At 47.2% G+C, this 65,670-nt stretch overlaps 1 protein-coding gene and 1 pseudogene across 1 annotated transcript; both read right to left on the bottom strand.

Annotated features, from left to right (window-relative positions):
- The window catches only part of LOC105744550 (cell division control protein 42 homolog), a 7,772-nt pseudogene extending 5,455 nt beyond the window's left edge, over positions 1-2,317 (bottom strand).
- A 25,100-nt stretch (positions 2,318-27,417) lies between these two features.
- YWHAH (tyrosine 3-monooxygenase/tryptophan 5-monooxygenase activation protein eta) lies at positions 27,418-38,961 on the bottom strand. Its single transcript, XM_058281719.2, has 2 exons — positions 38,592-38,961; positions 27,418-28,883 (listed from the first exon to the last, which is right to left on the bottom strand). Exons 1-2 carry the CDS (start codon positions 38,676-38,678, stop codon positions 28,230-28,232), a joined length of 741 nt encoding a protein of 246 aa, XP_058137702.1. The 5' UTR covers positions 38,679-38,961; the 3' UTR covers positions 27,418-28,229.
- Positions 38,962-65,670: the final 26,709 nt, after the last annotated feature.

Raw genomic sequence — 65,670 nt, 5'->3', positions numbered from 1 at the left:
GCAAGGGAACAGGTTATGCTGAACCCTACCTGCTCTGGTATGCTCCCCTCAACCTCTTCCCTCCTCCTCTGAGCACCAACTTGCTTAGCAGGGAGAAAAGGATGAAAGCTTTAGAGTATGTGCAAGCATCTCAGCATGCAACTGAGAGTTGGGCTTCCCAGCCAAAATATCATTTTTTCCCCATCCAGCCTCTGTGGAACCCTGGTGTCATCCTTACAACCACTTTTGTCATTCAGCAGAGTCATTCAGGAATCTATAAATGCATGCTGTACACACTTATTCAAATGCATTTGATTATATGTATGAGTAGAAAGTATTTATGTTATTGTGTTTGGTTTGAGTGTATGTGCATGTGGTGTAGGTATGTGTACATGCATGTATGTCAGCAGGTACCCTCCTGTACACGTGTGGATGAGCATGTGCATGGACATAAATACTTGTTCACTCATCATTCACCTATTAGTTCAACGAAGATGTACAAATGTGTCAGACACCATGGAAGATTTGGGGGTTGAATATTTGCATAGGTATATACCAGGGCACATGGTACATCTCAGTTCTATGTAGGTGTCTATGAAATCTCCTGTATATATGCATGTATATTTATCAGGGTCCAAAAGCAGGAAAATTCCTAATTGCTTAAGTGAGGACCCATCTTCTATTGATGCTGAAAGATGCTGCTGTGGTCTCTCCCCAAACCTCAGGGGTCAGATTCTAAACAGCCCTGACCTGAGTCTCAGGAAATAGAGGCAGCCCCCCACTCACAATTCTACCAGGGGGTGGGTCCTGGTGGCCCCCCCACCCTGCCATCATCCCAGCCACCCCACCCTCTTGACCCATAGGGAGGTGAGGTGGCATTTCCCGATAACAGGGCACCAAGAGTCCAAGCCACTGGAAGCCACCTGAGTTTCACATGATTTTATGATTTCACAGTTAATGTTTGGCCCTGGGTTATTTCTGCTCTAAGAGGCAAGCCGGAAAAGGCAGGAGAGAAATGGGGGTGGGGGAGATAAGATACCAGGTCACCTGCAGGAGGCACCTGCCCTGGCAGCCACTTCTAGCACTGCAATATCTGTAGGCTTCCAGGTCCCACCTAGGAAGGAGCCACCCAGACATGCAGAGGGCCAGAGCTTCTGGGAATGTGGGAAGAAAAGAGATCCCTTTGCAAAGTGCCCCTCAGGAATTCAGCATCCCCTCTACAACTTCCTAAGGGACCCAGAAAGCCCCTCTACAACATCCCCACAAATAGGTCAGCAAGCCTCTGTGTGGTCACCTTCCAGGACACAAGATGCTCACTATCTCCAAAATGCTCTTACATATTTCTCTTTCATTCTAGGACAAAAATCTACCTCCTAACAATTCCCATCCATTGGTCCTCCTTTCCCTCTCAAAGAAAAGAACCTTTCTGTGAACAACTGTTCTTTGATTAAGACCTGTGTCTCCAGGATGTCTCTGTTTCAAATGTTAACACATAACCTGGGAAAAAATTAATTATTACATTAGAGTTTGTTTGAGAACTTTTCTTTCCCATTGGAAATCTTTTGTATTCCTTAGGAGTAGGAAATATATTAGGTAGGTGCAAAAGTAATTGCAGTTCTGCATTGTTGAAATTTGCAGTTTGATACTGGCATACATTCTTAAATAAATGTGATTATGTTATACATCATTTTAATGTGCATTTCTTGCTTTATGTTTTTTTGCTAATGACTTATTCTTGCTATTTATTTTATATTTTAGACTATGAAAATGATGTTAGATGAAAAGCAAATTCAAGCGATTTTTTTTAGTTCAAAATGGGTTGTGAAGCAGCGGAGATAACTTGCAACATCAACAATGCATTTGGGGGGAACGGACTTGGCCCAGTGGTTAGGGCATCCATCTACCACATGGGAGGTCCGCGGTTCAAACCCCAGGCCTCCTTGACCCGTGTGGAGCTGGCCCAAGTGCAATGCTGATGTGCGCAAGGAGTGCCGTGCCACGCAGGGTTGTCCCCAGCGTAGGGGAGCCCCAGGCACAAGGAGTGCGCCCCTTAAGAAGAGCTGCCCAGTGCTAAAGAAAGTGCAGCCTGCCCAGGAATGGCACCGCCCACACTTCCCATGCCGCTGACAACAACAGAAGCGGACAAAGAAACAAGACGCAGCAAATAGACACAGAGAACAGACAACCGGGGTGGGGGGGGAATTAAATAAATAAATAAATCTTTTTAAAAAAACACACACACAATGCATTTGGCCCAGGAACTGCTAAAGAACGTACTGTGCAATGGTGGTTCAAGAAGTTTTGCAAAGGAGATGAGGGCCTTGACGATGAGAAGCATGGTGGCCAGCCATCAGAAGTTAACAACCAGTTGAGAGCAATCATCGAAGCTGATACTCTTAAACTACATGAGAAGTTGCTGAAGAATTCAACATCGACCATTCTACAGTCATTCGGCATTTGAAGCAAATTAGAAAGGGAAGCGATGTGGCTCAAGCGATTAGGTTCCTGTCTACCATATAGGAGGTCCAGGGTTTGATTCCAGGGGCCTCCTGGTTAGGGCAAGCTGGCCACTTGGATAACTGGCCCAAGCAGAGAGCTAGCCCACATGGAGAGCTGGCCCATGTGGAGAGCTGGCCCATGCAGATTGCTGACCTGCATGGAATGCTGGCCCGCAAAGAGAGTTGGCACAGAAAGGTGATGCAACAAAAAGAGATATAGAGGATAAACAGTAAGAGGTGCAGCAGACCAGGGAGCTGAGGTGCGCAAGAAATTGAGTGCCTCTCTCTCACTCCAGAAAGTTCCAGGATCGGTTCCCAGTGCCGCCTAAAGAGAAGACAAGCAGACACAGAAGAACACACAATGAATGGACACAGAAAGCAGACAATGAGTGCAAAAACAAGGGGATGATAAATAAATATTTTTTTAAAAATTAGAAAGGGGAAAAAACTCGGTAAGTGGGTGCTTCATGAGCTGACCGAAAATCAAAATAATTGTTGTTTTGAAGTGTCGTCTTCTCTTATGCTATGCAACAACAATGAACCATTTCTTGATGGGATTGTGACATGCGACAAAAAGTGGATTTTATATGACAAAGGCAATGACCAGCTCAGTGGTTGGACCAAAAAAATCTCCAAAGCACTTCCCAAAGCCAAACTTAAACAAAAAAAAAGGTCATAGTCACTGTTTAGTGGTCTGCTGTCGATCTTATCCACTACAGCTTTCTGAATCCCATCAAAACCATTATATCTGAGATGTATGCTCAGCAAATCAATGAGATGTACCAAAACTGCAAGCCAGCATTGGTCAACAGAAAGGGCCCAATTCTTCTCAATGACAACGCCCAACTGTATGTCGCACAACCAACACTTCAAAAGTTGAACGAATTGGGAAGCACATGTGGCTCAACTTATAGAGCATCCACTTACTATATGGGAGGACCCGGGTTCAATTCCTGAGGCCTTCTGGTTGAAAAGAAGAAGAGAATGCATGCCCGCATGGCAAGCGAGTGCCTGTGCAAATGCCCGCCTGGTGAGCCAGTGCCCCATGCAAGTGAGTCATGTAGCAAGATGATGATGCATCAAAAGAGAGACAAGGGGAGAGTCAAGGTGAAGCACAGCAGAAACCAGGAACTGAGGTGGCGCAATTGACAGGGAACCTCTCTCCCCATCAGAGGTCTCCAGGATCAAATGCCGGTGAATCCTAGAGGAGAGAAAATGAGAACAGAAGACAACACAGACAGCAAAAACAGCAGAGCAGGAGGAGGAGAAGGGCGGAGGGGGGATAAATAAATAAATAAATAAATCTTTTTTTTTTAAGCTGAATGAATTGGGCTACAAAGTTTTGCCTCACCCACCATATTCACCTGACCTCTCGCCAACCGACTACCACTTCTTCAAGCATCTCGACAACTTTTTGTAGGGAAAATGCTTCCACAACCAGCAGGATGCAGAAAATGCTTTCCAAGAGTTTCTTGAATCCCAAAGCATGGATTTTTACGCTACAGGAATAAACAAACTTATTTTTTTTTTATTAATTTTTTTATTTTTTATTGACTTTGTAATAATATTACATTAAAAATATATATGTGAGGTCCCATTCAACCCCACCCCCCCACCCCCCCTCTCCCCCCCCCAACAACACTCGTTCCCATCATCATGACACATCCATTGGATTTGGTAAGTACATCTTTGGGCACCTCTGCACCTCATATACATTGGTTCACATCATGGCCCATACTCTCCTCTATTCCATCATGTAGGCCCTGTGAGGATTTACAATGTCCGGTGATTACCTCTGAAGCACCATCCAGGGCAGCTCCATGTCCCGAAGACGCCTCCACCTCTCATCTCTTCCTGCCTTTCCCCATACCCTTTGTCCATTATGTCCACTTTTCCCAATCCAATGCCACCTCTTCTATGTGGACACTGGATTGGTTGTGTCCATTGCACCTTTATCAAACTTATTTATTAATTGCAAAAATGTGTTGATTGAAATAGTTCCTATTTTGATTGATAAAGATATGTTTGAGCCTAGTTATAAGGATTTAAAATTCACATCCGAAACACAATTCCTTTTGCACCATCATAATACATATGTATATACTATGTTTATTTATTTATATATATACTATATAAATCACCACGTAATTAAAGCTTACTTTGCCAAGCACTATACTCAGGGCTCCAACACATACTATCGTATTTCATCTCCACAGTACTATAGAATATTATTATTCCTATTTTCTAGATGAGGAAACTGAGGAGTTAAGTACCTTGAGTGAGGTCTCTTAGTAATGAGTAGAATTCAAATGCAGGTTGTTCTGATTTTAAGGTCTGTCATTTTAAGCAGCACACTACAATCTTTCATTTCTAGCAAATTCCTTGCACATAAGCCTAAATAAATGCTAGATGAGTGAATTATTTAGTAAATTAATTAACAACCTAACCCATCTGTTCCAAATCACATATTAGCATGGGTGAGTTTATCACATCATTTGGCTGCATCTAGAGTGGGTAGGACACAAGACAAATGAATTTACAAGTGGGAGGGCAGGACATAGTCTGGGACCTGGGCCATTCTCTGGAAGACAGGATCCCTTGACTTCAAGGTGTTCCCAGTGTCACTGGGGACGGAGACATATAAAAAGAAACACAGCAGGCTTCTGAGCTTGCCCCCAGATCACTCTTGATTTGAGTTCACTGCAAAGAATCCCTGAGTCCTTTACCTAGAATACCCTTCTCCTCTGTGTCAGCCTAGAAAATCTCCTCTCCTCCTTCAAAATCCAGATCAAACTTCACCTTTTCCCTGCAGGTCAAGCTACCTATTCTTTCTCTCAAGGCAGAAAGATTTCTTCTTCAGCTGCATTATCACTGCCCTTCATAAACTCCTTGATTTTTACATATCTCATCATTTTGCATTGATGTGTTGATTTCTCTGTCTCCTTAGACTATGAGGGCCTCAATTGTGGGGCCTTTTCATCTGGGAACCTAGTACTGTGCTTTTACAGGCAGCACTCAGTAAAAATGTGTTGTGAGTGAGTCAGTCCATGAGTGACAGATTGGAGAAAGCGAGCATCATTTTGCAGAAGGAAGGAAACCCTCTGCTCATACCAGACTGGGAGTTGGCTCCCACAAATGGCGTGAAGATTATCATCACTGCCATCTCCCACCATGACAGTTTTGGCATGGAAGACTCCTCCTTTTCCACAGCCAGGGTCCTCCAGAGACTTCCTCACAAGGTGTGAATCATCTGCCACACCAACACACCTCGCCTTGGGGGAAAACAGCCAGCCAGGCGCCTGCCCTTCTCTCCACCTATTCCAGAACAGGAGGGGACCCACATAGGAAAGTTTGCCAACCAGTCTATCCAGGACAAAGAGGGGCAGCTAGGAAACTTTGGAGGTCAAGGGACCTGAGATAACCGGAACAAGTAGGATGGAGAAAGAAGAATTAGGTGAAACCAAAGTAAACAGAGACTACAGTGGAGTAACCAGATAAACAAACAATAAGGAATCTGTCAGTGCAAAGAAGAACTCCCAAAGACACAAGTGTTACTCCTTGGGAATGGAGCAGCCAGCAGGAAAGGCCCAAAGCCTGAGGCAAGAACTGGCATTAAACCAGGTGTAAAAGGTGCATGGGGACACAGAGGAAGAAAGGGGGCTGAGACTGAAGTTAAACAACTAAGTCTGGCTCTTCCTCAGAGTCCTTTAAGGGATTCCCACAGAGCAGGGTTTTCTTACAAGACCTGGAGTAGATTTCACCAAGATTAGATCAAAAGAATCTCAAATTATGCTGCAGTCATATAGGAGGAAATTCTCTGGATAATATCCATCCTGTCTTTAAAGTCGTTGAAGAAGGGAAGCAGACTTGGCCCAGTGGATAGGGCGTCCGTCTACCACATGGGAGGTCCGCGGTTCAAACCCCGGGCCTCTTTGATCCGTGTGGAGCTGGCCCATGCCCGTGCCGCTGACAACAGAAGTGGACACAGAACACACAGCAAATGGACACAGAGAACAGACAACTGGGGGGGAGGGAAAGGGAGAGAAATAAATTAATTAAATCTTTAAAAATAATAATAATAAAGTTGTTGAAGAAAACCGTGCAGGTTAAAAAAAAACAATTTAATTTAAAAAAAAAAGACCTGGACTATTAAGGCCATGTCACTCTCCCTGTGTATTAGTTTCATGTAGCTGCTGTAACAAATTACCACAAATTTAGTGGCTGGAAACAACAGAGATTCATTCTTTCACTGTTCTGGAGGCCAGATATCTGAAATGAGGATGTCAGCAGGGTTAATTACTTCTAGAGACTCTGAGGGAGAACCAGTCTGTTCCATGATTCTGTCCTAGTTTCTGGTGACTTCTGGCAATCCTTACAGTTCTTTGGCTTGTAGATGGACTACTCCAATCTCTGCCTCCGTCTTCACATGGCCTCATCCCCTGTGTATCTCTGTACTTGTGTTGTCAAATCTCCTTTCTCTTATAAGGACAACAGTCACTGGATTAGGACTCACTCTAAATCCAGGATGACTTCATCTTGAGATCCTTAACTTATTTATAGCTTTAAGACCTCATTTCCAAGTAAGGTGACCATCACACCTACAGGGGCAGGTCTTTGGAAGGGAGCACTATTCAACTTACTGCACCCTGCATGGGCTTTGCCTTTTTCACTTTTTCACCAAGGCAGACACCAGGCCTCTACCTCAAAAATCACAGCGAGGGACGTTTCCCAACCCATTCTGCTATTCAGGCAGAGCACTCTTTCTTTACTCTTCCCCTCTCCACCTCAGCAACTTTTTCTCTCTCTGCCTATTGAAGCCACAGGTGCCCCTGGAGCCCTCAGAGGTGTCAGAGCAGGAAATCAGGGCAGAGAAGCAGTGCCTTAGAACTGACCTTCCCTTGAGCTCAAGGAGTGATTTCTTCACGGGTTTGCAGTCAATAATTAGCCAGCCTGCCAAAGTGCCAGTAAGGCAGAATATTAGGAAAATGCAAACCAAAACTACAATGAGATGCCATTTCACCCCTTTTAGGACAGCTACAATTTTTTTTTTAAACATACAATAACAAGTATTGGTGAGGACATAAAGATATCAGAACCTGGAAGTGGATGTGGCTCAAGCAGTTGAGCGCCCACCTCCCACATGGGAGTCCCAGGTTCAGTTACCAGTGCCTCCTGAAAAAACAAAAACAACAAGCAAAACAAATGAAAAAAACAACTCAAGTGTAAGAATTTTGGGTTGGTAGGATAAGAACATTTCCTACTCCAAAACTTTTCATGCAGTATTAGAATAAAGTTTATTTTTGTTCTGCATTTAAAAAAAAAAAAAAAAAAAAAAGCAACTCAAGGAAGCCTATGTGGCTCCGTGGTTGAATACCAGCTTTCCACTTACAAGGTCCCAGGTTCACTCCCCAGCCCCCAGTACCTGAGAAAAAAAAGAAGAAAGAAATCAGAACCCTCATACATTGCTGGTGGAGAGGTAATATGATGCAGCCTCTTTGGAAAACAGCTTGGCAATTCCTCAGAAAATTAAACATAGACTTAGTATATGACCCAGCAATTCCATTCCTAGGTATATGTCCAAGAGACATGAAAGCATATATCCACAAAAACCTATACACTAAAAAAAATATGCTAATATTCATAGCAGCATCATTCATAATAGCCAAAAAAGTGGACACAACCCAAATGTCTATCTACTGATGAATGGATAAACAAAAGGTGATATATCCATATAATGGAATATTATTCAGCTATTAAAAAGGAATGAAATACTGATAAAGACTAGAACATGGATGAACCTTGGAAACATTATGCTTAGTGAAAAAAAATAAAAAACACAAAAGCCCACATATTGTATGATTCTATTTATATGAAATGGCCAGAATAGGCAAATCTATACAGACAGAATGGAGATTAGTAGTTGCCAGGGGCTGGGAGTAGGGAGAAACAGGGAGTGACTGTCAATGAGTACTGGGTTTCTTTTTGGAGTGATGACAATGTTCTGGTGATGGTTGCACAATTTTAATAAAATACTAAAAACCACCAAACTGTACTCTTTGAAATAGTGAATTTTATAGTATATGAATTATATCTCAATTTTTAAGCAAACTTGATAGTGGTGATAGCTGTACGACTGTGAGTATACCAAATACCATCAAATTGTACACTTTAAATGGATGAATTGTATGGTATGTGGGAAAAAAAGTGGTAGGACTAGGGTTCAAATCCAGGTCTCTCCATTTCCAAAACCAATGCTTTTAGCCACTGCACCACACTGTCCCATTTGCAGGCCAACTAATCCCAAAAGGATGTTTTATCTCCCTCCTTTCTTCAAACAAGCTCCTTTTCCTCTCCCTACCCTCCTCACTGAGCACCAAAAGTCCCAGGTATATAATTTCTTCTTTCTAAGAAAGAATGAGGCAGTTTTCTAAGTTTACTCCATCCTCAGAACCCTTCATCCTTCAATAGCTCCCAAGTATCTACAACCTAAAGTCCAATCTCCTTAACCTGGAAATCAAGGCCTCCCATGATCCGACACCAACTTCAATTCACTAAGACTCTACTCCACAGACCCACCGTTCTAGCCAAATGAATTTCCCTGCCCTTTCATGCATCAGGTCCTTTCCTGTTGTCCCACGTGCCTGAAAAACTCTGTCCCTTCCCCACCACAGCCTCTGCTTGGATGCGACCTGCCACCTTCTCTGAGCTCAAAGGTTACACACACATACTGGCGTTAATTTTGCTTCCCCTGAACTATGTGCCTCCATTTGGATCACTGCACATTTCTCCCTGTGTTAATGTGTTGGGGCAAATGTTCCTTGAGGACAGCACAATAAACAACCCACAGCAGCCAGCACAGTGCCAAGCATACAGTGGTGCTCATGAAAGGCATACCAAACAAGTTGTGAATTCGATCTCGCCCCCCATTGGTCTCACTGCTCTTCCCATCCCTTCCAGTGGCAGTGTTTCTGCCACCTGGAAACAATAAGGCCATTTGAACAAGCTGTTTAGAATGGTAATGGATGAAAGTGGGTTACAGCTACACTTATTTCATATAAATTAGCCTCTGTGAGCTTTATGGCCTTGGTTGCCTTGACTACCCAGCAGTCGGCTGGCATATTTCCAAGGCATGAAAATGCTCGCCTGCCAGGGAGATGTCAGCCAGGGGTGATATAAAAGGGGATGGGAACTCAGCTTCTGAGGTCCCAGCACCACCCTGAGCTGTTCAGACTGTCACTTTATTGCCTCTTCTTCAGTCCACAGGGGTATGGTGCAGTCCTGTTCTGACAAGTTGCCAGGAAAGGGAACAAGAGACAGCCAGGCCAACAACCGCCGCTCTGGGTTTCATGTGGGATGGTCCCCGAACAGAGCTGCCCGTTGATTTCCTAATCAGTGCTGCCACCTAGTGCCCCTGACTAGCAGTAGCCACCAGCCCTACTTTCTAGCACAGTAATAGAAATATAATGTGAAGTGTACCACACTAATAAAAGATGTCGTTAATGGGGGAAAGTAAGGGAAGGGGAGGGGGTGGAGTATATGGGAATCCCCTATATTTTCTATGTAACATTTATGTAATCTAAAACTTCTTTTAAAATAACTATTTTTATATAAAAAAGGAAATATGTGAGCCACTTATGTAATTTTAAACTTGCTTGTAGTCACAGGTGAAGCTAAATTAAACTTTAATGAATTTTAACAATATTTAAATTAAATGCTTTTAGATTAATTTTTGTTTGTTTTATTTAACCCAATATATCGAAAATATTGGCATTTCAGCATGTAGTCCATATTTTAAAATATATCAGTGAGATATCCTACATTCTTTTTCCTGTACTCAGCTTTCCAAATCCAGTGTGTATTTTGCACTTAACGTCATGGCTCAATTTCAAGTGCTCAACAGCCATGCGTGGCTAGTGGCTACTGTAATGGATAGCTCAGCACTAGAGCTCTGAGTGACACTGCCACTGCTTACCCTAACCAGCACTGCCCCCTGCCCTGAGCCAAATATTATCTCTAGAAAAGTCCTTTCCCCTGATCTCCGGGCACAAGGAGGTTGTCATCTCCACTTAGATACCTGACAAATATTTGTAAGGTGTCCAAAAGTGCATTCTTGTTTTCCTCCCCAAAATGTATCTCCCACAACCCACTCCAGCTCAATCAATGGCATCACCATCTACCTGGAGCTAAAATCCAAGAAGTCATCCTTTTTCTTCACCCCTATCCCACACATAATCACCAAGTCCTATCAAGCCCATAAATGTATCTGTTCACATGCCTCCATCTCCACTGCTACTGCTTTTGTCCAGACAAGATAATGTTGGCCTGGACTATTGCAATAGCCACCTAACTGCTTCCACAACTACTCTCCCACACCCTCTCCTCTGTGGTGGTTTGGAGCTGTATGCACCCCCATAAAACCGTGTCCTTAAACTTAACCCATTCCTGTGTGTGTGAACCCCACTGTAAGTAGGACTTTTTTATAAGGTTACTTCAGTGAAGGTGTGACCCACCTCAAAACAGGACAGGTCTTATTCCTGTTACGGGAGTCTGTATAAACAGAATGAAATTCAAACAGAAGAAAAGCTACAAGGGAGCAGCTAAAAGCTAAACATCAGTGGAACCAGGAAGGGAGAAACCAGGGAGTGGACACCATGTGCATTGCCAGGTGACAGAGGAGCTCAGAACCAAGATCGCCAGCAGCCAGCTCCAGAAGGCTAGTCTTGGGAGAGAAAGCATCACCGTGATGATGCCATGATTGGGACTTTCTCTTAGCCTCAAAATAATGAATTTTTCAAAGTCCCATTGTTTATGCCAATCCACTGCATGGTATTTGCTTGAGCAGCCAAGGAAACTAAAACACCCTCAATCCACAAACGCTCAGAGCATTCAGAGGGATTGTGCCCGTCCTGTACCCAAATTCCCTCCATCAGTTTCCCAAGGCCTTCTAATAAAATCCAGGCTCCTCACCTAGCTTTACCACACCCTTCATTATCTGTTTCCTGCCTCTCGCTGCCTATCACTCTCCCACCAGCCATATGTCTCAAACCTTTTAAGCACATTCCCACTTCCAGCTCCCTCTGCCTAAACCACTTTTCCTCCAAACTTTGTGTGGCTGTCACCTTCTCATCATTCAGGCCTCTGGGTAGCCTTACCATACCATCCAGTCTGCAACAGTCTCCTCATCCTTAGTTATTTTCTATCCCATAATCTAGTTTTTGTATTCTTCATAGCATTCATCACTCCCTAGAATTGTTTCTTTTTGTTTGTTTGTTTGTTGTCTTCTTTCTCCTTCAGCTAGAAAATAAGCTCCATGGGAGAAAAAAATTCCCTTAAACTGTTCATCTCTGTTTCTCTAAAAGCTAGAACAGTACCTGGCACACAATAAGAACTGCATATATATTTATTGAACTTATGAATGAGAGAGTGAGTGAATGAATGCTATTTCCTCAGTCTGGATTCTCTCCACCCGATTCTCCCCATGATTGGTTCTTTCTCCCTCAGGTCTCAGGTTAAATGTCCTATCTTCAGAGAGCCTTCCCAGATTACCCTGCTTTATTGTCTCTCCCAGCATCCTCTTTGCTACCCTCATAGCACATACCATGATTTTCACTTTAGTCAATTTGTTTACTTTCTTATTGTCTCACTTTACCACCACTCCTAGAGCAATGTCTATACAGGTCACTCCTGCCCCCCTGCTCCCATTGCCTAGCACAAAGCCTGGCATTTGGTAGATGTCCAATAAATTCTCCTTGAATGAATAACTATCTCTCCAGGTTCCTCCCAGCCCTGCCCAGGGGAGATTCTCCTGGGGGTATTCTACCAGATCCCTATAAGAAGCTCTGATCTCTGCCTTCCAGGAGCTGCAGGACATGAGGTAAACTGGGCACCCAGCCTGGGAGAAAGAGGAAAGACCATTGTCCCTGAGGTATGCTTGAGACCTGCTCCTTCCCCTTCCTGACTTCCCTGCAGTCAGCAGAGCCCTCCTCCCAACAAGGGTCACAATAGCCCACCCAGACTGGGCTAAGGGAGGAGTTCTGAGCCTTAAGACCCAGCTATCACTCTGCCAAGTCCCTACCCACCCTCCCACTGGGCAGGGCACACAACCAGGAACTTCAAACCTCCCATTTACCAGGTCAAAAAGCAACAGGGTGTGTACCCGAGCCCCACACTGTGGCAGGTCAGAGTCCCACATTGTCCTTGGGGGAATGCTCTCCTCAGGAATTTTCCTTCCACTCATGCCTTGGGCCTTAGAGATCGTGGAGTCCAAGTCCCTCACTGTTCAGAAGCCTAGAGAAGAGTAAGGATTTGTCCAGGGTCATGTGCCAAACTGGATCAGAGCTAAGGCCAGAAGCCCAGGCTCCTATGGGTGGAGAGAGCAAGCCATGGTCTCCCCCAGAGCCCAGGCACTCAGGCCACTCCTGTTTTCTTTGTCCCATTTTCTCTCCCCCACCTCAGGAAAGCTACAAGAAAGTCTGGTTATTGATGACCTCCTCACACCTGAGCCTTTATGTCCATGGTCTCATTTTCAACCCACATTATGGAGCAGGGGCAGGGTTTGGGGGGCAGGTTACATAGATTGTTTCCTCCATTTGAGAGATGTGCATGGTGACAATGAGGCCTGGAAAGGTTAAGCAGTTCACCCAAAGGCAAACAGAAGCAACCAAGACCATTCACCAGTTATGCAGTCTCCAGGCAGGCTCTGAGCCTCCTGGAAGGGCTAGGATCTCAGTCACCACTATGCACACATAAAGAGGAGAGCAGGTGAGGCCAAATCCACAGCCTCTCCCAGTTTCCTCACAAAGGGACCCCTCTCTAGGCCCCAGTTTCCCATCTCTGCCTGAGAGCATGGACCTCACCTCTTCCACTGCATGGCCTGCTGTGCTGACCCTAAATGCAAGCTCAGTATCTTTTCAGCATTATTGACCATTATTCCCAAGTACCTGGAAGATCCTGAAGGTAAAAACCAAGGCTTAAGTTCCACATATTTCCTCCCCTCACCAACCCCCATGGACCCTCCTTACCCTCATGATTGCAAGGCTAGCCCACAAGGAAACTGGTGAGTAGGGCACAGTGATGGCCAGCTGACTGCCTGGTGAGAAACTGAATTAAAAGACCAATGGGGAGGGAAACAGACTTTGGCCCAGTGGTTGGGGCGTCCGTCTACCATATGGGAGGTCCACGGTTCAAACCCCGGGCCTCCTTGACCCGTGTGGAGCTGGCCATGCGCAGTGCTGATGCGCGCAAGGAGTGCCGTGCCACGCAAGGGTGTCCCCCGCGTGGGGGAGCCCCACGCGCAAGGAGTGCGCCTGTGAGGAAAGCCGCCCAGCGTGAAAAGAAAGAGCAGCCTGCCCAGGAATGGCGCCGCCCACACTTCCCGTGCCGCTGACGGCAACAGAAGCGGACAAAGAAACAAGACGCAGCAAACAGACACCAAGAGCAGACAACCAGGGGAGGGGGGGAAATTAAATAAAATAAATAAATCTTTAAAAAAAAAAAAAAAAAAAAAAAGACCAATGGGGAAACTGTTTGACTGACAGGCCGGGTGACTAGCTGACTGACTAGATTAATTGATTGACTGGACTGACTGACAGGCTGACTGATTTAACAGGTTGACTGACTAGACTGACTGATAGCTAACTAGATAGACTGGATTGGTTGGCTGGATTGATTGACAAGTTGACTGACTAGATTGACCTACAGGCTGACTAGACTGACTGGCTGACTGGATTGACTGACAGGCTGATAGGCTGGCTGAATAGACTGAATGGATTGATTGACAGGCTGACTGAATTGATTGACTAAATTGACAAGCTGACTGGATTGATTGACACCTGGCTGACTGCACTGACCTATATGCTGACTAAATTGACTGACTGACTGACTAGACTGACTGAATGACTGACTGGCTCACTGTATTAAATGTCTGGATTGATTGACAAGCTGGCTGACTAGATTGACTGGATTTACTAAAAGACTGACTAGATTCACTGACAGAGTGACTTACTAGAGTGATGAGAGACTGTCTAGAATGGCTGACTGACTGGATTAACTGACTGAATGACTGAATAACCAGATAGGTTAACCGGATTGACTGGCAGGCTAGCTGTTTGTTGTGGGTACTGCGGGCGGCCACCAGACTCTCAACCCCCCGTCTCTGCTTCGTGTCCATCTAAATACAACTCACCCGGCCTTTCTCTCCACGAACTGGTTTCTGAATCAAAGGACGAGGGCTGGGTGTCGCGGCTCTCTTCAGGGGTCCAGGTTGAGTCCCTGAGCGGCTCCACGGCGCCATCTCCTGGCAGCGCCTGGGAGGAGGCGGTGGGGCTAGACGGGGGCGGGGCTGGGCGCGGGAGGGGCGGAGCCGGGGTGAACCAGGGCGAATAAAAGGCAGGCGGGATGAGAGGGGCGGGGATAAGGGGCAGAGCCGGGTGGTGGGCGGAGCCTAGCGTGGGCGGGGCTGGAAAGGGTCGGGACGGGCTGGGGTGGGGCTGGAGTGGGCGTGGCTTGGTGGGCGGGGATTCCGAAGGGCTGGGAACGGGCGTGGAGGAAACCCCCAGTTTCCCTCTCGCGGGGCGTCACCCCTTCCCCTCCTGGTTTGCTGGGCCCTGGGCCTCCTCCTCCCCAGTGGAGATTGGGCGGACTGTTCGCCTCGGGGCGCTGAGTCGCACTGCAGATCTGTCCGTCTGGTGACCAGATGGGATGAGAGAAGTCCCCTTGGATCCTCTGTCAGTCTGGGCATCCTGGCGGGCCCAGGGCCGGACTGGGGTGGGGAGCGGTAGGATCCTTGGGGGCCCAGGCCGGCGGCAGCCTCCAGCCGGGGCGGAAACCCCACCACCTCCGGAGCGCCCAGAAATCCTTGAGGGCTCTTCAGGGGCCTGGGTGGGGCTGAGGAGCAGTCGGGGACAAGAGCCGCTGGGTTTGCATTGTTTCTCTTCATGGGCTCAGAATTACTCCTCTACGCACTAGCTCCCTCTCCCCATCCGGCTGGTCCTCAGCACTTTACCTCCAAATTCTCACCTGACTTCCAAGGGACTGCCTCTGGCAAACCCTCCAGATGGCAGCAAAGGCCAGAGAAAGCGGTCCCAGAAAGACATCCCACCCTCTCCTCCACCTTATTCCCAGACAGGCAGGGAGGGATGAAGCCACTTCACAAAGGAGGAAACTGAGGACCAGAGTTGACAGGAACATGCTCTGCGTCACACTGGTTTGGACCCTGAATTCCACGAGAAGACTCAAGACACAGATAGGAAAGGCTAACAGGAAGAGATTCATAGGTGCTTCCAGAACTGCCCCAGCCAGACCACATGACCTTGGAAAGGTCTTGCCTCCCTGAGTCTGTTCCCTTACCTGTAAAATAGGAACAGGAATGATACTTGCCTCTCGGGATGTTTTGAGGATTAGCTGAGATGCTGCATGGAATTCACTTAACACATTCATTATGCAAGGCAGCATTTCACAGGCCATCAAGACTGGTACAGCTGGCATCTGAGTGATGGTTAGAGTTTCATGTGTCAACTTGGTTATGCTACAGTTCCTGGTTACTGACTCAAGCACCAATCTAGGTGTTGCTGTGAAGCTATTTGGCGGATGCAATTAAAGTCCACATCCAGTTGACTTTAAGGGAAAGTATTCTAAATAATCTGGGCGGGCCTGATTCAATCTGTTGAAAGTCCTTTAAATGAGGCCTAAGGCTTCCCTGAAGAAATTCTGCCTAAGGACAGCACCTTCAGCCTGTGCCTGAGAGTTCCTGCCCTACACATTCCAGATTTGCCTATCTGGCCCCCACAATCACGTAAGTCAGTGCCTTACGATAAATTTCTTAATATGTATTTCCTACAGATTCTGTTTCTCTGGTTGACATGGACATGCAAAAAGAGGAATGTGTGTGTGTATATGTGTGTGTACACGTGTACTGGGGGCCCAATCCTTAGTCACACTTTTTTTTTTTTTAATTCTGCTCCCTCCCTTTCGACTTGCTTGCTGTCTGCTCTCTGTGTCCATTTGCTGTGCATTCTTCTGTGTGTCTGTATTTATTTATTCCACCCCGCTTGCAGCTTGCTTGTTGTTTTGCTTTCTGTGTCCATTCACTGCGTGCTCATCTGTTTTTTACTTCTCCCTTTTTGTTGCATCACCTTGCTGAGATGGCTCTCCATGGCACTTGCAGACCGCGCAGCTCTCTGCCATGTGTGGGTGAGCCTGCCTTCACAAGGAGGCCCCGGGACTCAAACCCAGGGCCTCCCATACAGTAGGCAGGAGCCCAACTGACTGAGCCACAGCTGCTTCCCTAGTCACTCCTTTTTAAGATCAGGGTGGTCTGCTTTACGGAGTTTGCATACTTGGAGTCTATCACAGAAGCATGGCTGTTTATTGGTGGGGCTGAGGGCAGGGATGTGAGGTACATGGGGAGGGCCCCTAAGCCTTTCCACCACCCCTGCCCCCAGCCCACAGCTTCCTGGGTGTAGCCTGCTTGTTTCCAGCCTCCTCTTCCCCCTGCAGCAATTGTAGGATTAGGGTGGAGGGGTAAGAGCCACACTGTCTCCATGGGAACCACTGGAAAGGCTTTTCCCTAGGCAACCAGCCATTCCACATGTCCCTGTACCCTGCCTTGTCAGCCTCCATCCCCACAGGCCCACACGTCCATAGGCATCACACACACACACACACCTCCTGTCCTCCATCCTAACTCTGACAGCCCTTAACATTCACCGATTATATCCTACTACACTGGAGCACCGAGCCAGACACTTCATTCATTTAATTGTCCTTCACCGCACACCTAGGAGGCAGAAATTATCACTGTCATTTTTGCCATTTTACAGAGGAGAAAGCTGATGCAACGGCATGGAGCCATGTTCTTAACCTTCAGCTTTTTCCTCCTCCTGAGAGACCTGCCCCAGGCAAACCTCTGAAGGCCGACAACTGGTGGAAGGAAAGAGGTTCTGAAGGCGAACCTCTGCCCAGCAGAGGGGTCTGTAACTTCTCAAATGGTGTGGTGAAGATCTAGGTTGGTGAGCAGCTTTCCTGATGATCACTTGGCTTCCCTTTCTTCCTTTCACCCAGAAAACGGGGAGGCTGGTGGAACAGTGGCCTGGTGGGAAGAGTGTGGACTCAGAAGTCAGCATGTCCTGAGTTTGAGGTCTGGTGCAGCCCCTTTCAAGCAGTGAGAACTTCAGCAAGTTCAGGAACCTGTCTGAGCTTCAGTTTCCTCATCTGTGAGATGGGCGGGTGGGGACCCCGCTTCTCAGGGCTCCTGTGAGAACTGTAAAGCCGCTGGCATGCCTCAGGCCTGCAACCTCCTCTTCATCTTTATTAGGGGTTGGCAAAAGTAAAGGCCCCATGTAAACCCTAAAGCTCTTCACAACCACAAGACATGGTCATTTAAAAATGACAATCTCTGATCAACAGACTTGGTTCCCCACTCTCTCTCAAAAAAAAAATAATAATAATTAAAAATTAAAAAACAACTCCTCCAAGGGTCCTCCTTTTTAAGGCTAATCCTGAGAGTGTGTGTCCCCTTAATTGTTGCACCCTGAATGCCTCTCGCCTCACCTCGGCCTGAAAGTCCTGGCTCCCCACTTCCCCATCTATAGCAGTTTGATATGGTTATGAATTCCAGAAATAGATATTGGATTATGTTTGTAATCTGGTCTGTACCTGGGCATGATTAAGTTATGATTAGGGCTTTGATTGGGCCATGTCATTAGGGCATGGTGGGTGGGGACTCACAGATAAAAGGCATGGCAAAGGACAGAGTTGAGGGTTTTTGATGTTGGAGTTTTGATGTTGGACTTTGATGCTAAAGCCTTAAGCTGGAGCCCCGGGATGTAAGCTCATAGAGGAAACAGAAGCAAGCCCCAGGAAGAGAGGAACCCTGAGCCCAGGAAGAAGCAAGCCCTGGGAAGAGAGGAACCCTGAACCCAAAGAGAAGCAAGACCCTGGAAGGGAGGAACCCACGAAGACTGAATCCTCACAGCCATTGGCAGCCATCTTTCTCCAACACGTGAAAATAGACTTTGGTGAGGGAAGTACCTTATGTTTATGGCCTGGTATCTGTAAGCTCCTACCCCAAATAAATACCCTTTATAAAAAACCAACCAATTTCTGGTATTTTTGCATCAGCACCCCTTTGGCTGACTAATACACCATCCAAGGGAATAACAATGCTACCCCCACCACCACAGCCCTTCCTCCCCTCACCCCCGTATCCAGTCCTTCAGCAAGTCCTGACAGCTCTATCTCCCAAATATATCCACGAGGTCTCTCCATCTTACTGCCTCTACCCGGGTTCCCACCACACCATCTCTTTCCTGAACAAACTGCTCTGCTCTGCCCCACACAGCAGCCAGAATGAGATATTTAAAATACAAACAGGATCATGTCTCCCACTGCTCAAATATCTCCCTGGCCTCTGTGTTGCTCAAATGTGGCCAGTCTTGAAGCCAAACTCAGCATGTAAATGTGTTGCCTTCCCCCCAGTGTGGGACATGACTCCTGGGGATGAGCCTCCCTGGTGCCAAGGGATTACTAGCAAGTACCAGCTGATGATGTAACTAGAAAATGACCTTGAATAAAAGGGTCACCTCGGACCAGCAGAATATCTCAGTCTACATATAATACTAGGAGTTAAAAATGCTTTTTGACCTGAATAAAACGGGGAAATGGAAAGGACAAATGAGTTTCTATGGCTATGAGTCTCCAAAAAGAGCTGGGAGGTTATCAGAAGGGTTGCCCTTATGCACACCTCAGCAGAGTCCCAGAGACAGATAAAGTAGATACAACCCCAGGTATTGGTTCTTCTGAGGGCTACAGAGACCCACAGGTTCTATGGTCATGGCAGATGGAGTTCAGTGCCATGTCAGTTGGCCCTACTTTGGAGTTTGAGTGTTTCTGTGTGATGGAGCTGGACTCAGATGTGATCTTTGTCCACAAGTCTCTCCTGTTACTTTTACCGGAACTGTAGTTGGTGCTGGGATTTAATGTATACCCAGGGGACCTGAATCTCTGGACTGACCATGTGATAGCCAGACCCTGAGCCTCAACAGACTTGCAACTCCTACACTCTGGTTTATTGGACTTACCCCACTCATCTAAAATGAAGGTGAAGAAAGCCAACCACCACAAGATGAAGCCAAGAGTGCCTGCAATTGAAAGCAGGAGAATTGCATCCAGCATCCATGTGGAATCTAAGCCCCCTCTTGATATAGATATGGAGTGGACACAACCATTCTAAGGTCCACAGAATGGAGGAATAGAATATGGATTAGAGTGCACTTACTGATATTCTTCTACTCATGAACTATTGTGATTACCAATCAAAGAAAATACCACATTGGTGTGGAGAAAGTGGCCATAGTAGCTGCTGAGGGTAGGGAGTGGGAGGAAGAGATGTGATGTGGGGGCATTTTCGGGGGTTGGGGTTGCCCTGGGTGATGCTGCAGGGACAGTTACTGGACATTGTATGTCCTCCCATGGCCCACTGGGTGGACTGTGGGAGAGTGTGGGCTATGATGTGGACCATTGACCATGAGGTGCAGTGGTGCTCAGAGATGTATTCACCAAGTGCAATGAATGTCTCATGATGATGGAGGAGGTTGTTGTTATGGCGGGAGGAGTGGGGTGAGAGGAGTGGGGGGTATATGGGGACCTCATATTTTTTTAATGTAACATTAAAAAATAAATAAAGACAAAAAAAAAAATTCTCCCCTGGCTTCCCTGTGATCCAAAGATGGAGACCAAAGCCTCGGCCTTTAAGCCCCCCACACAGACATACACAGGCATGGATTGGCTCCTTCAGTCCCTCCACTCTCCTCTCACACCTGCTCACTCCTACTCTCCACTGCCCTAGGCTTTCAGTTCCTAGAACTCTGCACGTTCCCTTTACACATGCTGTTCCTTCTGCAGGGACCCTTCTTTTCCCCCCCAGTCTACCCCATTCCCCTTAGTTAATTCCCTTGGGCCTTCTGGTGTCAGCTCCAGTGTCACCTCCTCAGGGAGGATTTCTTGGCCCTCCTGCTCAGGCTGCCTGAGGTACCTTTTGTTAAATAGTCCCTGGAACTCTGTGCCTTCCCTCCCTTTGGAGCATGGCACTAAGGGTGCCCCGTGGCACACTTTGGGTGACTATGGGATTACCCAGGGCAATCACACATAAAAGCACATGAGAGTAAGCTCCATTAAGGCAGGGGCAAGGCTGTTTTACTCACTGTGATATAGGTGCCTAATGCACAGGAAGAGCTTGACTGATGTTTGATCAATGTTTGCTGAATGAATGATAGGTGAGGAAATGAGGCCAGCAGGCATCTGCCCAATTACCGGGTAGGGACCACATGACCTGGTTTGCATGGGGAGTCCCAGTTTTCACCCGAAGTCCTGGCATAATAATTATGGTTCCCCTTTTACTTCCAAGTGCCCCATATGGTGATTTATTTTATGGTCCACCTACTTATTGCCAAGCAGGGGTTCATCCTAAAGCTTCTGCTCTTTCCCTGCCCCGCCCTGCCTGCCCTCTTTCTCCCTACAAGTCTAAAGCTTTTTCTTCTTGTTCCTGGGATATTTTTCTTCTTTTAATATTCTCCCTGCATTGTCCACAACCCCCAGGAATGCATGAGAATCCTGTCTGCCCATTTCACTGCAGAAGTGTCCTACTGGAGGGTTGCCATGGTGATCGGATGATGTCACTGTCCTGGAAACGGTTGCCTAGGAGATGAATGATGTCACTTCCAGCAGATGATTGCCATGATAACCATCTTGATGAAACTTGGGGGTGGCCAGGAAAGTGAGGGGGGGTGGAGGACGGATGCAGGAGGGACAAATGTGAAGGGCGGAAGGAACAAGGGCGGGGGGTGCGTTGTGAGGGGGAGGTGAGTGCAGGAAAACAGCCAGGAAGAGGATGGGAACCATCCCAGAGCAGTTGAAAATTACAGAGTCACAGACTCTCAGAAATGGTATGGCCCCAGAGACCATCGGAAACAACCACCTGGTGTTTACGGAGGGTGCTGAGAGGGCAGGACTTGCTCAAGGACTTGCCAATTTACAAGTGAAGTTAGAACCAAGCCCAGGGACTCATGATCCCCCATTTCTTATACGGCTTATCAGTAGATTTGGGTGAGGAATTGAATTATTTCTATAGGTCTTTTTTTTTTTTAATTCTAGCCTCATATCAATCAATTATTCATTAATTCAACAAATTTTTATTGTGAGCTGTGTGCTAAGCTTCAAGAGGAACCCAGAGATGGGAAAGCATCCTCAGAGTTCACAGCCTACAAGACAGGCAGGCTAAGCAGTTTGCAGGCAATTTACAAATTCCCTCCAACTCAGATCTTGCTTCTGATTCTAGACTCACTTATCCACTGTCTTGTCTACTTGGCATTCCCACCTGAATGTCTCCCAGGCCGGTTAAAAATATCATCTTCCAAATCAATCTTTTTCCCCCAAAACTGATTCAAGTCCCATTTTAGTAAATGGCTTCACTGTCTTCCCAGTTCTCGAAGCCAAAAACCTGTGGTCGTTTCCCCATTTCCATCTCCCTTCTCCCTCAAATCCAATCCAATAGCAAGACCTATTGTTTCTTTTTTTTTTTTTTTTTTTTGTCCTCTAAGTTTCTCTTTTTTTCTTCATTTTCTTTTAAATGTTACATTCAAAGAATATGAGGACCCATATACCCCCCACCCCCCCACCCCACTCCTCCCATATCAACAACCTCTTCCATCATCGTGGCACATTCACTGCTCCTGGTGAATACATTTTGGAGCACTGCTGCACCACATGGACAGTGGTCTATTCCAAAATGCTTTCTGAATCTGCCTACTTCTCCATCCTAGTCAGCACCATGACAATAGTTACCTAATTGGTTTCCCATAGTGATAATGAAACATAAATCTGAGTTTGTCACTCCTTTGCTTAAAGCTCTTTAGTGGCTTCCCATTACACTTACAACACACACACACAGCCTGCAAGGCTGTGACTGATTGGCTCATCTACTTTTTTCAAATTCATTGCTCACTAGTTTCTTTTACTTGCTTCATTCCAGACATACTGGTCTTCTTTCAGCTTTTTTTTTTTTTTTTTTTTTTTTTTAAAGATTTATTTATTTATTTAATTCCCCCGCCCCTCCCCTGGTTGTCTGTTCTCGGTGTCTATTTGCTGCGTCTTGTTTCTTTGTCCGCTTCTGTTGTCGTCAGCGGCACAGGAAGTGTGGGCGGCGCCATTCCTGGGCAGGCTGCACTTTCTTTCACGCTGGGCGGCTCTCCTTATGGGGTGCACTCCTTGCGCGTGGGGGCTCCCCCACGCGGGGGACACCCTTGCGTGGCACGGCACTCCTTGCGCGCATCAGCACTGCATGTGGGCCAGCTCCACACGGGTCAAGGAGGCCCGGGGTTTGAACCGCGGACCTCCCATATGGTAGACGGACGCCCTAACCACTGGGCCAAAGTCCGTTTTTCCTCAGCTTTTTGATATACCAAGTTCATCCACCATCACCTTGCCCCCACCTCAGAGCCTCCACACTTGCTAGAATGTCCAGACCCACCCCCACCCCACCCCTTCTTCATCACCCCACCTCCTCACTTCTAGAATGGTTTTCTTCTTTTGGCCCACTCAAATTCTACCTATGAAATCCCTACCTCCTCCCTGCCAGCTACTGTGAGCCTTCCTCTAGACTCCTTGTTCTATGGGTATCACACAATATTGTCACTCTGTCCCCATTCATTCAACAAGCATGCTGAGATCCTGCTCCCACTCTTAAGTAACTATGACTTGTGATATGAAAAATGCTGTCATGGTAGATAAGGAGAGAATCTATGTTGGTGGGTGGTCTGGAAATCCTCTGGTGAATGACATTTTCATAATGTATTACATTATATTTTCATTGTACCTCTCCTGCTAGATTTTTAGCCCCATAAAAACAAGGACCTTGTCATAATTTCCCGAGGCATCCTTAGCACCCTCCCCGTCTCTTTACCACATAGTAGGAGCTCGAGAGCTCAGGGAAAGAAAGTCACTCCAGAAGGGAGAGTTTTGGTGGTTGAGTAAGAATGAAAGAGCAAGCTGAACTAGTTGGAAGCAGCTGGAAAGAGATTACATTAGGTAATACTTCAGTCCATCTCTTGAGCCACATCTAGACATAGCACCTATGGATACCTCACTTTCTAATAGAAGCAGCTCCAGGGCTTAGGAAAAAGAAAAGCAATAAGGTCAGATCACAGGAAATGTGTGGAAGTGGGAAGCAGGGCAGCAGGAAAGACAAGACTGGCTGGAGAGTCAAGTATGAAGACATGGGTAATAGAGAGAAATGCTGCTGGAGAGGAAGAGGTTCCTCAAGCAAGACCTGGAATGTAAAGCTTTCATTCTTAAATGAAAGGCTTAAAGGCAGCATGGTGTCAATGAAAAGAACATGGACCTTTGAGCCCTGCACAAAGACTGGTCCTGCCACTTCCCACTGGGTGACCATGGGAAAGTTACCTGTCCCTCTCTGAGCCTCTAAATTGGAGCTAACATCTAGCTCGCACAATTATTAGCTTTGAAATTATTAGCTTCTAATTATTTGATTTTTTTTTAGGAGGTACAAGGGATTGAACCCTGGACCTTGTACATGGGAAGCAGGCACTCAAGCCACTGACCTACACCTGCTCCCTTAGCTTTGAATTAAATGATGAATGTAAAGCCCCACTTAGCACGGTGACTGACCCGTAGAAGGCAGTTAGCAAATGTAATTTCCCCTCCCCTTCCTTGTAGTTTCTGCTCTCCAGAATGCCACAGTTGTGCTTTGGGAAATGGTCTTGACAATGGATTCCTTCATTGTTTAGCACAACCAACCTTTTGGCGCCTCTGCTTGGCACCTGACCCTGAACTAGATGCCACAGGGCCCTGGTGAAGTCAGGGGATGACAGATTCCTCTAGGTTCTTGGCTATGTTACATAGAATTTAAGAACATGCCAGTTTACTTAGGTCAGTAGTTTATTGAGAAATAGGAGATGTGTGTTCCTCAAGGCAAAGTGCATATTTTGGGCTTGTGGGGCTACCTTTTACTAAGCTATTATTTACTCCTCACCTTCCTTATGTTGTGCAAGAGGCCCCAGCTGTTTGCTGTTCTGATTGGTTACCCTACCCGTTAGTTCCCAGGGGCCAGTGGTGAGGCCCCTTGAGGGTATCCAGGGATTCCCCTTGACCCCGGACAGGATCTCCTGGGGGGGGTCTCACAGGATCTTCCCCTCAGGGCTTCCAGGTAGGGTTCCACAACCACGTGTTCCGCAGTTGTTTTCTGCCAGGTCTTAGACTTGTCTTCCCTTTTCCTAACCTAACCTGCCTAAAGTGATCCAGGGGAGGTGGAGGGGAGATGTGCACAGTAACTTAGAACAATGATGCAAAGACTAACCCAAAGTCACACAGCAGTTCAAAGGAAAGAAGAGGCTTCCAGCCTCAGAAGAGGTTTCAAGATGCCGTTCCATTAGGTCTTGAAGGGTGGGTTTGATTTGGGTAAGATGTCTGACAGACTGAAAAGGAATAGAGACCAGAGGCAGAGAAACTAGCTATTATTATAACCTCTCTGGGACTCCTTTTCTCTAGCTGGGGATCAAATTACCCATGGTGTAGTGGAAAGAACCTTCAAGTAGGGCAGCCTGTTTTTGATCTCAGCTTTACCTCTTACTAGCCATGTGCTTCAAACCATCTATCCAATACCTGGTTTTCTCATGTTATAAAAACTATCATTTCTACCTTCCACAGGCGATGTAAAAACTCAGAAGGCATGCATATAAAGTTCTCAGAATACAGTAGGTATTTGAAATGGCTCACCAGCAAAACAAATGGGTTTCATAATGGAGAATGACCTGTTAGGTCCCACCCAACTCTGAATTATAGTTTGTGTGCTTGTCCAATAGATAGGGGATCTTGTGAGGACCCTTGCAGTCTCTCAATGGGAGAAGAGTGAGGAGGGGAAATCAGAAAGTAGCCTACTTACATCCCAAGTGACTTTAGAGGGCCAACTATTCACCTGACAATAGCTCCATTATCAAGAATCCAACCTTTCCGCCCACTCAAAGAAATGGTACTTTTGAGCAGGGTTTGAGGGTTCTATTGAAAATCTGAAGCAATAGCACCAGTAAATAAACACCCCTTTCCAAGTAGGAAACCTTTGAGATGGCATGGTAGAGAAGCCTTCCAGGTTTACACCATGTATATTTTATAGTTTCCACATCTCACAGAACCCCATTTATTACTTGTGGAGCTAATTATGCATTTCCACTCCCCATCCCATTTCCAGACTAAAGAGAGTGTCTTACACACATTGAGTTGAATTAAAACATCTAATCCAAGTCTTTCACTTAAAAAATGAGGGACTTGAGCCTCAAAAGTTGTCTGGCTTTCCATGGATGCCCAGAGTACGAGAAGCACGGGACTGAAGCCCACCAGAGGACACCAAGAACTTCCTGATTTAGAAGTCTGGGTGGAAGCCACCCTCTGAGGCCTTCCAGCTGTGTAAATCTTGAGCTCCCCAACCTTTGCAACTTGGCTTCCTCCTCTATCAAGTAGGGATAAAACCTTTCACAAGACTGAATTGAAGATGAGAGCACTTTGGAAATTGTGAAGTAGTTCCAACAGAAGGATGGTTTTTATGTATACATAGGTTTAACATAGCCAAATGTCATAGGTATATAAAGCTTGCCGCTTTAAAATACCTGACCTATTAACTGAAGTAGGACTCAAAACTATTTTAGCTTAAAATTAGGTCAGGTTTCTGACAAGAGTATTCATTAGTACATAGGTCATGGCTCTACTTCAGAATGGAGAAAATAGGTCAAACTTCCATGCTTAAGTTATGTGCTCCACCCACAGAGTAAGTTCTAGAACAAGGATTGGGTCACGGCCATTTTCATCCATCTAGTGCCAAGCGTTAATCAAGACTAAAGTGTTTTCAGGGGAAATATAGAGAGATTGAGAGGTGAAAAATTCTATTATTATTGAAATAATGAAAATGCTGACTGGAGCAATGAATGCACAACTATGTGATTATAACAAATGATGGTACACTTTGGATGGGTTGTATGCTTTAATAATAAGTATCAATAAAATTGATTTGTTTGGGAAAAAAGATTAGAAAAAAGCAAACTAAACACAAAGCAACAGAAGACATATTCAAGATTAGAACAGAAATGAAGGTATAGAAAACAAAGTAGAAGCAACAAAATTAAAGTTGGTTCTTTGAGAAGGGCCCCCTCCCCCCAAAAAATTGACATTTACCTAGATAGACCAGAAAAAGGGAAAAAAAAAATTAAAGAGTTTAAAAGACCTTAGTGTAATTGAACCTCTTGAACAAGCACTTTTAGCCCTGGGCACAGAGAAGGGAGTTGGGAGGGGGGTGGATAGATGGAAAGAGTGCTTAAGGGATTATGCCATTTTCTTTTTAAAATTCAGATTGAGATTTTTCTATTTTAAAAAATACTCAAAAGCTTTCATATCAATAATCACTAAACATTATTTCAGGGATCCAGGTTCTGCCCCTAATTTCATTACATCTAATAAGATAGAATACAGAAAGAGCGTTAAGAAAATTTAAGAACATTATACACTCAGTATTTGCCTTCAGTGTTAAAGATCAACCAACCTTCCCAAAGGATGGATTGAACACCCTCCCAGGTTAAACAAAGACCATAACCTTTTGCAAGGTACTGTACTGTAGAAGACAGAATTTTGGTCTGCTAGGTTCACTTACAAGCATCAATAATCTGTGGGGAACAGATCAGAGAGGTTAGGTTAATTGGGTTCACAGAAAACTATTTAAAATTAATTGGTCTTATGTGATACTACAATATATAGCATAATGGGAAGGCAGGGATACCTGGATACTGTCCTAAAAATGTGTTTGAGAGACTCAGACCAGGATTCAAAATGGTGACCAGTTAAACGGAAGCTTGAGAGGGGGAAAAATCAAGACCATACACATAGATAATATCCCCTACGCAGCATTTATTTACCCACTGAATTCCAAAACATTTAATTTAGAAGTCTGGCATTTCATAATCACCCATATTGATTGACATGGGTGGACATACATGGTGCTGTCAGGATACACAAGGACAATAGCCAAAGAGTTACAAAAAATAAATCCATGATTCTTAAACAATCGCAACCAAAAAAAAAAGTTACAAGTATCAAAACTTTAGATGCATTGCATTTAAAAGAAGGTTTGTGTACATCATAATTTAAAGAGGCAAAACAAGGCGCTACTGAAACCTCACGTTAAAACAGTTTATTATAAAGCTGATGGAAAGGAGCAAGTTGACTCTTTGTATCAGCTTCCCTTAACAGTTTTCCATTAGCTGAAGAAAGAGGTGGGAGGGGAGAATTCATTTTTGCATGCACAAGATGTACTGTTTAACAAAACACTATGAGCTTGTTTTAAATGGATCGTTTAAATATCAACTGTAAGCCTGTGTTGGCTGATTCTCTTTTCTAAACTTTCCCATTACTTTCACCTGGATTTTGATAGATCAGCAGGCATAGTAAAATGCCTCAGTCAGAACACACTTGTCAGCACAATTCAAAAGGGAGCTCCTGTGGGCTCAAAGCAACCATCGATCCAGCAATGCCCATGAAGATTTATCTGAAACTGCTTCCCAAGGGACAGGAAAGCAGATCTGAGTAGCTGTGCTGCCGATACAGATAGGTTTAGCACTAGATATTTAGTGATTGTGGCAAGGAAAAATCGGTGATGATGGGGGTGATGGGTGAAGGAAGGGCTAGGGACCAGAACAATCTTCAGTTGCCTTCTCCTGCTTCTTCATCCTGCTGGTCGCTCGTCCAGAGGGTGAGGTTGTCTCGCAGCAACTGCATGATGAGTGTGGAGTCCTTATAGGAATCCTCATTTAGTGTGTCCAGCTCAGCTATGGCATCATCAAAGGCTTGTTTGGCTAAGAGGCAGGCCTGCTCAGGTGCATTCTGGATCTCATAGTAGAACACAGAGAAGTTGAGGGCCAGACCCAGCCGAATGGGATGTGTTGGCTGCATATGCTCTTTGCTGATTTCAAAGGCTTCCTTGTAAGCGGCCTCAGAAGCTTCAACCACACTGTTTTTCTTCTCCCCAGAAGCTACCTCCGCCAAGTAGCGGTAGTAATCGCCTTTCATTTTCAGGTAAAACACCTTGCTCTCATATTGGAAATCATTGCAGTTCTTGATGAGGAACTTGTCAAGCAGAGCCAGGACATCATTGCAAACTGTCTCCAACTCCTTCTCAATCTTCTCCCGGTAAGCTTTAACCTTCTCCAATTTCTTTTCATTTCCATCAGCCATGGTTTTCTGTTCAATGCTGCTAATCACCCTCCAGGAAGATCGCCTGGCACCAACCACATTCTTGTAGGCCACAGAGAGAAGATTGCGATCTTCATTGGAGAGAGGTTCATTGAGCTCCGTCACCTGCAAAACCCCAAAAAGACAAAGCCAAGTCTGAAAATCTTGGAAAGAAAACTTTTCAACCAAATCAACAACTCTTCTCCAAAATAGGATTATGGGAAAGGCAATCTCAAAAGTAAAAGCCAAACAGACATAGATCCTATCTGAAGGAAGACTGTAGTCTAATAGAATAGATAAAAACTTGAAATTCAAAATAGGAAGTGATAAGGGCGTTGACAAATTCTTAATTCAAATAGATATGGGTCTTCATCTTGGTAGAAGCATGGGTAAAAGGATATTCATAGAAATAAGGTTATGAGGTGGTGGTATACAAAGGTGGGGAGAGTCAGCTATTATGCAAAAGATACTCTGAAAAATAACAACATGCAATTCCTTTGCCAGATGTTCAAAGACGACAGATTGAAGGTCTGTCCCAGATCCTACTCCCAGTTTTATAATCTGAGAGGCCCGATAGTACCTCCAATACATGCTAATAGATGAAAGGAAAATCATGGATGAAATCGAACACCACACAGTACTCATGATTACCCATGGAACACCACGGATAATCCCAGCCCTTCCCCACCAAGTCAAACTGGAGAACAACGCATTGGTGACATTAAAGTGCACTCAGCCTCGGCTGAAAGAAAGCACAGCTACTCAGCAGCAAGTTTTATTCCGACCTACCTAACAGGAAACCCTGACTGACCAAAGATGGAAGCACCAATTATTTTAAGTGGAAAGGTTAAACTCCATCTGAGTGGTCATTTCCTCTAGCTTTCAATGATGCCATTACTTCCAAGTGAACCAGCTATCAATGAGTAGAAACAGTATTGGACTAAGAATCAGAAAACCTTAAGTCTGGGCCCCATCAAAGCCATTTACTTGCTAAATTGACCTGTTGGGCACTTCATAAACTCTTAAAAAAAAAAAGCTTGTTTGCTATAAAGGGGATTCCTCAAGTAAATGACCTACCTGTAAAGGCCTTCAATTTACAAGGAAAAAAAATTAAGAAAACAAAACACTTAAGAAACTATAAAGCACTAAACAAACTATAAGGACAGAACCTATTCAAATGGAAGGAAAAAGCACATTTTCAATGGAGAAAGTTATTCACAGCATATTCAAATAGTATGTTTAAAATGGAAAAAGACTGAGCAGTGAAGACTCAGAAATTTTAAACAAAAATAAATGATTGGTTTAATTGGGGAACAGTAGTTCAAGAACATAAAACAAATGTATCATTAGATGTAAAATTAGAAAACTGTACCTATTTTAGCACAGATAAAACAAGTTAATTGTTTACCAGCATGCCCAACCCCATTCAAAATCAAGATACCAGTTCCCTCTTCTAATTTCCCCATTTCCTCTTCCTCAGGACCCTGATCTCCTGCATAATCTCTGACCCAGGATTATGTCTCTCCTCTTTTGCATATTCAATCAACTCAATCCCACTTCCTTCTACAGGTGACTACAACACACCCCTCACACCACACTTCAGAAAGGCTGCCTTCATTCCAGTAAAGCCAAGGTCCTGATGACTCCTCAAACACACATTTGTCTCCCTACATCAGAAATCTGCCCCAGCATGGGGCAATTTTCTCTACTAAAATCCAAGTTTCCTTCAAACCCAACTCAGAATCTCTAATCCCAGCCGTTTTCTCCGATGAGTGCTTTTAAGCACTCACATAATTACTACATTTGCTTACTTAGACTATAAAGACTTTTAGAAATTTTGTTTGATGGTTTTAGTCTCTTAAGGAAGTAATACTTATCAATTAAAATTCCATTCCAAATACTGTCAAATCTCTGAATGCTCAAATCCTCTAAAATGATTTTTTCTAAGGCAGTACTCAATTTTTAAAAAACCATGACAAGAACAGAATTTAGAAAGCTCCTTAAATCTTGCAGTAATCAAATCTAACTCCAGGCCCTGGGCCTCAGCAGACTTGCAGCTCCTACCCTCTGGTTTCTTGGACTTACTGGTCACCACACCAGGGAGCAAAGCGTGCCTACAGCTGCAAGCAGAATTGCATCCATCATCCATGTGGAATCTAAACCCCCTCTTGATGTAGAGCGGGACTGGGCATAGCCATCCCAATTCCACAAGACAGAGGAATAGAGGATGGATTAGAATGGACTTACTGGTGTTCTGCTGGGGAACTATTGTGATTAGTGGAAGAAATTGTAGTGATGTGGAGAAGGCGGCCGCGGTGGCTGCTGATGGTCGGGAGAGGGAAGTAGAGACATGGTGTGGTGGCATTTTCAGAATTTGGAGTTGTCCTATGTGGTGCTGCAGGGATGGATGCTGGACGTTGTGTGTCCTGTCGTGGCCCACTGGGTGGACTGGGGGAGAGTGTGGACTACAATGTGGACCACTGTCCATGTGGTGCAGCAGTGGTCCAGAATGTATTCACCAGGTGTAGTGGATGTGCTGCAATGATGGAAGAGGTTGTTGATGTGGGAGGGGTGGCATGGGTGGAGTGGGGGGTATATGGGGACCTCATATTTTTTTAATGTAACATTTAAAAGAAAATAAAGAAGAAAAAATAAATAAATCTAAGGCCACCTGAGGTTAAAACTGCAACTAACATCATAAGGAGTCATAGTAAACTTCATATGCTGTGACTGATAAAGCTGCTTCTGTCAGCCTGCTGCAAAGATATGCCAGGGTAACATTCCAGAGTACAAAACAGAATGCATATTTGAAATTCATTTCTATATCCTAAAGTGTGCTTGTAAAAGGGGTAGTATAATTACTAAAACCTAAAATAGTTAGAACCTGAGCTACATGAATGATCTAGAGCAAAGCAGGATGGGCATCAACTGTAAAATAAAGAGGCTTAGCCCAAATGATCTTCAAAGCCTCTTTCCCAAATGCTATGATTCCATTTTTCTTGAGCTTGATGTTGATACTATTGACTTAAATGAAAAGCTTGAGATGTATCTGTGGGTTTCAGGAATTCATGTAGCTTACCCTTTCTCTATCGGGAATAAATTTCCAAAAAAGGTCACTGGGCAATATTTACAATGACACCTTCAGAAGAAAAATCGTTTACTAGGAATATTAGTGTTTATATAACAATCATTTGGTCGCCTGCCAGTCTGAATGAATCACTATCAGCATCAGCTGAGGGTGACTAATATAACTAAGCAAGTAAACATTACTCCCAGAATCCCAACCAGGGCCTAACTAGGAAATTATTGGATGTTTAAATATAGTAATTTTTAATACTCCTGGGGTTACAACTCACCAAAAGGAAACCCATGGAATTAAGATAGTTTTTACTTTATATCAGGTAACTAAAAACTGGGAGTTTTCCCTAACTCAGAAAATTATAGACCTAAGTGAAATCAGGTGGCCCATTAAACCAAAAAAAAACATCTGCAGCCAGTTTTGATGGGTGATACTTACTGAGAATAGCCTCCACTAGTTCGTACCAGTTCCCAACACTTGAAATGCCAAAATGCTGGAGCTGGAAGAACTAAAGAAGTTCAGTCATATACTGAAGAAGCAAACACTGAGAGGTAATACAATGTAATGGAAAGGAAAATAATACAGGACTAGTCCCAACTGTGCTACACACTAACCAGCTGATTCTCGCCAGATTATATGGAGATGAGAATTCTTACATCTCTACAATCATAAATTCCCAAGTAGCTTCTAATTAGGAACATGAAGAAAAGATAAAAAACACAATTTTGTAGACAGATGAGACCTAGACAATGATTAGAAGACACGAACTAGACAATGGTTTGCAATCTTCTTTCCACTCTATCACCAGCATTACAACACACTCTTATTTCCACCACGTATCAGTTGCCCTGAGTGCAGCTACTCATGGGCACTGAATCTTCTTGAGGCTACAACCCACTTCTAAGAGGTTATCCCCATTTCTCTCGACCTTCTAGCTCTCCTGCCCACCTCCCCACCTGATCTGAAAACCACTTATACCCTTCCTGAAGGTGTGATTGGCCCCTCCCATTTGATAAAGGCCCATGTTTCCATTTTCTGTAACGACTACTGGACCCTGTCTTCACTGAATTAATTCCCAAATCTGGAGGACTCAAATCACCCACTTCTGCTTCAGGACTACAAAGCATTACTAAAAGTCACAAATAACCAAGACTGTTTATTAGTCTTAGAAATTCACCTTCCTAAGACACCATTCACTTACTCAAAACTCCTAAAGGCCTCCTCACTCACAAGGCAACGAACTATGTTTCTGAGCAAAAATAGATCCACTGCCAAAACCAGCACAAGGATTATTTGGGAAAACTTACTCTCCCATCCCTTATACTGTACCCAGACTACCTACTTTCTTACTTTGGATATAAGAGTTTGTTTTAAAACATAAGAGAAATGACCACATCGTAAAATCATTCTGCCTCTTTGGTAGAAACCATTATATTCAATATGTATATGTATAGAAGCTTTAGGAATGAAAGCTTTTTTGCCTCTTTTCCCAAATTGTAATGCCCTGAAGCAAGGATCCTGGAAGATACCCAGCTGGCAAAACACCCACGACTAGCCTGGAACCCGGAAAGACCATTCCCATTCCTTACTGGTCACTGTGCAAGGAACACTCTCCCAAGCCAGCGCCAGGCTGAGTCCCCACCCTCACCACAGCCAGCTGGTAGTCTATTAGGCCTGAGATAGGCTCAATTCCAAGCTCAGAGCGGACAGGCCTAGGTAATTAACATCCATTCTAAGTATAACATTAGCCAAATAAAGTATCTACCCTTGTATCATTAAGAGACAGTCCTTTGTCCTGGTTTTGACATAACTGTGCATTTCACAAGGATTGGCAGGGATGAAAAACCCATCCCAATGGCATTACTGCCTGCTACTATCCCTGGAGGCAGAAAGATTGAAAGCTTCAGAAGCTATGCCAGGTTCCCATCACAGGGAAATGCCAACACCCACCACCAAAGGGAATGACACAGCAGCAAGCAGGAGTGAGAGGAGCCCCACAACTTCTGCCGGGCAGAAGACAGATTTATCCATTCAGTCTAGGAGGAATTCTCCCAACAACCCAGACACTGAAATGTTAGCTTACATAGGTTTACAAAATATACTAAAGGTAATATGGTGCCAAAGATATAAAACACCTTCTTAAAATATAAGTTAACATAATCCTGCATTTAATTCATAGGAGATTCTAAAAATCAATTAATGCTTTGCTTTTTTTAAGCTAAAAAATCTTGTCTTCAGAACAAGCAAAACCCTGACTTATAAATTTGCCTTTTATGCTTTTGTTACAGCTAAGATCCTAAGTGGTAGATTGTTTTTAATCAAACTTGGGAAAAATGACTTCTACCCACCTGTGTAAACCACTTAGAATTTAGGCACCAATGGTAATGACCAACATATAGAAATCTTTACTAGAAATACTCTACCTGAGCCTCATTGGGTAGTATCTTACAGTGGTTCGTGAGCTCTCTAAATTCTAGAGTTCAAATTGTGGCCTCATAACTTACTAATTGTTTGACCACGATGAAGTTAACCTCTTTAAGCCACATTTTCAATGTATCTGGTAACATATCTAATAGTTCCAGTATCTAGAGTTATTATTAAGACTAAGTGCTAAGTGACAGGGAGCAGATGTGGCTCGAGCAGTTGAGCACCTGCATCCCACATGGGAGGTCCCAGGTGAGACCTCCTGGAAAAAAAAAAATGGACAGACAGGGGAACCAACTCAGGGGAGCCAATGTGGTTCCATGGCGCCAGGTTCCTACGTGTGAGGTCCTGGGCTCAATCCCCAACCCCAGTACCTAAAAAAAAAAAAAAAGACTAAGTGAGAATGTACACATAGAACAGCTACCATGTAACAAGTGCCTTAGTAAAATGATAAAGATATTCCATTAACTTCATCAACTGTAACATGGAAAACACATTTGGGGGTACCCCTTCCTGAATCACATTTCTGGTTAAGTATGACATTCCGGCCTACTGCTAATGTAAAATCCCAAAGACCAGAAACACATATTTGGTTTATTTAAGGGAGAAGAGGTGGGGTCCTGGGCTGAGAGAAGTTCCTCTGGGGCTAATCCAGGAAACCTCGAACCCAGATGGGGGCCACAACTACCCACTTTAATGCAGCAGAGCCTTGGCAACTACCCAAGACCTGAAGTGCTTTTTAATTCAGACTATAATTGCAGAAAGAACCCAGAGCCTTCTTCCCCCCTCAGCCAATGTACGACAAAGTGAAAATTACATTTCAAATGACCAATTGGTGGGAAACAGGGCTCACCAGCTCTTTAATATACTTCAAAGTGGCCTTAAGATTTCACACTAACCCCTATTTTGGTAGTCCTCAAAATTATCCTCAGTTTTAATATCCACACCATGTATTGTCTTGCCCAGGACTACTCAGCACATGCTCTCCTTTTACACACCACCTGCTCATCTCTCCTCTTTCCATAATCTCACAGCTGTTGGAATAAGAGCCTTTTGCCAGTGGTTGGGCCAAGTACCTCTTCCTCTTGGATTCCAATTTCCTTAAGCTACAGCTTTGTTTCCTGCTCTTAAGACATCTATAGATATTCTTCAAGACCTTCAGACATATTTTCTGTCCTTTATCAACATTGTAATTACTTGTAAACATTTTAAGTGTTATAATATTTGCTAGAAATCTATCTGAAATTTACCCTTTCCTTAAATCACTTAGTCTTCTGGACTAACATTTTTGTTGCATTTTACAGACTTATTTCATACAGTTCGCATAAGATGGTATTATACCTGTTTTACAGAGATTATGAATTCTGTAAGGCCATTCCAAGCAAGGCCCAGAAAGGACTTGGGTTCTAGAATCTTCCATTTTCTTCCCACTATTACACTCTATGTCAAAAAGAAGCTACTAGGTATGAGATGAGGAAAGCTTGAAGATATTCCTTTACTTCAAATTAGAAACATTTCTTGTCTCTTCAAATTATGGGGTGAGCCAGAGAATTGTAGTTTTCAACTGATTTGAAGCAACACCGTTGTTTCCAATATGCATGATTTTTTTCTTAAAGCTTACCGATACCATCCTCCAGATGATGCTGGTAGCACAGAGAATATCAATTATTACAAGCAGGCAGTATTATTAGGTGGCCATTTAAATTACATAGAACATTACATACCAACATTTCTACTTTTATATTTCAGAGAAACCAAGACCAAGAGATGTGAGGTTCAAGTTCAGAGAGGTGGCACCAAAACGTTCCCTCACCCAGATGCCCTGGTCCAGGCTCCAAAAGCAGTCTATTTACCTGCCCTGCCACCACCCTGAAGAGAACCCACATAAATCCAGAGGGTGACGAGTTCAGACTCAGAAAAGTTCTATTTAAGGTCCCTATTAATAAAACGAAGGCAAGCCTTTCCAATGATATTCATCAAGAATTCAATCTACAAATGTCAACAAGTAAAACATAAGACCTCTGCCAAGTCTATTCCAGTATATTCCATTCATTTAATAGCAAAAAAAAATGTTTTTAATAGACAGGACGTAGTAACAAAAAGTTCTTATTTTTACAATAGGAATTACCTTGAGGAAATGGTTTATTACAATTCTGCAATGGCATAATTAGAACTTGGCATGATTTTCAATGCTAGATAACTTGTCCGACCCATCAGTCATTTCAAATGTAGACAACATAGTTTCCCAGCAGTGAAGGATCCTTTCACTCGCAAAATGCTAATTTAAAAGCCTGAGAAAACCTGTGTATAAACAGCTAGAAGTAGGAAACAAAGCTGCTTATGAAGACCAGAAAGTCCATTCACTGCCCAAACTGATTGCATTCTGGTAACATTAACATCTCTCCATTCCCTTACTCCCCTGTCAAGTTGCCTCTGATTTCCTATAGCACCAGAATGTACCCCCTCTAGCCATGTTTCCTTAACTTCAATTCACCTTCCTTCAAGCCCCACCCTGCTTTCTTTCCAACATCTTTATTCCCCAAAGGGCTCCTGACACTGTGAGCCTCAAGACCCACTCATGGGGTAAGCAAGAGCCTTCCAAAATGCCTCACAGAAAGGCCTCACTCTGCATAATCCCAGGATCATTCAGTTATCAGGAGAGGCTCATTTTAATGTGACTGGCTCTGTGAGTTCACACAACCAGTTCAGTTTCCGTAAAAATTTGCAAAATGAATATTTTGGGTTTTTCTTTGGAGATATAAGGGATTGAAGCCAGGACTTTGTACATGGGAAGCAGGTGCTCAACAACTGTTATACCAGCTCTTTTTTGTTTCCTTAAAGGCACACCCATTACATCAGCTTAAGATCCCAAACCTAGATTGTTCCCTGGTTTGGATGAAAAATTCCTATCTAACCCACTACACCATACCACAGTGCTCATCATGATCACAAAGGAACATTTTGTTGTTGTCAGTTTCCAAACACATCTAGTTAAATGTGTAATGAGGATATCACTGCAAATAACCTTTCTTACCTGGATAATCCTAAAATTCGCTTCCACAGCTTATTTTATATTCTATTAATACCAAATGCCTTAAAATGAGCTTTTGGAAAGACAATGAAATTGTGGGGACCCTCTGGACTTGTTTTTCTTAAGAGATGACTTCAGGCCAGGCAAAGGACAAATGAGCTATAATCCAGGCTGATAATCCTCACATAAGGACCCCTAAAAACTGCCAGGAGAACTGAATAAAATGCAGATTTCTGATTCCCACCCCTAGCGTTTCAGTATGTTTAGATCTAAGGTGAGGCCCACGGGGATCCTCCCAGGTCTCGGGAGGTTGTACACTGAGTGAACAGCGCAGGTGGGTGGTGGCAGTTGTAGCTCCACCACCGTTGTGACCTTGAGGCAGAGAGAAGTCAGGTTCATTTAAGAGGAAAATGTAAAGCAACGTGAAGAGACGGGAATAGCGAGGGTAAACGGTAGGTTCAGCTCAGACGCGCAGGTGGTGTCTAATCCACGGTCTCTGCTAGGGTGTGGCTGGGCACGACGCCTTCGCCGGAAATGGAGCTGCAGAATCCATCTGCGAGGGTCTCGGGAAGGCAAAGTCACACAGGTTGGTCTCGCCCAGGAGTCACGCTCATCTTAATCTCGAGGCAGGCGAGCGCAGCATCAACCCCGAGGCTACTGTGTGGGCCCCGGCCCGACCCGCCGCCCTCCCGCCCGCGTCCCTACAGGAAAGGGGTCTCGGCACACAAAGCCAGGGCCCGGGCGTGGGAAGGTGGAACGAGAGCAATTCCGGCGAGTAGACAAAACAGAGGAGAACCACACAGACTCCAGGTCGTGGCAGAGAGCACTAGGGAAGCCGGGGCGCCACCCACTCTGCGATTCTTTATTACCAGGTGGAGGGCGGAGGGCGGCGAGGAGGGGGTGAGCCCCCAGGTGCCGGTTGGAAGGGTCTGGAAGGAGGAACGTGGCTCCCGCCCGTTTCCCCGGGCACCCCTCCCCCACCCGGGGCTCCCAGCAGAGTTGCCGCGACCCCCGCTCACCCGCCAGCGCGGGGGCTCCGCCGCCCGTCCGCCCGCCCCCGGGGCTGCATTCGCGACCTCCCTCCCCCAGGACTCCCTCCCCGAAGACCCCACCCCGGCTCCAGCCTCAGGAAATGGCGGGGCGCCTGGCGGGCGCGGGAAACGCGGGCTGCGAGGAGCGGCCGCGCCCTGCGGGGTCGCGGAAGGCACCCCGGGCCGACAGGGAGACCCCAGCCGGCCTCCCCATCCCTCCCCCGCGTCGGGGGTCCCCGGCCCGGCCGCGCGGGCCCCCGGCGTCTCACCGCCTTCATGGCGGAGGCCATGTCGTCGTAGCGCTCCGCCTGTTCGGCCAGCCGCGCCCGCTGCAAAAGCTGCTCCCGGTCCCCCATGTCGCTCCGGCTCGGCCTCGCCTCGCGCCCCGCACTGTTCTCCCGCTCGCTCGCTCGCTCGCCCGCTCCCGGGTCGCCGCGGAGGCCGCCGCCGCGCACGCGCACTGGCTCCCGGCCGCCGAGGCTGCAGGCTGAGACCACGCCGCCGCCCGCGCCCGCTCGCTGGCTCGTCCCGCGCGCTGTGGCTCGCGCCGCGGACGCTGCCGAGGGAGGAGAGGCGGCCGCGCGGGGGGTGGGGAGGGGAGGCCGAGAGGGCGCCTGCGCAGTGGGAGCGGCCCGGCCGGGCGACGAGGAGAGGCGCGAGTGGGAGGGGGGAAGGGAGGGCCGGCCCTAACGGTCTATTTTAAGGTGACGTCACCTACTATAAATAGCCGCTGCCACAGCCCCGCGGGAGAGCCGCGCAGGCGCCCTGCAAGTGCTGCATTTTACCGCCGCAGAGGTGGAGGTGGGAGCGGGGAGAGCCGGGTGGAGACTGCGGAGCCCGAGGTCTGGGCGTGGTGATGGCGGCCGCCCAGGCGGGCGCGTGGTCACAGCTCCCTCCTGAAAAGCGATACTGAATCCACTTTAGCGGCCTGGCTTGAGAAGGGTCCAAAACGCAAATAAGTTTCCTGAGTGAAGAAGCCCGGTCGGGTGCGCCCCGAGGGGCGAGGCGGATCCGCCCCCGCAGTCCCGCCCGCACCCAGCCCGGCCCTTGGGCTCCGCGGGGCCACACCCTGCGCCTGGGTTTACCCTGGCCCAGGCAGGACACACACACACACAGGTCTGCAGAGCTGCGCCTGGGTTTACCCTGGCCCAGGCAGGACACACACACACACACAGGTCTGCAGAGCTGCGCCTGGGTTTACCCTGGCCCAGGCAGGACACACACACACACACAGGTCTGCAGAGCTGCGCCTGGGTTTACCCTGGCCCAGGCAGGACACACACACACACCCAGGTCTGCAGAGCTGCGCCTGGGTTTACCCTGGCCCAGGCAGGACACACACACACACGCACACACATTACCCTGGCCCAGGCAGGACACACACACACACACACACACACACACACACACACACCCAGGTCTGCAGAGCTGCGCCTGGGTTTACCCTGGCCCAGGCAGGACACACACACACACACCCAGGTCTGGTTTACCCTGGCCCAGGCAGGACACACACACACACCCAGGTCTGCAGAGCTGCGCCTGGGTTTACTCTGGCCCAGGCAGGACACACACACACACACAGGTCTGCAGAGCTGCTCCTGGGTTTACCCTGGCCCAGGCAGGACACACACACACACACACACACACACACACACACACACACAGGTCTGCAGAGCTGCGCCCCCACCCTGAGATGTGGCGTCGGGCAGGCTGTGCCGCCTGCTCAGGGACGAGTCACACTCACGACGCGCTTGCTGGGAACCGGCCCAGAACCAGGCATTAATCCTCACAAGCCGCCCTGTGGGTGGGCGCGGCGGGTCTCCCCATTTTTCACAGGTAGGACCTCAAACAAAGCGTAGTTAGAGACTTGCTCAAGCTTACACAGCCATTCAGTGGTAATGCCGGCCATCAGGGTTCAAACCCAGACAAGGAAGGGGCGGACCAGCCGGCTGGTCACTAAACCCCTTTCAGTCGTGGCACTTGGGTGCGGGTTCCAGGCAAGCCAGGAAAACCCTGCTGACCAATAATAAACGCCAACTATGGACAATAATGCCAAGGCAAGCAACAGGAAAAGGGACCTTGGGATCGCTACGAATTTTTTTGAGCACCTGCTGCATACTCAGCACTGAGGGGAAGGGGTAGCTACAAAATAATTAAAAATAAGCCTCTGCCACTGAGCAGCCCCGCCCTAAGTATGCTAGAACAGGTAAGCTCGACCTTGAAGGGGATGAGGGTGGGGGAAGAGCTATTATGGGGTGGGGTTCAGCATGGACAAAGGCTTGGCAATGAGGATAAAAGCAAAATGTGGAAGTTGGTGAAAAAAGACGCCTACCAGTGGGAATAAGGGTGAGTAGGGTGAGATTATGGAGTGTTTTAAATGCCAGGCAGACTTGAACCTTTATCATTAGGTTACTGGGAAGCCCAGAGATGGTAGAAGTCAAACTTCTGGTCAGGAATCTGGCTCTGGGGAGGGAAGATGTGGCTTAAGCACTTGGGCACCTCCCTCCCATATAGGCGATCCTGGGTTTGGTTTCTGATGCCAACTAAAAAAAAAAAAAGATGAGCAGACAGAGCACACAACAAGCAGACAGTGAGTGCAAAAGTCAGGAGTAGGGGGAGAAATAAAATCTTTTTTTTAAAAAAGGGAAAAGGGAGAGACTGTACCTATTCTGGACCTAGGTTTTGCCATCTGAAAAATTGGATTTGAAGGACTTTTAAGGGACTGAAGCTTAGAAATCAGCACCCTGGAATGCCAGAGCTGGTGAGGCCCTTGTAGTCACCCATTCCCAACAATTTATCTTGCATAAAGGGAAACTGGGTCTCAGGAGAAGAGACTGGCTCCAGTTTGCGCAGTGAGTGAGCAAAGCTGGAGCCTCCATACCAGGTCTCCTGCCTCCCAGGCCTCCTTCTCCCTCTGTGATGCTAAAACTAGGACCTTGGCACTCATGACACAGGATTTGAGGGCAGGTCTGGGGGGAGACTCCCACCCACACCTCACCAGGCTTTGACGAGTCACCTTTGCTGACTTGAAGTAGAATCCAGGTTAACAAACCAGGCTGATCTTTCCCCTAGTGAATATCTTCAGTGTGATAGGTGGTAATTAATCCTCTACCCGACAAGAGGGCTCTCTGAGAGGTGGCATGGGGGGATAGGGCAGGATGGGGGGACCGCCGAGCCCTTTAGAGGCTGTTGCTTTTCTGATCATGTTGGACTGAAAGTGATTTCAAAATAGAATTAGGGGGCAGCGGATGTGGCTCAAACACTTGAGCTTCTGCCTACCACATGGGAGGTCCCAGGTTCAGTTCCCAGTGCCTCCTGGAGAAGATAAGACAGCAAATTGGTGCAATGGGCAGGTACAGTGAGGTGATGCAACCATATGACACAACAGAGACACAAAGAGGAAAGACAATGAGAGATGCAACAAAGCAGGGCAGTAAGGTGGCTCAAGCGATTGAGTGCCTCTCTCTCACATGGCAGATCCCAGGTTCAGTTTCTGGTGCCTGCTAAAAAGAAGCAGACACAGCGAGCGTGCAGCAAATGGACACAGAGAGCAGAGAGCAGGAGCAAACAATGTGTGTGTCGGGGGGAGAGTAAATAAAACAAATCTTTTTAAAAAAATAGAATTAGGGGGAGAGGATGTGGCTTGAGCAGTTGAGCACCTGCCTCTCACATGGGAGGTCCAGGGTTTGGTTTCTGGTGCCTCCTAAAAAAAGCAAAACCAAACGAAAAAACCAACTCAGGGGAGCCGACATGGCTCAGTGGCTGAGCGCCCGCTTCTCACACGTAGGGTCCTGAGTTCAGCCCTGGACCCCAGGGTAGCTCAAAAAAAATAAAATAAAATAGAATTAGGTAGAGCTGGATCATTCTAAATTGTTGGGGTTTTTTTTCAGTGTGGCGTGAATTTTTTTTTTACATTCTTAAATAATAGTTTGGTTCTCCCAGGAAGCCTTTTCTTCTCACCAAACTTCCCTGTCTTCACTTCCTCACTTCCCACCCTACTCTTGGCCCACTGTACTCTGGCTTCTGCCCCCCCCCCCACTCCTTCACCTGGATAGTTCTGCACTTGGGTTCTAATCCTGCTCCGCCAGTTACCAGCCCTCTCTGAGTCTGTTTTCTCCCCTGTATAACAGAACCAAGCACACCCGTTTCATAGAGTCGTAGTAGGATGGGTAGCATGGTGCCAGCACATCGAGAGCACCAGCCAGCACTGCTGGATAATAATTCCCTGCCATGACCCACTCTGAGCCAGTGACAATGATGCTCCTCATCTGGGACTGGTTTTCCAAAATATTGCCAGAACCCTCAGTGGGAGCCCTGTGAATAGGTGACCCAGAAAAGGCATGTCCTGTTTGTGTGCGTGTGTGTGAGTGTGTGTTTCCCTCAAATACTCTGGGACACTCTGAGCTCCCTGGGAAGTCTAGACACTAAGGAACATGTTGCAAAGGAGCTGGTATTGTCCCGGAGATTCGGCGATCACAGCCTCTGCGTGGTTACCATCCTGAGCAGGAGGGCACCTGCCCACAGATTAGTGCCACCCAGATAGGACTTTATTTCATTTTTTGCCCCCAAATGCAGGCCTTCTGCCACCAAAGTGACCCCTTGCTAATCCTGAGCCAATGATGATAATGCATCAACAGCAGCTATTGTTTATTAAGTACTTTACTTTCTGCCTGACTCAAGAGGAAACACTTGCAAAAACATCATTAAATTCTCACAACCCTGGGGGTAGGTGGTTGTCTCCATTTTAAAAATGAGGAAACAAACCTAGAGGGGTAAAACTCTTGCCCTGCGGGAGGAGGCAGCCATCCATAGTCTCCCCAGCTCACGCCCACTTTCTGCCCATTCGTTTTGGTCCCAGTGTCCTTTTGCTGATACCAAACTCCACCCCCGTGCCCAAGATCAGTCTGAGCTCACAGATTTCTGGATTTATCCAGAGCCTTCCACCATTCCTTCTAAGCCCACTTTGGGAGCAGATTGACTCCCAAGGCAGCTCTTGGAATTAAGTGCGAAAATGTCCTGGTAGCTGCCATCTGCAAGCTGGCGGAGATCAGGACCCCCCTTTGCAGGGCCCGTCCTCCTCAAACTTGTTCACAGGAGCTTGGCTCTGGGGGAGAAGGCAAAGCTGTCACCTGTGGAATTCTAGTGAAAACAAGGGTGAAAAAGGCTTTTGCTTTAGCTCTGCAGATGACCTGGGAGCTTGCATTTCTTAGCCTGAATTTTCTAGATCCTTTGGATAATTGCCTCAAGCTTCTGCTTGGTTCCCACAGGGTGGGTCCTAGTAGAGAGGGGAAAAGTGCAGGATGGGGCCAGACAGTCCCATTACTTCTCCTTTCTGAACTTTTGGATTTCTTATCTGTAAAACAGGTGGCTGCACTAGCTGATGTCAGAGTTCTTTCTTTCTCTGACTCTGAAGGTCTAAGGTATTTCACCATTGCAAGGTCAGCAAGCCTTGGCATGACATCTCAAGAGGACACAAGAGGGATGTTTCAACGGACAAATGTTTGGACTGTGTCATTACATGGAAGGGTGATTGCACAGCAGCAGGCCATGGGGCAGCAGTTTGCTCTCCCTTGGTTGAGGCAAAGTCAGGATTATTGTTCTGATTTTACAGATGAGGAAACTGAGGCTCAGAGAGGTTAAGTACTTGCCCAAATGCAGCCCAGAGAGCAAGGGGGAGGCTCTTCCAGCTCCACCATCACATTTCTTTCCACTGCTGCCCTTGACCTTCTGAGAACCCGAGATCATTCTTTCAGTCATTGAGCTGTGAGAACTATAGCAGTGGTCGGCGGCCGGCTGCGTAAACCTTACTCTGGGAAGTAAAGTAGAGGGTCTCTGAGTTTTCACCAAGGTTCCCTGCCAAGCAACTTTGCTTTAAAAAACAACAACAACCTTTTCCTCCCCAATTTGTTAGTAGGAGGTAAGCAGATTGCTACAGCCTTCTGTCTCCTTCCAGACAACGCTGGCATGCTGGCCCCAATGCAGGAAACACAAGAATCCAGGAGGACCAAAGCCACATGAGGAGGCCAGTTCCAGGGGGCTGGTCTCTGTAGACACCATGCTGAGCTGCCCCTGGGGTCCTGGGTAGGACTCCTTCCCACTGGAAAGATCGCAGATCCTCCATCTGACCCTTTAGAACCTGACCCTAGCCTACCTTGCCAAGCTTACCAGGCTCTCCCTGCAACTTCTAGGCCCACCAGGTTCCCAGACCATGCCCAGGAGGGTTCGCCAACTAGATTGTCCTATCCACCCATCCACCCCCTTCTCTGCTTCTTAAAGTCCTTTTAGGCCCAGCCGAAATCTTACCTCCTCTAAGGAGCCTTCCCAGCTTCTCCAACAAGGAGCGCTTTTCCCTTCTGCTCTGGTATCTTCCATTTGCCTAGAGTGATTTCGAGAAGACTGATGTTTACCAGTCAACTATGAAATGTCAAGCACTAGGCTATTTTTTAAAAAAGATGTTTTATTTATTTCTGCCTCATTGTTTGTGCTCGCTGTCTGCTCACTGTATCCGTTTGTTGTGTGCTCATCTTCTTTTTAGGAACCAAATCTGGGACCTCCCATGTGGGAGGGAGGTGCCCAATGGCTTGAGTCACCTATGCTCCCCACTTGTTGTATCTCTCATTGTGTTTCCTCATTGTGTCTCTTCATTGCATCATCTCGTTGCATCATCTTGTTGCATCAGCTCACCGCGCCAGCCTGTCACATCAGCTCGTTGTCTTGCTTTCTTTAGGAGGCACCAGGAACCGAACCCAGGACCTCCCATGTGGCAGGCAGATACCCAACTGCTTGAGCCACACCTGCTTCCCTAGGCTATGCAATTTAATTTTTTTAAAAATTTATTTCCCCTTCCCCCTCACCCCAGTTGTCTGCTCTCTGTGTCAGTTCGCTGTGTGTTCTTCTGTGACTGCTTCTATCCTTATCAACAGCACCAGGAATCTGTGTTTCTTTTTGTTGCATCATCTTGTTGTGTCAGCTCTCTGTGTGTGCAGTGCCATTCTTGGGCAGTCTGCACTTTCTTTTGCTCTGGGCAACTCTCCTTACAGGGGGCACTCCTTGTGCGTGGAGCTCCCCTTCGCAGGGGACACCCTTGCGTAGCATGGCACTCCTTGCGTGCTTCAGCACTGCACATTGGCCAGCTCCACGCGTCAAGGAGGCCCAGGGTTTGAACTACGGACCTCCCATGTGGTAGGCGGATGCCCTATCCATTGGGCCAAGTCTGCTTCCCTGCAATTTAATTTATTATCTTCTTTAATCCTCACGACAACTCTATGAAGTGGGGATTCCTCTATACCCATTATACTGTTGGGGACACTGAAACTCAGAGAGGCAACCACTTACACAAGGTCATACAGCCAGGAAGGGCAGAGCCAGGAATTGACCCCAGGTTTTTCTGACTTAAAGGTCACTCTGTTTGTCACTTATGGGACCTGGCCTCCCACCTCTTTAGGGAGTCTCCATGTCCCTTGTAGACTGGAAACACTGGAGGACAGGGCCAGTGGGAGTCCTGCACCCAGGTGCCTCTTCCTGCGAAGGCTGAACTGAACCCTAGCTTACCTCTGCCGCTTACAGAAATTCCACCCCGGGAACCCTGTGGGTGGGTGGCCACGGTTTTTTGGTCTAGGGGACGGAGAACACTTTAATCAGCTGACTCCTAACTGAGGATGGATTGACAGTTGAGTGAAAGATAACATAAGGGAGGGGAAAAGGGGGGAGGAAGGCAAGGAGGAGCTGGGAGAGGGCTGAAAGGAGGAGGAGGGCTCCGAGGGCCAATGGCCTGCTTGCCATCCCACTGTCTCGAGTCTGCCCTGACCAAGATCTGGCTTTCACCGGCCCTGCCTCAAATCCCAGCTCCCTTCAGGACCCATTGATCTCTTGGGGAGGGTGCTGATACTCCAACTATCCCTAGTTAAAGGGCCCAGCTCTTCCACTGGCTGCTGGGGAAGCCTGGGCAAGTCCCTGCACCTCTCAGAGCTTCAGTTTCCTCTTCCATTGAAGGGGCATATCGGGATGGCACTGTCCAGCTAGACCTCCTGGGCCATTGCCAAGAGGAATGAGGTTTTGGCTGAGGGAGAGGGCGAATACAACTCCATGGGCATTGACCTCCTTTAACGAGGGACAGTCGGAGTATCAGCGCCCTCCCCAAGAAATCAACGGGCCCTGAAGGTGGACTCAGAGACCCATGATGTCCTGGGGACAATTCGGGTTATCTTTTTCACTCCGAGAGGTGGCCCAGCAGGTGCCTGGCTCTGCGTCCTGGCTCCCACTTGCCTTGTGCACATCACTTCGCCCCTGTGAGCCTGGTCCCTCATCTTTACTATATGGGATTAAAATGAGTTTCTTCTCCACAGCACTTTGGGAGGATCAGACACCCAGGCAATGACACTGCTGTTATCATTAACTGTGGGGAACTGAAGCTCAGAGAGGGAAAGTAATTCACTCCTGGTCACACAGTAAGTTAGCACAGAACCAGGCTGGCCCTCAGACACTGTGACCTTATAGAGGAAGCCAAGACCATCCTTGGAAATGCAGCCGAGGAGCTCACGCTGGGACCGCCAGTGGGACTCTGTCTCACTGAGCTGAGACAACTGCCTATGGTCAGAGTGTGGCCAAGAGTCCGAGTCAGAGTGTGTCCTGTCTGGGGTCTAATCCACAACCCACTCTGGGCCTGTCAGCTCACCTCTCTGGGCCTCGGTTTCTCTGCTCACAAATGGGAGTAAGAATTCCCAGCAGGGTGAAGGAATTATATAAAGGCTTGGAGCTCTTTTCATATCCGCTAGCCCTGAGCTCTCAGGACGCATCTCACCACGCACCGAGGCCTGCGCTGTCATTGCTGCGGCTTGTCTAGTCCTCAAAGCGGCCCTGTGAGGTGAGAGTCCAGTTTGCAGATACGTGGCTGGAAAGGGGGCTATTCCCCCTGCCGGAAGTACCTGCCCCTCCTCTTTCCCTGCCTAACCTGTGCTGTTTCATGGGGTTTCAGCTCTGCCAGGGCTGCCTTTGGAGGGATTCCGAAGCCTCAGGCTGGGCAGGCACCCGCTCTGGCCCACGGTGCCGGGGTTTGCCCCTCTGCCCTGAGCCTGCTGCACTGCGACTGTTTCTCCGTCTCCTCCGCCACGCAAGGACCTTGTCTGTATCCCCAGAACCTGGCACTGTGCTTGGCACGCAGCAGGAACGTGACAAATACTTGCCGAATGACTGCATCGTGCCAATGCTGGGTTGCCTCTTGGCCCTGAGGGAGCCAGGGAGGCTCAGAGGAAGGCTTCTGGCGTCCCGCCATGCCTTACATTAGCAGCATCTTCTCCGAGTCCCGAGTCCCGACAGCCAGCCCTCCTGGGACGCCATTCGAGCGAGCTGAATTCCGGTCACTTCCTCAACTTGGAAAGGCAGCCCAATAATTGATGTCAGAGCGGTGCCAGGAGCTGCCCTGTTAATATTTAACGTGGGCTTCACTGCGGCAGAGATGAAGGCTAGAGGAGCCGGAAGGAGCCGTGGTGAGGCTACATGGGGTCGTGCGGAGGGCACAGATGGGAAAGCGCTGCATTAACTGGAAAGCCCCCAGCCATGAGCATGAGGCGCATCCCTCTTAGTGCCCCGCTCGACTTGGAAAGAGCCAGGGTGGCATGTGTCTGCAGTGGGACAAGGAGACCGCTGATGAGCCCGAGTGCTCAACAAAGAGGGGGTTATGGGCTTCTGGAGACGGGGAATGTAGAGGGCAGAGCCCAGACTGGCGTCAGCAGACCCAGACTCCAGGTTTGCGCTTTGCAACTGTGGGACTGGGCGGCAGCCATACCACGCCCCGAGCCTCAGCTCCCTACATCTGTAAAATGGGGGTAATAACGTCATCCTCGCCGAGCTGTGGGGAGGATTAACCGAGACGACTGATGTGGAGCTCCTGGCCTGGCAGGTAGCAGGCCCTTGACAAGTGCTGAGTGCCTTCACCCAAACCAGGAGTGCAAGCTGAGGCTGGAGAGAGGAGATGCAAGGTGCTGCAAGCTTCACTAGCCAGAGCAAGGGCAGAAGAGAAGGAGGAGGGTGGAGGCGCGAGAAGGGTGACCTTGGAGCCAAGCATCTTGGGTTTGGACTTGTGACCACGCTGGACCGATACCTGGCCGAGAGCCCCAGGATGGCAGGTACAGGAGGGCCTGATGGACCAACTTATCTGATCATCTGACCCTCCATTAGGCACATGAGGACTTGGTGGGCCAGGGAGGGAGCCCAGAGGCTCCCAGGTAGCCAGCAAGTGGCTGAGCCGGGATCTGACCTGGTCTGCATCAGCTGAGGGGTTCAGCCAAGGCCACAGACATGATGAGATGCCCCCATTCCCTGACGTGGACCACCGCCACCGCCCCACCCCCACTCTTACCCCTTCCTGGGCTCCCTCCAGTCTGTTTCCCCACAAATTCAGGGAGGGAGCTTCCCAAAACGTAAATCTGGAAAGTGTGAGTCACTGCTTAAAAGCTTCCCGTGGCCCCACACATAGGATTGCCAGATAAAATATAGGACACCCAGTTAAGTTTGAATTTCAGATAGTGACTTTTTTTTTTAGTATTAAGTATATCCCAAACATTACATGCAATATATTTAAACTAAAAATGTATGTATTTGTTGTTTGACTGAAATGCAAATTTAACTGGACAACCTGTATTTGTATTTGCTAAATCTAGCAATCCTACCCACTCTGCTCTTGGGGAAAAGGTTTTCCACTTTTGGGCCACAGCTTTATCCTGTCCCTCTCTCCCACACGAACTCGGCTTCGGGCACAATTCTTTGTCATCACTTGAAAATCCCAAGCTCTCTTTCCCTTCTGGCCTTCGCAGATGCTGTCCCTTCTGCTGGGACCTTCCTGAGCCTCCAGTTCCTCCTACTGGCTCACAGTGCTTGACTGAACCTATGCTTCATGCCTCAGAATAGTTGTCACTTTCTCCTGGAAGCCCTCCTGGCCCATAAGCTCAACAAGATTGGCCACCTTCAGGCTCCCCTGGTGATCCACGGTGCTGAGCCCTGTGCCTTGCTGCCAGACATTGCTCAATAAAAGCAGAACTAAAACCCAACATCTCCATCTAATTCTCCTCCCTCCTGGTAACCAAGAACCAAAATCCTAACCCCAGGTATATGGGAACCTTTTATATTTTTTAATGTAACATTTTGTGTGATCTCTGTATCTTTAAAAAAAAAGATAAAAATAATTTTTAAAAATCCTAACCCCACTTCAAAGCAAATCCTCCTGCATCCTTCATCTCATGTGAGCCCTGCAGCCACCCTTAATTCCTGCTTTACAGAAGAGCGAGTTGAGGAAGTGGTAGAGCCCACTGTTCAAGGCTCAGGTCTCTGTACTCCATCCTACCTCAGGGCCTTCGCACCTGATATTTTTTTTGTCTGGAACACCGTTACCAAAGGTTTTTACATGGACAATATGGCCAATTATGTATGGCCACAAATGTTTTTGCCACCCCTCCCATCAAGACATGGCACCTCTTTCTTCAGCCCTTGAATCTGGGCTGGTCTTGTGACTTGCTTTAACAATAGAAGGTGGCAGAAGTGACCTTTATGAATTCTGGAGCCTAGGCCTCAAGAGACTTGCAGCTTCTGCCTTCACCCTCTTGGAAGGCAGCCAGTCTGGCCAACTGGAAGATGAGAGGCTGTGTGACAGAGAGCTGAGATGCCCTAGCCAACAGCCATCATCAACTAGCAGACATGCTGAGTGAGGCCATCTTGGACTGTTCAGCCCAGCTGGGCCTCCAGCTGAAAGCAACATGTGTGGCCAGAAGAAACAGGTAGAGGAACCACCTAGGCCAATCACAGACTAGTGAAAAATGGTTCGTTGTAAGCCACCAAATTTTGGAATGGTTTGTTACCCAGCCATAGCTAACCGATACAACTGCCTTCTCCTCCTTCAGGTCCCTGCTCAGATGTCACCTCCTCAGAGAGCTCTTTCCTGATCACCTGGGCTAAAACAGCTTCCCCAGTCTCTCTTGCCTCATTATCCCATTTCATCCTGCCGAAGGCACATGGCACCCTCTGAATCATGATTTATTCATTTTCACGCTTATTACCTGCCTTCTCCACCAGCCTGCCAGCTCCAGGAAGACAGGGGTCATAATGGTTTGGTTCCCTGCCATCTACCTCGCGCCTGCATGGTGCCTGACACGGGGAAATGCCGCAAATGGTTGTTGATGATGAACTCATGCGTCTGCCCCTTGCTGGTGAGGCACTTAGGGGATCAGAGTGGCAGCCGTGTCCCCTGAAACCTGTGCCTTTGGGCTGTCCCCTCCAAGAAAGCAAGCCAGGTGGCTCGGCTCTGTTTCAGGAGAAAGAGCTTCAGGGCGGTTGAGCAGGAAGGAGAGGAACTGCCAAAACAGTCACTTCAGCGGGGGCTGGTAGGTTTGCTCTCTTCCAGGTCTGCAGCCCATTACCAGCAGCCCAGCCACACCCTCCTGCGGGAGGGCAAAGTTGAGAAACTGGGCAATGGGAGGGAACAGCGTTGGGTGCCCTGAGTCTCTCCTCAGATATTTCCCTGCACAAAACTAGTTCCTAACAGAGCTTTTCCCATTGCCAAGAAATTGAACTCAGCCTCAACTGATGAAATAATGCACACCCCAGAGCAAAAAAATTAAAAAATTAAATATCAGATCTCAGATGCCTCTTCAAGCTACCTTCTTTCAAGTCAGGCGGTCTTGGCTTTAAATTCTGGCTCCACTACTATGTGTGTGACCTTGGACATATCACCAAACCCTTCTGAGCACAAGTATCTGCATCTACAAACAAGGAGGAGCTAATTCTTAAGGTGTCCTAAGGTCAGGTGGGGATTCAGTGGACCATGCGTGCTCGGCACAGAACAGGAAACCACCTGAAGCTATGATTAAGAGTTTTCCTCCACCTGTCAGAGTATGGGGGGTGGGGAGCAAGGTTTGCAGTGAAGCACAGACCGTCCCTGGCCACCAGGGCCACATTTAAGTGTTGCCCTGCCGGTGCTTGGGTTATGGTGTGCAATCCTTGGTCTGATTCTCCTTGGCACAGTGCTCTAACCCATCGGCGCAGCCCCCCGACCCCCCTGGAGGCTAGCTGGTGTGGATAAGTCAAATGGTTTGGAGGAAGAGCCCTGACAAGGATTCATGATGCCGGGATTGGAGGCCCAGCTCTGGCACTCATAGGCTGTGTGAAATGGAACACATTACTTGCCCTCTCTGGGCTCTGGTGTCCTCATCTATAATATAGGTTATTAATCTTTGCCTCACCAAACTCCTAGGGTTGTGGGGAGGGAGAGTTCTTTAAAAGGCATTAACTGTTTGATGAATGAATTGGGGATTGCTGTTATAACCGAGAGGACCCCTGGATTCGCTAGCAAGGACCCTCTAAATCTTGAAGTCAGGCAATGCGGTATGGGTTTGAATCCTGCCATGTGTGACTTTGGGTAAATGAGTTCATCTCCGGCACTGCCAGGGATTTGGTCTTTTTTGTTTTGTTTTATTTTTCTGCAGGAGTTAGGAGTCCTGGGACAAGAGAAGGGCTGGGAAGATGCTGCAAGATACACGATGAGGAAGAGAAACCCACCAACCTCTCAAACCCTTAGGCAACCAGGGAGCACAGGAGGGGGCTACTTGTTCCCCTCTGCATCCCCTAAAAGCAACCCTCTGGATCTCAGCCCCACCCCAGGTGGATGGTGACTCCAGTCATCTGCGGAGACTGGCCCCTCTGCCTCTGTTGCCATAGCGCTGCAGCACAGCCTGGCCAATCAGGAAGGAGATGGGTATCTGAGCCGCTGTTGCTAAAGCCGGAGCAGGACGCCTGGCCAATGGGAAGGGCAGCAGAGTGGAGCCACCATGGAAACCTCAGCCCCGAGGTTCCAACCATGTTTTTGTCTCCATGTCTCATTCGCAGGGGGTGGGCTGGGTTTTCTGCCTTCCTTTTGTGCAAAGAACATCTTATAACCCTGGGAGGACACTCAGGAGTCACAGCCGAGGAATACGATAAGAGTCAGCAAGGACTCCAGCTTTGCAGGGCATGGCTTCAGATGGCCCTTTCATATTCTCCCCCCAAGACCCTCAGCATCACCTGTGCCTATGACCTTGGCCCCATCTACCCCACGCCCAGCTCCACCTAGCCCCACCTGCCCTAGGAAATGGCCACAGGCTGCAGAAAAATCCCCACCCCTAAAGTAAGAAAAGGAAGGCAGGGCTCACCCCCAAAGAGTGCTCTTCTTCCATACCACTTTGTGTCTTTACACAGACTGTTTAACCTCTTCTGCATACAGGGTAGTGCAGGGGGAGAGAGAGAGAGAAAGCTCAGAAACAGATGCTACCTCTGTGTCTGTAAAATTAGGAGATTGGGTGCATGGGATCTGGGATTCCTTCAGCTCTCACATTCTAGACATAATGCTGTTTTAACCTTTGGGCTCTGGATAAAGTGGCTCTACAAGGATTAACTTCCCAAGGGGGTGCCCTGGAAACAGCGCCAGAACTTGCAAAGTAAGACTCAGCTGGTAAAAAGAAATGAAGCCCTGATGGCATGCGACAACATGGATGAAGCCTGAAGACATGCTGAGTGATATAAGCCAGACACTAAAGGACAGATATTGCATGATGTCATCATAGGAAACAGAGTATGCAAATTCATAGAAACATAAATTAGAATACAGGTTACTAGAGGCAAAGGTGAGGATGGGGAACAGGGAGTTAATGCCTATTGGGTACAGTTTCTGTTCAGTGTTATGGAAATGTTTGAGCCATGGATGGTGTTGGCAGTAGCATAAGATTGTGAAAGAAATTAACGCCACCAAATTGTGTACCTGAAGGTGGTGAATATGGAATTTTTTTGTGTGTGTTCTAGATGTTACCACGATAACAATTATCTGTACAACACAAAGAGTGAACCCTAATGTAAAATATGGCCTGTAGTTAATATAATTATAATAATATTGGTTCATCGAGTATAACAAATGTACCACACTAATGCCAAATGTGAATCATAGGCAAAACTGTATGTGAAGGGGAATGGGTAAATGGGAATTCTGTACTTTCCTTCATGATTTTTCTGTAATCCCACAACTGCTCTAAAAAAGTTAAATATAATACATACGTAAAAAATAAGACTCAGGCTGCTGCTCTGTGCCCTTAGAATGCTTAGCTCAGTTTTAGAGCTAAGGCCCAGAGAGGTGAAGCTTCCTACTCAAGGTCACACAGCATCCTGGATACTGAGCCAGGACCCGAAGCTCAAGCTTCCAGGCCCAGCCCTTTTAGCCTGCAATGCGCAACATCTTCAAACCAACCTTCTCACCCTTGGACAGGCAATCAAGGAGCTGTGCACGCCCACACTCCCCACACCCTTTATTTTGCAAACACTGGTATAATGACAACTGCAAGGGAAAGTGTGTCCCAGTCCTTCCCGCCCCCTCCTCTCCCTCATAGCTTGCACTCTGTTGCCTGGCAACAGTTCTATCCAGAAACGCGGGTGTCATCCTAGACACCTCCCTCGCTCTCATACTTCCTACTGAACCCATCATCCAATCAGGCCCATTTTTATTTCCTAAATGGCCCCCAAATCCATCCACTCCCCCCACCACTCTTCCCTAGTCCAAGATATTATCATGAATTTCCTGGACAACTACTACGGCTTCCCACAGGTCTCCGGCTTTTAGGCTGGCTCCTCCAATCTACAGCGAGAACAATCTTTTATAAATACAAATCTGATCATGTCATCGGCTGTTCTTCCCTCTCTGCTTGGACCATTCTTTCCTCCCCAATTCTTCTATAGCTACTCCTACTCACCCTTTAGAGGTACGGTTAATGGTTGCTTCCTTGGGGAGCTTTTCCTGACCTTGACTAGGTTAAATCACCCTGTGACAGACTCCCTGGTTCCCCTTTCATTTGTAGCACTTCTCACAGTTGCAATTTTGTAATTATTTGATTGCTATCTGTAAGTCCTGTGCCACTTGATGTAAATTTCACAAGGGCATGATTCTGTCTGGTTCTCTGCCTGAAACATATGGATGGATGGATGGATGGATGGATGGATGGATGGATGGATGGATGGGAGAATAGACAGATGGATAGATGGAAGTGTGGGTGGAAAGGTATAAGGATGGTTGGGGGATAAATGGCTGGCTGGCTGTATGTACATGTATTAGTTAGCCAAAGGGGTGCTGATGCAAAATACCAGAAATTGGTTAGTTTTTATAAAGGGTATTTATTTGGGGTAGGAGCTTACAGATACCAGGCCATAAAGCATAAGTTACTTCCCTCCCCAAAGTCTATTTGGAGCAAGATGGCTGCTGATGGCTGTGAGGGTTCAGGCTTCCTGGGTTCCTATGTTCCTGGGGCTTGCTTTTCTCTAGGTTTAGGTTCCTTCCTTCCTGGGGCCTGGCTTCTCTTTCCTCTGGGTGCTGACCTCCTGGGTCTTCAGCATCAAAATCCCCAACTCTGTTCTTCACCATGTTTTTATCTGTGAGTCCCCACCCACCAAAGAATGGGGATGCAACACCCTAATCATAATTCAATCATGCCCAGGTACAGATCAGATTACAAGCATAATCCAATATTTCTTTTTGGAATTCATCAATTATATCAAACTGCTACAGTATGTTTGGGAGGATTGTCAGATGATGGACAGATATATGGGTAGATGGGCCTATGGATAGCTCAGTGGACAGATGCATTGATGGATGGAGGGGTGAATGGATAGATGCTCCCATTTTGCTCCTTTCTTTGATCTATCATTTCTCCCTCTATTCTGTGGCAAACCAATCTTCCCCCTGTTTATTAATTCAACATAACAACTAAACATTTCTAATGTGTCAGGGATATGCTTGCAGTGTTATGGGGAGCCCAGGGAAGCAGGGATTTCCATGCCCTTGAAGTTTAGGTAATAATAACAGCTACCTCCAATTATCACTTACTATAATACCATGTGCCAAAGACCACCAGATGCCCTCCTCTTTTGGAAGCCCCCCTTCTTTCCTCTCCACTTATTCAGATACCAGTAATGTCTGGAGGTCCAGTTTTGATATTGCCCTTCCCAGGAAGTCTTCCCTGATCACGCAGGCCATGATGATCTCCCCTTCTCAGGCCCACCCCAGTACATATGTCTGGGGTGCACTTGCTGATCCTTGTTATGTTTGTCCATAAACAGCTTCATATTATCCATTCTCTGAGAGTCCCTGCCTCTCCACCAGACTGTAAATGAGCTCCCTGGGGACAGGATTCTCATCTCAGGGAGGCTCTATCTGTGGGCCGGGCATTCTCCACACACTCTACTCTCCTTTTTCATGCTCAGAACCCCAAGGGATGTATGATTGCTTCCATTTTAACTATGAGGAAATTGAGGGTCGGGGAGGAGAAATGCTTACTCCAAGGTCATTACCAAGACAATAGGTAATGGATAATAGATAATAGGAGTTTGACTCTAAGGCCCCGAGGTCCTTAACTGGTATCCTGAGGCCTGGAATGGCCTCTCCTACAGCAACAAATGCCTTGGGGTGGGTCAGCCCAACCTATTATTAAAACCCTGTCAGAAACTTCACTCTAAACCCAATTGAAATTTGTCCTCCTGAAACAGCTACCCAGTGACCCCACTTCTGCCTACCTGGGCACAACCAGAACAAACGTGTCCCCTCTTCCCCATGGCAGCCGGTCAATAATTGATAGCCAGCTCTCATTTCTCCCCTGCATCTTATCCTCTCCAGGGAGGAGGACGCAGAGTGGAAAGAGAGCTAATATAGAATTAGAAGACCTGGTTCTCATCCCGGCTCAACTGCTGACCACAGGTCAATAAAATTTCAAAAGGAAGTAAAGTCGGTGATTTTGACAAGCAAGCACATTAAAACAAAAAACAAAAAACAAAACAACCCATCACCACCACCTCCCATCAACCTTATTCCAGAAAAGAAAGGGCATCCTGGCACACACGCAAAATAGGGCAGACAATCTCAGAATTAATTGAGCTTTATGAAAACTCCCTGCGTTGTCCTTATTTTTCTCCTTTCTGTGTTCTGGTGCAGACTCTGTGGGGGAATGGCTGAGGTTTGTGAGAACCTCTGCTCCAACTCCTTAAAGAAAACAACATCAGCTGGAAAAACCAGAACAGAGTATTGTGCCAACAGGACACGGTAGTTACCCTGTTTCAAGAGGGAAGGAAGAGCTGAAAGCGTCTGGCCCAGTGAGAACACTGAGCCTGGGAAACAAGACAGACTTCTCCATTGTATCACGGCTTCATGTCCAATTTCTAGCTTGGCTTAGATGGGTGAAGGCTTTCCCTACTTCCTACTCTTCCAACTCCAGTGGACCCCCCGCCCCCCAATAAAAGAAGCATGGCAGGCAGGGGCTGCCCAAGGTCAATTCTCTAGCAAGAGGAATGTAATAGAAGCCAGGAGAGCTGTGCCTGGCCCCAGGGTGGGAGGCTGGTGAGAAAGGCTGGTTGGTTGAGTAAAGGCAGCAGACTGTCTCCTGGGACAGCTCTGCACTTGATCCCAAGAGCCACCCTCTTATCCAAAGGCTTTCCTACCACTCATTCATTCACTCATTTAATATTTATTGAGGAAGGAGAGGTGGCTCAAGTGGTTGGGCACTTGCTTCCTATGTGGGAGGTCCTGGGTTCAATGCCTGGTGTCCCCTAGGAGCGAAAAAGCGAACAACAAGCAACTAAACAAAAGGACCAACTCAGGAGTCTATGTGGCTCAGTGGCTGAGCGTTGGCTTCCCACAGGCAAGGTTCCGGGTTCAATCCCCAGTCCTGGTACTTCCAAAAAAACATTTATTAACACCTACTATGTGCAAAGCACTGTGATACCATTGGGAGTACAAAGGTGTGCAAAGCATGACTTGGTTTTTGTCCTCATGGAGTTTTGAGTCTATTAGGAAGGTAGTTATTAATCCAATTCGAACGGATCAGCGTGAGCTTTCCACTGTGATGTGTTACATAAGGTCCATGGAACTCCAAGAGCTTATACTAAGGGGATTCCTCAAGTTAGTGGTCATGGAAGGCTTCCCTGAGGCAGTGATGGCCAAGCTGAAATCAGAAGTAAGAGGGAAGCAGACGTGGCTCAACTGATAGAGCATCCACCTACCATATGGGAGGGGCCAGGATTTGATACTCAGGGCCTCCTGACTAATATGACTAATAGTACTATGTCCCAAGCACTGCTTTTAAGCCCTCTTTATGCATTCATAGGGTTAATCCTCTCATTAACCCTATGACGTGGGAACTCTTGTTAACCCCATTTTACAGATAACAAAACTGAGGCACAGATGAAGTAACTTGCCCAAGGTCACAGAACTAGTAGGTGGTAGAACTGCCCATTAAGCAAGTGACTGCTGAGCATTTAAAGAAATTATTCTATTAAAGAAATCATAGGACAGGGAAAATGTTGGGCTATAAAAGAGAGGCTCTGGGAAACGGACTTGGCTCAGTGGTTAGGGCGTCCGTCTACCACATGGGAGGTCCGTGGTTCAAAACCCTGGCCTCCTTGACCCGTGTGGAGCTGGCCCATGCGCAGTGCTGATGCGCGCAAGGAGTGCCGCACCATGCAGGCGTGTCCCCCGCGTAGGGGAGCCCCCCGCGCAAGGAGTGCGTCCCGTAAGGAGAGCCGCCCAGCGCGAAAGAAAGTGCAGCCTGCCCAGGAATGGCGCCGCACACACTTCCCGTGCCGCTGTGACAACAGAAGCGGACAAAGAAACAAGACACAGCAAACAGACACAGAGAACAGACAACTGGGGGAGTGGGGGGGAATTAAATAAATAAAATAAATTTTTAAAAAAAGATCAAAAGCAGTGATTAAAAAAATAAAAATAAAAGAGAGGCTCTGAGGGCAACAACCTGGAATAAACTGGACTTAAGATTTAGACTCTTCAGCTAACAGGAAGGTAAAGAAGGTCAACCACCGCACCAGGGAGCCAAGAGTGCCTACAACTGCAAACAGGAGAACTGCATCCATCATCCAAGTGGAATCTAAGCCCCCTCTTGATATAGAGGGGGAGTGGACATAACCATCCTAGGTTCCACAGGATGGAGGAATAGAGTATGGATTAGAGTGGACTTACTGACATTCTACTATGGAAATATTGTGATTAGTAATGGAAGAAATTGTAGCATTGATGTGGAGAAAGTGGCCATAGTAGCTGCTGAGGGTAGGGAGAGGGAAGAGATATGATGTTGGGGCATTTTCAGTACTTGGAGTTGTCCTGGGTGGTACTGCAGGGACAGATGCTGGACATTGTATGTCCTGCCATGGCCCACCAGGTGGACTGGGGGAGAGTGTAAACTACAATGTAAACCACTATCCATGTGGTGCTGCAGTGCTCCAAAATGTATTCACCAAATGTAATGAATGTGCCATGATGATGAAAGAGGTTGTTGATGTGGGAGGAGTGGGATTGGGGAGTGGGGGATATATGGGGACCTCATATATATATATTTTTTTAAATTTCTCTCCCCTCCCCCCTTCCCCACCCCAGTTGTCTGCTCTTTGAGTCCATTGGGCCAAGTCCGCTTCCCTCATATTTTTTTAATATAACATTTAAAAAAAAATAGAGAAAAAAATATATTTAGGCTCTTAATCAGTGTAGTTCATTCTGTGCTAGCTCTGCTGTTGTAAATATTGAGGATATGGCAGCACAAACAAACAAACAAAAAATAAATAAACCCAGAACTTATATTCTAGTGAGGAGAAAAGACAATGAATATTTAGGTAGATGTTTTACTTTCCCAGCTGAATAATATAACTGCCATACAATTGATTGGCTTAAACTACAGAAATTCATTGGCTCACAGTTTTGAGCTTCCTCCCCAAAGTGTTCTGGGGCTGGCTGCCAGTGATTCTGGGCCTTGACTTTTCTGTCACATGGCAATGTGCAGGTCTTCTCCATTCTCCTCTGGGTTCAGTTGATTTCTTGCCCTGTGACTTTCTCTCTCTGTGCTCAATTTCCTTTGCTTATAAGGACTTCAGACACATTGGTTGAAGGACTATCTTTATTTTGTTTGGGGAAAACTTAACTAATAATACCTTCAAAGGTTCTATTTATCTACAGGACCAGGGGTTGGGATCTGAACATGCTTTTTTGGGGGGGGACCTGATTCAATCCCCAAAAGCAAACAACTAAGATAATTTCGGGGAAGCAGATTTGGCCCAGTGGTTAGGGCGTCCGTCTACCACATGGGAGGTCCGTGGTTCAAACCCTGGACCTCCTTGACCCGTGTGGAGCTGGCCCACGCGCAGTGCTGATGCGTACAAGGAGTGCCGTGCCATGCAGGGGTGTCCCCTGCATAGGGGAGCTCCACACGCAAGGAGTGCGCCCCATAAGGAGAGCCGCCCAGCGCGGAAGAAAGTGCAGCCTGCCCAGGAATGGCGCCGCACACACGGAGAGCTGATGCAGCAAGATGACGCAACAAAAAGAAACACAGATTCCTGTGCTACTGACAACAACAGAAGTGGACAAAGAAGAAGACGCAGCAAATAGACACAGAGAACAGACAACTGGGGTGTGGGGGCGGGGAAGGGATAAATCTTTAAAAAAAAAGAGATAATTTCGGATGATGATAAGGGCTATAAAGAAGAGACAACACATCAGGGCAGTAGGGTGGACAGTGATAGGCAGAAGGGTGGGGCTTCTTTAGACTGGGGGATCAGAAATGGTAAAAATGACACCAACAATGAGGAACCAACTGAGCCACCATCTTGGGAAGAGGGTTCCAAGAAGAGGGAAGAGACTTGCAAAGGCCCTGAGATGGCAACAACCTTGGGGTGTTCACGGAACAGAAAGAGGAGCAGTTGCATCATTCTGAGTGAACTAAGGCTGGCGATGGAGTTGTGGCCCTGGCAAGGAGTTTGGATTTCATTCTGAATTGATGGAAGATCACTAAAGGGTTTTCAAGCAGAATAATGACATGATCTGTTCAAAATTTAGGAGAGTGCTCTGGTTGCTATGAGAATAAATTTTTTTTTAATTTTTTTTTAAGATTTATTTATTTCTCTCCCCTTCCCCGCCCCCCCCCCACCCTAGCTGTCTGTTCTCTGTGTCTATTTGCTGCGTGTTCTCTTTTTCCACTTCTGTTGTTGTCAGTGGCTTGGGAATCTGTGTTTTTTTTTGTTGCATCATCTTGTTGTGTCAGCTCTCTGTGTGTGCAGCGCCATTCCTGGGCAGGCAGCACTTTCTTTCGCACTGGGCGGCTCTCCTTATGGGGCGCACTCCTTGCATGTGGGGCTCCCCTACACGGGGGACACCCCTGCGTGGCAGGGCACTCCTTGCGCGCATCAGCACTGCTCATGGGCCAGCTCCATATGGGTCAAGGAGGCCTGGGGTTTGAACTGTGGACCTCCCATGTGGTAGATGGACGCCCTAACCACTGGGCCAAGTCCGCCGCCGAGAATAAATTCTTGAAGGCAAACGAGAATACAGGAGGACCAGTTAGATTGTTCTTACTTTAGATGAAGGTGGAGATGGTGAAAAGGGTTAGGTTACAGATATATTTTGGATGATGGATTAGATGTGGATGTTGAGGGAAGGGGAAGTAAAGGATCAATCAGGCTTCAGCCCAAATAGCTGGGTAGAGGAAGGAACAGTTCCTAAAATAGGGAAGGCTGTGAGGGGATCGGGTTTGAGTGGGAGCTGTGGGAGACACCGTGAAATCTAGGGCTGTGTTTTAGACATTGACTTTGTTATTCCTCTGATATCTCTAATGGGAGCCCAAGAACGCACTGGGCAGATAGGTTGGAGTTCAGAGGGAAGATCATGGCATGAAGATGGCATTTAAAACCATGAGAGTGGGTCAATTGGAGAATAGATGCAGAAGAGAGGTTCAGGGACCACGCCCTGGGCATTGGGCAGTCACCCAATGCCCAGAGACTGGACAGAGGTATAGTGGCCAGGATGCAAGGTTGTGAAAAAGACAGGTGATCAAGGAAGCTGTGTGAAGTCTTATTGCCAAGCCTAGTTCTCAAGTGACCCATTCTGAGACTTCAGGCAAGTTGCTTCCCCTGTCTAAGCCTCAGTTTCCCCTCAGTAAATAGCGGGATGGTCCCACCCATTGCTGAGGTGGCTCCAGCTTGCTCATTCTGTGGTACTCCAGAGATGGAGAAGGAGCAACTTCTGCACCCACATGCCAGACAAAGAAATGGAAGCCCAGGCTTCCCTGCAGTGGTTCCAGGATACCTGAAATTGCTCACACCAGATGAAATCCAATATACCACCAGGGTTGTGTATGTGGCTCAAGCAATTGAGAGCCTGCTACCCACACGGGAGGTCCCGTGTTTGGTTCCTGGCACCTCCTAAAAACAAAACAAAAAACAAACAAGCAAATGAAAAAACCAACTCAAGGGAGCCGATGTGGCTCATTGGTTAAGCGCCGACTACCCACATACAAAGTCTCGGGTTCAGTCCCCAGTTCCAGGACCTCAAAATAAACAAATAAATCAATAAAAGCGAACATGGCCCAAAAGCCCACCATCAAGCTGCTAGGCAGGGTGGGATCACACTGCCTTGGAGTAGACTCAGACTCAGCCACTTACTTAAGGGCTGGGTGAACTCCAGCCTCAGCTGCTTCTCTATAAAGGAGACCCATTGTTTTCGTTTCTCTGCTGCTAAAACAAATACCGTACAATGGGTTGGCTTAACAACAGGAATTTACAGGCTCACGGTTTCAGAGGCTAGGAGAATGGTTTCCTCCTGGGGCCATGGTATTCTGGCTGGCTGGCAGTCTTTGGGTTCCTTGGTTTTCCTGTCACATGGCAATGATGCACAGGGAGGCGTCTTCTCTTCTCTCTTGCAGTTTCTGTTGACTTCCAGCTTCTGGCTCCTCCCATGGCTTTTCTGTTAGGCCTCTAGTAAGAGGATCATGACCCATCTCGATTCAGTTGGCCACACCTTAATGGAAGTAACCTTATCCAAAGGTCCTGTTTATAATGGGTTCATACACACAGGAATGGATTCAGAATAAGAACATGTTTTTCTGGGGTCCACAACTCCAAAGACCCAAAATACCCACCCCAAAGGTTTGTTGCTGTAGTGAACCCAGGTGGGAGCAAAGCATTCTGCCCAGCTCCAGGTGCACACAGAGTAAATGCCAGTTTCTTTCTCCTTTAAGAAGATTCCTTCCCTGCATCAGGAGAGGACTCTAGGGTGGCCAGAACCCTTTCAGAATCATACAGCCCTGCGACCCTTCAACCCTCTGGCTGCTAGCTGGCCCTGTCATAGAATTAGTAGTCTCAAGCTGGAGCCCAGGGCACTGGTGTGGGAGAAAGGGGAGGAGGGAGATGGCAGACGACAGCTTCTAGGGCTGACCTCAGCTTCAGGCCCGAGTCTTTTCCCCAGGCTACCTTCACTTGGCTGGCAAAAGGCAGTGATAGGATCCATGCTCAGTGGCAATGTCCCCAAACGCATTTGTCAATAGCAATGAATGTACCACACAAATGAAGGATGTTGTTTATACGGGAAAATGTGGGAGATATGAGGAACAGGGCACATGGGAATCTATTTTTTATGTAACATTTATGTAATCTAAGTATTTTTAAAAATAAATAAATAAATAAGGCAGTGATAGAACAGCAGGGAAAGTGCTTCTGCAGAGAGCAAGCTGGAGCTGGGGCCAATGTGTTCAACCCCAGTGACAGATCCTGGCTCCACGTCTCTGAGAAGCAGCGCAGGGGGGAAGGCAGGAAGTGCAGCAGAAGCCGCGGGAAGGGAGGCAGGCAGGAAGCCTGCATTCCTGGTCTGGCTCTAGCACCAGCCATGAGACGAATGGCTTCACTTCCTGGGCCCCTCCCACCTGCTAGGTGCTTTAGCTATAGGTTCTACAACCATCTCGTGAGGAAGGTGAGCACAGTCATGTTGAAAAGATGAAGAAACCGAGGCCTAGGGCACGGAAAAGCTTGTGCAGGATCTCTCAGCCAACGAGGGATGAAGCCAGCACTGTAACTCAGTGCAGTGCACCATCTCTGTAAGAAAAAGGAACAAAAGAAGACGCTCCTTTTCTTGAAGACGTGTACAATGTAGCTTGCAAGATCCTTGTATTCTGGCCTCTGCATCCTTCTCCAGCTACACCTGCTCCTCCTTTTCCCTTGGGCCCACCATGCTTCTTTCTGCCGTGACCCTCTATCTCTCTGCCCTTTGCATGTCCTATGTGGAAATGTCCAAGGAAGCCTTACCTGAACCCCCAGAATAGGCCGGGCTCCCCAAGGCCTGTCTCACTGCCTTTGGAGCAGTTTTCACAACTGTACTTATTATTTCACAACCATAGCAAGTGTTATTTGTGTAATCCTGGGTCTAATGTCCTTCTCCCTCCTGTATCCACATGAGGCCTGGCACCTACGTGGTTCTTTTACTTATTTTATTTTATTTATTTTTAAAAAATTAAATCCTAAAGTCTTATTTTTTTAAGATTTATTTTTTATTTATTTCCATCCCCTTCTCTGCCCTCCCACCCCCGCCCCAATTGTCTGCTGTGTCCATTCGCTGTGTGTTCTTCTGTGTCTGCTTATATTCTTGTCAGCGGCACTGGGAATCTGAGTCTCGTTTTTGTTGGATTATCTTGCTGCATCAGCTCACAGTGTGTGCGACGCCACTCCTGGGCAGGCTGCACTTTTTTCCCGCTGGGAGGCTCTCCTTATGGGGCACACTCCTTGCACGCGGGGCTTCCCTACGTGGGGGACACCCCAGTGTGGCATGGCACTCCTTGTACACATCAGCACTGCGCATGGGCCAGCTCACCACAGGGGTCAGGAGGCCCTGGGTTTGAACCCTGGACCTCCTATGTGGTAGGTGGACACTCTATCAGTTGAGCCAAATCTGCTTCCCTTTATTTTAATTTTTTTTTTCAGTTTTTTTTTTTTTAAAGATTTATTTATTTCTCTTCCCTCCCCCACCCCCCCCCCCCCCGTTGTCCGTTCTGTGTCTATTTGCTGCATCTTGTTTCTTTCTCCGCTTCTGTTGCTGCCAGCAGCATGGGAATCTGTGTCTCTTTTTGTTGAGTCATCTTGTGTCAGCCCTCCGTGTGGGTGGCGCCATTCTTAGGCAGGCTGCACTTTCTTTCGCGCTGGGCGACTCTCCTTACAGGGTGCACTCCTTTCGCGTGGGGCTCCCCTATGCGGGGGACAACACCCCTGCATGGCAGGGCACTCCTTGCATGCATCAGCACTGCGCATGGGCCAGCTCCACACGGATCGAGGAGGCCCGGGGTTTGAACCGCGATCTCCCACGTGGTAGACGGATGACCTAACCACTGGGCCAAATCCGTTTTCCTATTTTAATTTTCTTGAAACACAGTATTTACGTATTGCCATTTATGTTTTTAATGTAACTTTAATATCCTGGAACCCAAGAAATCTTGTCTAGGACTTCCTTTTTCTTCATAATAATTTCATCTCCCACTTCATTAAAAAAAAAAAGATTTATTTATTTCTCTCCCCTCCCCCCCACCCTGGTTGTCTGTTCTCTGTGTCTATTTGCTACCTCTTCTTCTTTGTCCGCTTTTGTTGTTGTCAGTGGCACAGGAATCTGTGTTTCTTTTTGTTGCGTCATCTTGTTGTGTCAGCTCTCCGTGTGTGCAGCACCATTCCTGGGCAGGCTGCACTTTCTTTCGCGCTGGGCAGCTCTCCTTATGGGGCGCACTCCTTGAGCATGGGGCTCCCCTACGCAGGGGACACCCCTGCGTGGCAGGGCACTCCTTGCGTGCATCAGCACTGCGCCTCGGCCAGCTCCACACGGGTCAAAGAGGCCCAGGGTTTGAACCGCGGACCTCGCATGTGGTAAACGGACGCCGTAACCACTGGGCCAAGTCCACCGCCCTCATCTCCCACTTTAAATTCTATTTTTTCTTCATCCAAACAGACCACAATCCATACCAGTTTTTGTTTTTGTTTTTGCTTTGGGGTACTGGGGTCAAGGATTGAACCCAGAACCTTGTACGTGGGAAGCTGGTGCTCAACCATGAGCCCCATCAGCTCCCCATATATTGTTTTGTTTTGTTTTTCTCCCCCTCCCCCTGCCCTGCTGTTCTTGCTGTGTCCATTCGCTGCGTGATCTTCTGTGTCTATTTGTCTTTTTTTGTCTTCTCTTCTTGTTTTCTCCTCTAGGATTCACCAGGATTTGATCCCAGGGACCTCTGATGTGGAGAGAGGTTCCCTGTCACTTGTGCCTCCTTGTTCCTAGTTTCTGTTGTATCTTGCCTTGACTCTTCCCTTTGTCTTTTTGTTGCATCATCATCTTGCTGCGTGACTCACCACACAGGCACTGACTCACTGGACAGGCACGCCTTTACCAGGAGGCCCCAGGGATTGAACCCGGATCCTCCCATATCGTAGATGGAAGCCCAGTCACTTGAGCCACATCCGTTCCCCACCACACACTGGTTTTGATGACTGAAACATCATTCT

Source organism: Dasypus novemcinctus, chromosome 19 (assembly GCF_030445035.2).
Source record: "Dasypus novemcinctus isolate mDasNov1 chromosome 19, mDasNov1.1.hap2, whole genome shotgun sequence".
Lineage (NCBI taxonomy): Eukaryota > Metazoa > Chordata > Mammalia > Cingulata > Dasypodidae > Dasypus > Dasypus novemcinctus.
The sequence above is the reverse complement of the archived record's forward strand: the minus strand, read 5'-3'. Positions and strand labels throughout refer to the sequence as shown.

What these genes read in the sequence shown, in the direction of transcription:
- YWHAH (XM_058281719.2), bottom strand. Translation starts at nt 38,678, where the DNA reads ATGGGGGACCGGGAGCAGCTTTTGCAGCGGGCGCGGCTGGCCGAACAG. An exon ending in TGGCCTCCGCCATGAAGGCG is followed by an intron (nt 28,884 to 38,591) that starts GTGAGACGCCGG and finishes GGGGTTTTGCAG; the next exon opens with GTGACGGAGCTCAATGAACC.